Source organism: Balaenoptera musculus, chromosome 20 (genome assembly GCF_009873245.2).
Source record: "Balaenoptera musculus isolate JJ_BM4_2016_0621 chromosome 20, mBalMus1.pri.v3, whole genome shotgun sequence".
Classification (NCBI taxonomy): domain Eukaryota; kingdom Metazoa; phylum Chordata; class Mammalia; order Artiodactyla; family Balaenopteridae; genus Balaenoptera; species Balaenoptera musculus.
The window spans coordinates 25,092,948-25,162,944 of record NC_045804.1 but is presented as its reverse complement, the minus strand read 5'-3'; the positions used below and the strand labels follow the sequence as shown (position 1 = coordinate 25,162,944).

The 69,997-nt window shown below is 54.1% G+C and overlaps 1 protein-coding gene and 1 non-coding gene across 2 annotated transcripts; both read left to right on the top strand.

The window, feature by feature from the left end:
• The first annotated feature begins 4,084 nt into the window (after positions 1–4,084).
• On the top strand, positions 4,085–4,157 carry TRNAR-CCU. Its single transcript has one exon. It is a non-coding gene; the product is annotated as a tRNA-Arg (tRNA).
• A 44,538-nt stretch (positions 4,158–48,695) lies between these two features.
• NGFR (nerve growth factor receptor) lies at positions 48,696–67,792 on the top strand. The gene is made up of 6 exons (XM_036835436.1): positions 48,696–48,875; positions 55,977–56,118; positions 59,296–59,655; positions 63,247–63,499; positions 64,715–64,875; positions 65,544–67,792. The coding sequence occupies exons 1-6, from the start codon at positions 48,810–48,812 to the stop codon at positions 65,843–65,845; spliced, it is 1,284 nt and encodes a 427-aa protein (XP_036691331.1). The 5' UTR covers positions 48,696–48,809; the 3' UTR covers positions 65,846–67,792.
• The last annotated feature ends 2,205 nt before the right edge of the window (positions 67,793–69,997 follow it).

Sequence of the window (69,997 nt, the reverse complement as noted above, 5' to 3'; positions counted from 1 at the left end):
TCCTCCAGCAGTGCTGGCCTCGAGCCCAAGGAAAAAATGCACTAGTACTTTCCACCCAGCCTGGAGGGGCCTTTGGTAGAATCTGCTGGAGCTGCAGTAAAGGCGGGCAGTTGGGCAGATGAGTCCATTGTCCTTTGGCCCCAAGTGGGTCCCAGACTAAAGCAATCTAAGAGCTGTGGGTTGGAGACCCCCCTGAGGGCAGGATCCTGGGAAAAGATTTAGAACAGGGTTTTCATCTGTGATCGGGGGAACTGCGGGCTCCTTAGAGGTGCCTCGGGGACTATCTCAGAGTGGGAATGGGCATCATCTACCTTAGTCTCCCCTGTAAGTGTTTTTCTGGCTCTGGTTCCCAGAGTCATTGCAGACGTGGGCTCTCCGGGTTCAGCTGGCTCTGCCCTTACTGCCTGTGTAACCTTGGGCAGTTGCCTGATATCTCTGAGCCTCATTTCTCATCTGCAATATAGGGATGACGGCAATAATCACATCTACTTCCAGGTGGGCTGTGATGGCTGTAAAACCCACAGCAAGACACCTGGTCCTCAGTAGAACGTTATAAAGTTAGCTTGTATTATTTTAACCATCTGCTTGTTTTTTGTTTTCCTAATCCTCTCTAGCCTGTCTGCCAGGCTTAGGGAAGAGCTTGGCACAAGGCAGGCAAAGGCAGAGGATGCCCCCACCACTGTCTCACTTCTGGGCACCCTTCTTGGCCAGCCAGGGCTCGGGGCAGAGGTGGAGAAGAGCCAGGTGTCCCATGGCCTGGTCCTTCCGGGGGGCCCCTCGGCCTTCCCACCTCTGAGAACATTGGGCCTTTGAGACATGCCCCCGGCCTGCCCACCACCCCCCGCCCCCGGCCTGACAATGGGGGCTTCAGAGGGGACGGGTGGCAGGACACAGCCCCCTCTGTGAACCGGAACCGACCGCCAGTCTGGTGAGCCTCCGAGGACACATTCCTCGCGGGGCAGGGAAGGGCGAGGGGAGGGGGCTGGGCATCGGCCCCTCGGCCTGGCCCTGACCCAAGAAGCCATTGTCGCTGGGGGCTTGGACAAAGGTTCCCTCTTCCTGCTCTCTGTCCTCTTGGTGCCCACCCAGGAAATGGTGCCAACGGGGCGAAGAAGGAAGGCATGAGGCTGGGATGGGGCAAGGGTCACCTCCAGGTTTGCATACAGCACCCACAGCGCTGTGGGGGGAGGGGGAGGCCGGGCAGGCAGCCACCCAAGGGAGAGAGTCTGCTGGAGCATGTGGTAGCCCCCAAGGGACCCTTGCCGCCTTCTCTGCATCCTCAATCCTCAGCCCCCTGGACCACCTCTTGGACAACATCTCCATCATTCTCAAAATCTCCCTCCTCCCCCTCAGGTCTTCCTGAATTAATCGGGGAGCAGGGATGGCTTCATTTAACCCCACTCAGCGTAAGGAAAGGAATTCCAACACTGTGTGTCAACCCTCTCCCCTCATCCAAGTAGCCACCTCCCTTACCTCTGGCAGGATGAAGATAAGTCTGAACCAGGAAGTCTACCTTCCCCTAGCAGCTCCGTTTCCCCTCGGGCCTTAGCTCACCAGCTAACATGACCTGAGCTGTCCCTACGGGCCGGGACTTTACAACATCACCTCATTTAGTCCTCTCACAGTCTAGGGCCATTACTGTCCCCAAGAGGTGAAGTAACCTGCCCAAGGTCACACAGGTAGGAAGTAGCACGCCAGGATTTGGACCCAAGCAGTCTGACCCCTGAGAGTCATTCACTTGAAGCAGAAGCCAGGGAATGATACCCTAATCCCTGCACCAGGCCAGCTGTGCCAGGACCAATGGTTGCTTGACTCCTACAAAGGATTCTTGCTAACGAGGAGGATAGAAAGATGAGATTGGTATCAATGAAAAAGAATGTGTTGATGAAGAGGTTTGATTTCTAGGAAATTCTTACGTGGGAGTCATGAAGTTGTTCATTCATTTATTCCATCATCCATCTGAGGAGCTCTGTAGAGTGCAGTGGTAAAGAATGTGAGCCGTGGAGCCTGACAAACTGAGTCCAAAGTGATTCACTGTGTGACTTTGGCAAGTTGCTTCACCTCTCTGGGCCTCAGACTCCACATCAATAAAACGCAGATGATAAAAGTACTTGTTTTGTAGGGTTGTTGTGAATAACACATGATATAATGTATAGGAAGTGGTTTGTATTGTGCCTAGTACAGAATGAACACTCAGTAAATGTTAGCTATTACTGCTACTCCTTTCCAGGTGCTGGGCTAAGATGCCAGAGTTACAAAGATGAGTGGGATTGCTTCTTCCCTTGAAGAGACTAGTGGAAGAGATAGAGGTGGAGAGACAATGTAACAGGTGCTGGGAGAAGGGCCTGTACAAACAGTCACTCACTGTGCCTGGAATATTAAGGAAGGCTTCCCAGGGGAGGTGACCTTATCTGGGACTTGCAGGAAAAATAGGAACCTGTCAGGGAGATAGGCAAAGAAGAGATAAAAGCCAGTCCAGCAAGGGAACAGCAATGCTCTTGTACAAAGGGAGTTTCATCAAGGGAGCAGCGTGTGTTTTGCAGGCAGAAGGAGCTGGGTCTGGCTCTAGTATTGAGTGTGGGGTAGGTTACCAGCAGGAGGTGAGGCTCTTACAGGGGCAGGACCTTGATGCTCCTCCCAGGACTTGATGTTTTGTCTTACAGACAAGGGTAACCCGTGAAGGGTTTTAAGTAAAGGCAAGACACAAATTACATATAAGACAATCTTTAAAGTAAAGTAGATCCTGAGAATTTAGGTTGGATGTGAGACAGAATTTCTGATGATTGGGGACCTTGGGCTTTCTTACACGGGAAATATGGGAGACTTTTGCTGATGTTGAAGGAGAAAGTGGACAACTCTTTTGTGGAAATGAGAGTCAAGACACATTTCTGGGGCTGTCTGAGCATGGATTGTGGGTACTGGAGATCCTGCCTGCCTTGAGGGTGTGGACTGAGATCTGGGGTGTGTGTGTGTGTGCGCATGTGCGTGCGTGCACATGTATGAGTGTGAGGACACATGGGAGAGTGAAGGAAAGACCTCGACACCATTCTGAATCATGATTTAGACCTGGGAGAGGTGGACCCTCCCAAGAAAGCAGAATCCTCTCCTAAGAATAGAGAAGAGACAGGGAGGATGGGCACCAGGACCTCTTGCTGCTCAGCCTGACCGAAACCCTTGTCTACCCACAACTTAGAAGCACAGACCTGGAGTCTTGCCCACTTACATTGGAAGGTTCTAGAACAGTGACTCTCAAACTTTAGCCTGTTTTAGAATCCCCTGGGGATCTTGTTACAATGCAGATTCTGATTCAGCAGGCTGGGGCGGGGCCTAATAATTTGCATTTCTAATGAGCCTCCCCTCCCGCTTCGTGCTGATGCTGCTGAACCAGGAACCACACGAGGAGTGGCCAGGATCTAGAAGGGTGGTTGCCTTCCAGCTGCACATTCACAGTCATCTGGGGAGGTTTTTAAAAGAAAAAAAGGATGCCAGGGACTCACCCCAGCCCAATTAAATCAGAATTTTTAGGGGTAGGGCCTGGGTATCCACAGTTGTAAAGCTTCCGAAATGATTCTGATGCACAGTGAGGACGTGAAAGAAAAACTGCTCCAGAACGTGTCCATTCAGACTGGAGCAGGGGGTTCAGAACTCCCTTCCCAGGGTGGAAACTAGAAATAGAATGCAAGTCACACAAAGTCCCAGCCCATGGCCCTGTGAACAGCGTTCCTGGTAACTCCAGAAGGGCAATAGAGGGGTATCCATATCAGGAAGGGGCAGGGGCAGGAAGGGCAGCCCCCTCTCAACCCTGTCCCCACTAGCTCCTTGGAAAGTGGCTTTGTCCAGTGTTTGAGGCACAAGGCTAAATATAGCCTGGGCTGGGGGCTGAATTCAGGCTATTGAGGGAACAGGCCTATTGGCTGCTCTGCCCCAGGCCCAGGCCACAGAGAGCTGGAGAAGAAAATGTTGGGAAGGAGGGAGTAGGGGGGGGATCGGGTGTGTGGGCCTCCCAGGAGGTGGGGTGGGGTGGGAGAGAGTTGGAAGGGGAAATCCGAACTAGATCATCTTCAAAAATGGGGGTGCAGGGACTTCCCTGGAGGTCCAGAGGTTAAGACTCTGCACTCCTAATGCAGGGGGCCCAGGTTCAATCCCTGGTCAGGGAACTAGATCCACATGCGTGCTGTAACTAAGAGCCCGCGTACCGCAAAGAAGATTGTGCACACAGCAACGAAGATCCTACATGCCGCAACTAACACCTGGCTCATGGGACTTCTCTGGTGGCGCAGCCTGCCAATGCAGGGGACTCCTGGTCCGGGAAGATCCCACATACCATGGAGCAACTAAGCCTGCGAGCCACAACGACTGAGCCTGTGTGCCACAACTACTGAGTCCGCGTGCTGCAACTATTGAAGCTCGCACACCTAGAGCCCAAGCTCTGCAACAAGAGAAGCCACCACAGTGAGAAGCCCGCGCACCACAACGAAGAGTAGCTCCCTCTTGCCGCGACTAGAGAAAGCCCACGCGCAGCAACGAGGACCCAATGCAGCCAAAAACAAAAGACCTGGCACAGCCAAATAAATAAATAAATAGTTTTTTAAAATGGGGGTGCAATGTGGGGAAAAAAAAGGAGATTCCTCACCTTGAGTTGTGGACTGAATTGTGCCCCACCTGGAAATTCGTATGTTGAAGCTCTAACCCCTAATGTCACCGTATTTGGAGATTATATATATATAACCTGTAAGGAGGTAATTAAGGTTAAATGAGGTCATAAGTGTGGGGCCCTGATCTGATAGGATTAGTGCCCTTATAAAAAGAGACACCAGAGAATTTGTCACTTTTCTGGCCTCCTGCACGCATGCACCAAAGAAAAGCCACCTGCGAGCCAGGAAGAGAGGTCTCACCAGAAACCAAAATGGCTGGACTTCTAGCCTCCAGAACTGTGAGAAAATAAATTTCTGTTGTTTAAGCCCCCCAGTCTATGGTATTTCGTTATGGTGGCTAGAGCTAGGACATCTTGGAAGCATAACCTACCCGTCCATCCCCTTACCATGCTTTCATCCATTTCTCCCAGAGTCAATTTCCCTTCCAGAAATTTATTCAAAGGGGAATCCTTAGCTTCCCTGAAGGATGCTTAGTCTAGTTTCCTACCCCACACACATGAGGAAGTTCATCTTGCAATCTAGCCACAATCTCTACAGCTGCAACTACACATGTGGGAGGGAAGAATGGTGCTCAAACCTCAAACCTCCAACCTGCAAAAACCCCACACTTCTTTGTTGGAGTGCCTACCAGAGGCTTAAGAGAGACACAGAGGTGGTGGTGGGGATACACAGCAGAGAATGGGTCGAACCCACTCCTGGCTTCGTGCACACCCACTGCTCTCATACAAAACCACTGTAGCAGACAGACACCTCCAAAGCACACACAGCATTCCTGGAACTCAGATTGCCTTGGTACCAAACCCCACCTGGAGGAGTGTGGGCTCTGTGGCTCATCCCCATCAGCCTGGAGTGTTTAAGTGGTGAGTTTGCACAGCAGTGAGGCCAGAGGCACATTAAGGATTAACTTCCTGGCTGCAGCCAGCCTGGCTCAGCCTTCCTGTTAGAGGATTCTGTGGGCAGCCTCTGCCCAGAGACTCGGCTCTGCAAAACCACAGCCCCCTTCCAGGCCTGGGCCCCTACCAACTCACCAAAGCCCCCACTGGCACCCGGGCAGGAGCTGTTCCTGTGCCTCTTGCCGAGGCCTTCCAGATGTCTTTGAGCAGCTGGCCAGAGACTTGAGGGGTCTCAGGTTGGGGGGAGGTGTGCAGAGCTGTCTTGGTTTTGCTGTCTCAGCTCCTAGCAGTTATGCTTAGCAAAGTCCAAAGGCCTAATTGGTCTGACTACCTTATGGAGGGCACACCCCACCGTCTGCAGTTCCCAGTCTGGATTTGGGGGTTTGGGGAGATAGCTCAAGACTTTCAGACCTCTCCCTCCCCTAGAGAAGAAAGTCTCAGCTTTTCAGAGGGTCCCAGGCTGACTGGGGAGACACAGCCCCTGTGCTCAGGGCTCCCAATCTGACGAGGGAGTACGGTCACCTCTGGAGATGGGTGAAATGAAGGTGGGAACATCAGGATGGGGGAGACAGGGAGGGGACTGCTGGGCTGGGTTGGGATAGTTGTGGCCGGGGCTGGTGGTGGTGGCAGCTGCCAGGGGAGAAGAAGGTGTGGTGACAGGGTGTAAGTTGGTTTCACCGCGGACCTCTTTCAACAGTCACCAGGAGAGCCCCAACTCAGGAGAGCTGTGCCATCCACCCCATAGAGGGCAGAGCCCTCTGCCTTCTGCATTGTGTCCTGTGTGCTGGGCCAGGGCCATGCCTCCCCTTGCTCCCCCAACTGACAGAGGATCTTCCAAGGTGCCTTGGGGCCCAGACTCGCCCAGACTGGTCCAGCCTGTCTCCAAGCAGCAGCCCCTCTGGCTGGGCCCTGGGTGTTGCCTCTATCAGCTCACTCTGCTCCTCGAGCATCAGCTGCCTCACAGCCCCAAGTAAGCAAGAAAAGCAGCCCCGCGTCGTCGGGGTGGGGTGGGTAGTCAGTGTGTGGAGGGGAGGGGGAGCCATTAGGGAGCTGAGTTACTGCAGGACTAGAGGATTCTAATCGATGAGCTCATGTTATATTTATCAGCCACAGTACTTAGGCGCTGCCCTGAGCAGGACTAATGGCCTCCCCATTGGAGACGCCATTACAGGAAGTGCAGGGGGAGGGGCCGGGGTGCTGAGAGGAGATGGGGGCCTGGCAAGGTCTACTTCTCCTGGCAACCGCCCTCCATCACACCCACCGCCCCTACCACAGGGGCAGCTGATCTGCAGGCTGTTGTCATGGAGTGTGCTTCCCCACCGACTAGGAGGAATCCCCCAGAATCCTCAGCTAGAGGTCACCCCAGCCATCCCTCTGCCTCCCTTTCAGCGCAGTCTTTACCTCTACCCTTTCCGCTTTCTTTGGCTGAAGCCACACCCTCTCTTCCCCATGTCTGAATGACAGCCATGTGGGCCAGCCAAGTGGCTCAGACTTTCCTGGGGTGGAGCCAGCAGTGGTTGCCATGGTGATCTTTCAGGGTGGTGGGTGGAGGGGGGTCTGTGTACTTCCTGTAACAGCCTTAATTGCTCATTTATTTAGGGCAATTAGTCCCTGGTGACCCTCCCTTCCTTGACCCCGGCGGTGACTATTCTCAGCTAGCACAACATTCCACCAAGATGGGGTGGGGCCTGCACGGGAATGATTCGGGTGAGGAGGGGCAGGGAGGCAGGGTGCTCCCAAAGTCCGAGAATCCTTCCTCGTCCTGTCACTGACCCCTTGGCCCTCTCTGGCCGTCCATTCAGCCCTGCGGGTGGACCCGCCCCTCCACGCTCCCAACGCTGGTGGCCTTTGGACAGCCACACTCTCCACCAGTGGCACCACCGTCTTCCCTGCCAGCAGCAGTCATGGCTGACTCCTGCAGAGCTCTGCCCCTCCCTGCCGGGGCAGCTGCTCCCATAGCTGAAGCTCTCGGGGGTGCCTCCCTGCCCTGCCAGGTTGCACCATGTCTCATCCAGCGACCACAAAGGCCCCCTTGGCTTGAGTCCCAGATCTGCACCCCCTGCACCCTGCTTCTTAGTCCAGACTACTAGAACTTTGGCTCTGGAAGGATCTCATTGCACAGATGGGGAAGACTGACCCAGAGAAGAAAACCAGCCCAGAGCTCCTGGGTGAGTTAGAGGCAGAGCCAAGGCTAGAACCCAGCGCCCTTGATTCCCAGCCTAGTGCCCAGTGACACCACGAGGACGCCTCCTCCAAACTCCACTTAGACCATCCCCTCCTCTGGCCTGCCCTCTTGCCCCTCTTATCTGCCTTCACCCCATCCTGATGGCAGAGCCTCCGGAAAGCCTCCCATCTCAGCTCCTCCCATCTCAGTACTTCAGACTCTGGCTCTGTTGCCCTTCCAGGCTGTGGACACTCTCCCCTGCCTTCTGCACCCCCAGCTTTTCCTGTGCTCTGGGCCCCAGACCCCCTCTGCTCCACTCAATGCCTCCCCTGACTGTACCTGTACGACTCCCAGTTCACCCCCTTCACAAAGGCCTCTTGGTCAAAGGTTGAGGCAAGCTACTGGGGCGTCTAGGATCGGACACCTCAGGTTTTCCTTTCGGGTTTGGAACCATCTTTGTAGACCAAGCCACATGAGAGTCTGGAGATCATTGTGAGAAAGGATCACCCTCTAAGCTGGAGACTTTTCCTCAGCCCCATTCCCTGGGTGTACCCATCTAGAACCTTCCGCACCTCTACCAGTGCCTGCTGCACCAGCCTCCCTTCTTGTTAGTGCTCCTTCCTGTGCCCCTGGGGAAGCCCTTCTTCGGGGGTGGGGGGGTACCAAGGGGTTTGGAGACAGGGGACAGGGGAAGGATGCCTGGATTTAGCTTTGGTGTCTCCTTGGCTCTAGGACAAAGAGAGCCATGCTGGGGGTGACCTCACCCTTTGGGCATCCTCCTGTTGGACAAAGGGCCCAATTGTTCCCTGGCCTGGAAGCAGGAGGCAGGAAGACGACACTCTAATCCTCGGACCCTTTTTAAAGACCCTGCACTGTTGGCTGATGCTGCTTCAGCAGTGCAGTGAGGCAGGCTCCACGGAGGGAGGCTGACCCAACTTGGATGTCAAGATAAAGCCTGGAGTATCTGTTAAGAAGTCCTTCCTAGGGTCTAACCTCCATCTTGGGACACTGGAGTCACTGCTCGGAACTTAGAAGCAGACACTCTCCGCTTTCTTTAGTTCCAGCAGTGACCTCTGTTTGGAGGGGGGTGGGAAATCTTGTCTTCTATTCCCGGGGAGAGAAGTGGTTTTCAATATTTCTTTTCCAACAGCATTGGGAGCCTTCCAGTGAAATCTTCCTAGAAGTCTGATTAGTAAAGAAGATGAAAGTGGAAGCAAAGCCCTCCCTTTGGTTGAAGTGGTGGGATTGGTGGGGTGGGAGGCAGAGATCTCCTCAAGCCCCTTTTCCCATCCACCTTCCCCCTATGGCAGTATCTTGGGGCTGGGGGCATCCACAAAGCATGGTTTGAAAACCATTGCTTTAGACTTCTTTGCTCCATGCTGTTCCCTGTGCATCCAGGAGCCAGGTGTCTGTAGGTGCTTAAAACCTAGTTGCTAAGTAAATAAATGGATGTCTCCATCCCCTCACTTATGGACTATGAGATTTTGTTCTCGGTTCTCTTAAGGGCCTGGGTTGGGGCCTCTCCCACTTCCCCCTGCTCTAGGCATAATTGGGATCCTGGCATGTCCATCCCCAGTTCGGGGGCTCCCTCTTGATTATGCCAGAGTTATCCAATGTCCAGGTGGAAAAGGCCCCAGCAAGGGACATCAATGGTATCTGCTGAAGTAGCAAGCAGAGTGGGGGAGAGCACGCAGGGGGGCTGGACACTGGTTATTGCACAGAATCTGCCAACAGCCCAGACACAGATCGAGTCCCCAAGACAGAGCCTGAAGTGGCACAGAGCAAAGAGGACCATCCTAACCTCATCCTCCTACATAAGCCAGGGACCCTGGATTCTAGCCCCAGTTCTACCACTTACTGCCATGGACCCCTGGAGAGCTCACCTCCCTTCTCTGGGCCTCAGTTCCCTCCCCTGTAAAACTGATGGAACAGGACTAATGAGACACTCCAGGCTCTGGGGTTCTGAGCTGTGCTCCCAGGGTTGGGCAGGGGTGGGGCCAGAGCCCGGGTTTTTTTTTCCAGGGGAGGCTACAGAGAAAGGGAGAGACATAATCCCTGCCCAGGAAAAGGTTCATCTGGAAGCTATGGAAGAGAGGCACGGTGAGACGGAGCCTGGCAATGTCCCCTCTCATGCCGTTGGCTGCACAGTTGGGTCCTTGATTTGGATTTTCTCCTGGGGGTAGGCCAAGTTTCTTTGCCCCTTGTGCCATCGTCCTTTGCCACTTTGCCCATAGATGTTCCATATTCCTACCTCTCCCTGAAGATAAACCTCCCCTCCTACACACCCATTCTTTTCTCACCCATGTCTCTCTGCACTTTCATAATCCCCCTTCCTCCAGGAAGCCCTCCCTGATCTCCACGTCACTGTGCCCTGGCCTGGGTTCATAACCCCTGAGCTGACTTCTGTCAAGGCCCTCCTCAAGTGTTGTCATCGTTCTTTCACTTAGAAGCTCCTTGAGGATAGGGCCGCTATCTTTTTTTTTTTTTTTTTTTGACCTCGCTACACGGCATGTGGGATCTTCTTTCCCCAACCAGGGATTGAACCTGAGCCCCCTGCAGTGGAATCTTAACCACTGGACTGCCAGGGAAGTCCCCGGGACACTATCTTTTCATTCCAGAATGCCCATTGCCTGGTTCACAGCAGGGCCTTGTGGAAGGCAAGATGGGAGTGACCCAGAGGGAAGCACTCGTTTTGGGACTTGTGAGGCTGGCCTTGTGTGCACTTGGCCAGGAAAACACTCCAGACCATCAAACTCACCCCCACGTATACAAAAATCCAGACAGTCAGGCGCAGACATACACAGCCGGGAGCCAGCACCTCTCTCACACTGTGGCCCCCACGTGGGGTGGGATGGGTTGCGGGGGAGGAGGTGGAGGGGACTGCCCTCCAGATGTTGTTGGAAATCCAACACATCCCCTCCACCCCTCCTTCTCCCACTTCCCATTTCATTTCCCCTAAATATTTACTGAATTTTATTTGCATTCTTTGCCCGAGGTGCCCGGCCCGTCAGGTCCCATTTGCTGGCAGCACCCCTCCTCCTCCCTCAAGTCTGGAGCCAGGAGTTGTGTGTGGTTAGCAAAACCTCCTCGAGGCTCATGGGGTGTTGGGGGCGGTGAAGCCAGTGGGCTGGCAGCTCTGGGCAGGGCTGGGGCAGACAAGGGACGGCTCACCTGCACACTACCGCCTGTCCCCAATCTGGGATCGCTTTAGCCAACCCCCTTGTCTCACAGAGGCTTCTGGAAGGGACTGATGGATGCCAGATGCCAGGAGCACAATCACCCAGAGAAGACCCTGAAGGGAGGGAGGAGGGAGAGCCAGGACAGACGTGATGGCGATGGGGACAGTCCTGTTCCTGACATGCTGGGTGACTACTCCGGAGCTGGCCGCCCACGCTGGGCCTCCTCACCTCTAGCTGACCGAGGAGCCTGGAAAAATGAGTTTCCACTCCATTCTCAGGCTCCCAGCCCCACTTCTACCCTCTTAGTGGGTTACTCAGTCAATATGTATTGAGTACCTACTATGTGCCAGGCGCTGTCCCAGGTGCTGATGATGTATCAGCAAACCAACAGACAAGTTTTTCTTACCCCATGGAGCTCGCTTTCTATGAGAGAGAATAGGTAAATTGTGGAGCAGTTAGAAGGTTGTAAGTGCTACGGGGAGGGGGAGAGAGCCAGGTAAAGGGAGTGGGGAGTGCCAAGGGCGGGGTTGTGGAAGGGGTGGGATTTTAAATAACACCAGCAGGGGAGGTTCCACTGAGAAGATGACACTTGAGCAAAGCCTTGCGGGAGAGGGTATGGGCCGGGGACTGAGGCAATGGTTCTGGGAGGAGGGAGCAGCCTAAGGAGGCTGGCCATGTGTTTGAGGAGCAGGGAGGAGGCCAGCGTGGCTCAGCAGTGGGAGTCGGGGCGGGAGGGGAGTAGGAGATGAGGGCAGGGAGGCAGGTCTTGGCTTTTCCCCGAGTGAGATGGGAGCCTCTGGACGGCTTTGAGCAGAGAGTGACATGACCAGACATATTAATGTAACACAGTCATTCTTGCCTCCCTTGCATGCTCCCCTCCACTCTGGTCACAACGCCTTTCCTTGCCTGCTGCCTCCTGCTTTCCAGCTACTCTCCCAGGCTGCCTATGGCTTCTGTAAAGCTCCTCTACTCCAGGAAGCCCTCCAGGATTGCTCAGAGGAGCCTGCCTGGCTCTGTCTGGACAGTAGATGGCCTTTTCTCTGTCTCTTCCCTTTTCAGGGAAGCAATGCTGAAGAGGAAGATTGTGATGCTCCCCCTTGGGCAGCCCAAGGACCAGAGAGGGTGAGTCACGTTCCCAAAGTGTCTCCCCAAACAGCCAACATCCTGCCTCCCACGAGCCTTTCTCCCGTCACCCTGAGTTTTTCACGGATGCTCTGTCTTCCCTTTCCTTCCTCTTCATCCTTCTTCCTCCCACTAGGTCTCCACCCTTTAAGGAAGACACTAAAGCGTCCCACTTCTCTGCTTTGGGATGGGCCTGGGGAGAACTGTTTCAAACATAAAGGTGTAGCAAGCGCTGGGCTCCCAAGGCCAGGAACTAGAGCACTGAGATGGCGCAGCAGCAGTGTGGACTGTGGCGGGATTCGTTACTCTAATTGGTACCCTCCTCTGCACCCAGTCTCCGGGGGACTGGTAGTTATGTAGCAAACTCTGTTTTCAAAGAGCAGCTAATTGCTGGCCAAGCAGAGAGATGGAGGTGTCCTCTTCCAGTAGGGCATGGCACTATGGCTTCCCCAGTGAGTCCCTGGGAGTTAACCTGAGGGTCCTGAGTTCCTGGTCCTGACTTGGTTAAGGCCTCCCTGGGTGACTTTCCACCGGGTGCATCATTCATCTGGGCCTCACTCGTTTAAACAGCAACTATGTGTTGAGAGTCTACTATGTGTCAGGAACTGTGCTAGCCGTGGGGATACAGAGAGAGCAAAGCCAACTTGGCTCCTGCCCTCATGGAGGATGCAATCTAGTGGAGAGCAGACATTCATTAAATAGCCACACAAAGGCAGTCCAAATGACAAACATGGTCAGTGCAAAGAAAAGGTAGTTTCCCTGGCATTTGATCATCCAGGGAAACTGAGGGGCTTCCTCAAGGAGGTGATGCCCAAGCTGAAACCTGAAGGAATGGGAGAACAGTCCAAGCAGAGAAAACAGTATATGCAAAGGCCCTGTGGTAGGAGCAAGCATGTAAAAGGGGCTGCGAGAAGGTACTTGTGGCTGGATTTCAAAGAGCAAAGGGGACAGGTAGAGGGAGAGGTGGGCAGAAACTGACCATGAAAGGTCTTCTTGGTCATGTTTAAAACCTTGACTGAAGAGCAGTGGCAGCCACTTAGTGGCTTAGTGTTTGGGGATTGTGCTGGAGGGGGTGACACAATCATCTTAGGCTGGCTTCAGATTGGGGGTAATGAGAATGGAGGTGGGAAAACTTGTCAGAAGATGTTGGCAGTGGTCCAGGCAGGAGCTGATGCCGGCTTGAACTAAGAGTTGGCAGGGAATTAGTAAGGCGGGGAGGCTGGTGACAGGAAGATTCCTGGATTCCTGCCTGCAGGGTTTTCCACCTGTGAAGAGGAAAGGAGCAGCTCTACTTTCTCCTGGCAATTAGTGAATTAATGGAGACCAAAATTCTCCTTCTCAGTAAGGCACTGGAGTGAACTCTCAGAAGAGCACGGCTTGCTCCCCCCAACCAGAGAGCTGTACCTTGGATCTACCCCCGATCCTTCAGGCTATCCATACCCCTAGAGAACCTGAAAGGTAAGAAGATGCGCACCTTAAACCACAGTGAGCATGATTTAGATTAGACTGCTCGCTGCCAGTGGGGCTAGAGGAAAGTCGGTAAGAACCAGGGGCAGGGGATGAAAAGAGGAGACAGGATCCAGGCAGAGGGCCATGTGCTAGGAGCACGGGAGAGAGGCTGTAAACACCTGCAGAAGTCAGGATCTGGCGGAGATGAGGCCGTGGTCTCCGAAGCTGGTGCTGGCCCAGGACGCAGCTTCAAAGGAGATCCTGTACTCTATACCTGCACAGGAGATGCTCTCCAGAAACCTCCACAGTCTCACGGGCCACAGACATTGGCTCACTGCCTGGAGCCACGCAGAGCACACCCAGGAAATAGAGAGATGGAGGCTGTAGGTACAGGAGCTGGGCAGACACCCAGGGAACACTCTGGTGGGGTGCAGATGATCTGAGAAGTCTTCCTGGAGGAGGTGGAAGTGGAGGAGGAGGGGCACTTAGAAGTGGCTTTGGGACAGCTGGATTTGTCAGCCCTCTCTGGTGCAGCTGGGATGTACTCATTTAAGTTGAAAGCGAGTTGAAAGCGAGTTGGGTGTTAGGTGATATTGTCTCCCGCTCCATGCAGTTTCCGTCCAGTATCCCATCTTGCTGTCAGTTTCCAGACCCCTGGTAAAATGATGGTGGTCTCATTACCTTGCCCTCCCTCCCCCCTTACTCTTTTCTCCTCTCCCACTCTGATTGCTAGCGCCACTGGCTTTGGGAGATCTGCACGCTTGGCTCCCTGCTCCCGCTTTGCTTCTCCCAGCAGCCCAAGGGGGGCCCTGGAGTGAGTACCCACTTGGCTGATGGTGCAGGGTCTGCTCTGCCTTTGGCTCACATGCTGGCATTTGGGAAGGAACTGAAGATCCTGATCTTCCCCGAGCATTGCTCCACTCAAAGGAGGCCCCCAGGAGGAACCAGCCTTGGCCTGTAAGGCATGGAAGTTCAAGTGCAAGAAGGATTTCCTGGTCTGCAGTTGGAGGAATCAGTTCATGTGCACCCTGCTGTGTGGAAGGTCCACGACTGAGGGCTTGGCGGGAGGAGAGTCAGAGCCTCGAGAGGAATAGGGACCACGATGACACACAGGTAAACAAAGGCGGCCAGACTGGACATCTGCACCGCCCTGTGACACAGTGCTCAGCCCAGAGTGGGCCTTTGGTGAATCCCTGTGGAGAGAAGAGGTTTTGGTTCCCAGCTCAGGTTTCCACTTGGTCTTCTTGAATCTCTAGCTTCTTGTCTGCAAAATGGGTCGTAATCCCTGTACTTCCTTTCTCATCAAGCTGTCATGACGAAAGGATGACAGTGAGGGTCCTCTGTAATCACAGTCAACAGGCCTGAGCCCAGCACAGCGCCTGGCCCATGGTGATGGCTCAGTGTTGAATAAATGCATGAATGATTCGGTCCTCAGCAGACTGAGCTCCACAAAGGCAGAGACCTGACTTGTTCTTCCTGGTGTTGTTTCTCCAGTGCCTGCCACATTGGAGGTACCTGATAAATACTTGGATTGAATGAGTGACGGATGAATGAATGATGAAACTTAATCCTACCCTTGGGAATGTCTAGAACTTTGGAGGTGATGAGACTTAAACCACAGGGCAATGAACCAAACTGGCTTTGGAGACGTCAAGATTTCCATTTGAATCCTGACTCCCTGCAAGCAGCTATTTCCCATTTTACAGATGAGGAAAAAGGCTCAGAGAGATTGGGCGACTTATTCACGGCCTCACTGCTCCTGGTAAGTGATGGAATCAGGATGGGAAGCTGGGATTCTGCCTCCAAAGCCTGTGCTTTTCCTTCCATAGAAGGTTCCTGCTGTAGCAGATCCATTGGGACATGGCCTCCATGACTATCTACTTGACAAGCTGGAATATTCTTTCAGGCGGAGATCTCATAATCGCATACCATCTCAGTGACTCCCTCATCAGGGGCTTCTGGGTCCAATGAGAGGACATGATTCATTTGGGATGTGCCAGGTCACGCACTTGCCCAGGACATGCATGTTCAGATGAGGAAACAACCTAGAGAAGAGAATTGTTGATGGACTCTCCTGACCCACGGTCTCTGTCACACCCGCCCACAACCACACCTTCCCTTTGTCATCCTGGGCCAGAGCTGTTCCTCAACTGCTCCTACAGACCCAGCTCCCTCAGCAGGAACTTGTCATGTCACAGCTGCCCTTTCCCTCCCCGAATGGACTTACCATTCAGTTCACTTCTTTTCAAAATATGGGACTGTTTCTTGGGCTATTTAGAGGTATTACTTGCAAAAAATATTGTGCGTGATAGAATAAGTTTGGGGAAGCTGTGTCAAACACGCTAACTTTGCAGGACTTCTCAGAGCCTTTATTACGTTCATGTGGAATGTGAATCTCAAAGGAGTGGGAAGCTCCAGTAAAGAGCATTTTCCAAACTTATTAGGCCCCCAGACCGTTTCTTCAGAAGCATCACTTGGGACTGATATGCCCCAGGGCACACTTTGGGAATTATTGCTGCAACTGGGGAGAGTCCCCGTAGGCATTTAAGCAGAGCCAGAGAATCTAAGCTGTGTTTAGGGAAGACTGTTGTGTGGACTGGAGGAGCCAAGTCAGAAGCAGAGAAAGCGCTTAGGAGGCTGAATCAACAGTGTGCGAAAGAGGAGCAGAGCCCTCGTGCCAGCCAGGCACCATGCCAAAGCTAAGTCTCTGTCCTCAGTGAGCTTGCAGTCGAGTGCGGGAGGCTGAGGTCCCATCAGGAACTCTCCTCTAGGGAAGAAGATGCTAAGTGAGCAAATTGAACCCCATCTCCGATCCAAGAAGGGTCCTGATGACTTATTCAAATGGCAGCCGGTGGCTTTGGCTGTCTTCCTCTCCTTCCTCTTTTCAAGAATCGATAAATTATTTGAGATTGTCAGGTGGTCCTTTGTTGTTTTTCCACCTCATTGATGGGTGAAAAATGGTCTCAGCCTTCATCCCCAAAACTAACATGGGATCAGCTTACCACCTCACTGGGGCCTTGAAACTCAAATCAGGAGACTTGGTTCCAAGGTTTAAGCTGCAATGCCTGGTTTATTTTTAGTCTATCGTGTTGTCAAAGGTCCGATCCCTTGGCACTGAAGACAGCCTAGATTCAGCCAGGCTGGGGAGCAGAACACAGTAATACTGGCATCCTCCCCTCTCCCTACCTCTGCCCTGTCCCGCACCCACTCTGCAGCTCCAGTTATGGGGAAATGGGCTATTGCAACACCCACCTCCCCAGGCAGGCCAGGCAGCAACTAGGTCCCCAGGAAAACTGGATAAGAACAAAGACTCCCTTCACCATCCCTCCAAAGAGCTGATGTGGGAGACTGACAGTTCTACCTAAGTCTCTGCATCCAGCTTGGATATTCATCCAGCTGTCATGGCTGTTAGGGTACCTTGGACCTCATAAGGACAATGGGTATTTGGGTCTTGCCCTCTGACTTGCTGAGATCCTGAAGCCCCCTCCTCCTTGGAGGTCTTCTCTGGGTTCACAGCTGGGGGCAATTAAAACACCTTCTCATTCCTGCGCCAAAGGCTGAATTTGAATGGGATTCCCTCCCCCAGTCTCTCTTCTTTCTTTAGAACCAACTCAGAAGACAGGTTTGTTTTCCAACATAAAATTTGATTGGGTCAATCCCTTCTTCAGCAACCTTCAGTGGCTCCCTATTGGCTTCAGGATAAAATCATCCTTAGAAATGGCATAAAGAGCCCTTTGTCATTCAGCTCCTGCCTACTCTCCAAGCATCTCTCCTGCTTCTCAGCCACTTTGGTCTCCAGCCTCCTGAGTCTCATTGCGATTGCCCCTGAAGTTTCCATGCCCCACCCCACCATGCTATTTTTCTGCTCGGAACAGCTTCCTCCAGCTGGTTTACCCGACAAATTCCTACTCGGTCTTCAATTCTGGGCTCAAATTCTGACTCCTCTGTAAAGCCTTCCTTTTCCTGAGCACTTACTATGTATGTGCCAGGCTCTGTGCCAAGCACTCTCTGTCCACCACTATTTACTTTTCACAATCCCAGGAGGTAAGTGTTATAATTTGTCCTGCTTTGCAGATATGCAAGCTGAGGCTTAGAGAGGACAAGCAACTTGCCCAGGTCACAAAGCTCAGATTGGAGCTTACTTGCTCACTTCTTTCTTGCAGCTCCTGTCTCCGTGCAGGTTGCAGCTTGTGCTCGCCCACCCCGTCTCCTAAAAGCCACTCTTTTAAAATTTTACTTGCAGTATAGTTGATTTACAGTGATTTATGTGTTACTTTCAGGTGGGCAGCATAGTGATTGTTGTTGGGGGTTTTTTTCAGATTATATTCCATTACAGGTTATTACAAGATATTGGGTATAATTCCCCGTGCTATACAGTAAATCCTTGTTGCTTATCTATTTTATGTACAGCAGTGTGTATCTCTTAACCCCATACTCCTAATTTGTCCCTCCCCCTGCCCCTCCCCTTTGGTAGCCATAAGTTTCCACTCTTTCACCAGTGGTTCTCCTGTGCTTGCCTGTCTGTAGTCCTATTAAACTGTAAGCTTCTCAAAGGCTGGGACTGTTATTTTATCATGTGCCTGTCACAAAAGAGGTGTGCAATTAACGCCCGGGGAGGAAGGATGAAAGAACTCAAGGGGAGGGCTCATCAGAGTTCCCATTTGAGCCAACAAAGCCCTGTGTAAATAGTAATTAATTAGCAATTAGTTACCTAGTGCTGCTGTAACTAATCACCATTTAGTAGTTTAAAAAATATAAATTCAGGTCAGAGGTTAGAAGTCTAAAATGGTCAGCAGAACTGCATGCTTCCGAAGGGGAGAATCTGTTTCTTTGCCGTTTCCAGCATCTAGAGGCTGCCTGCATTCCTTGGCTCATGGCCCCTTCCTCACATCATTCTGACCTCTGCTTCTGTCGTCACATGTCTGAGACTCTCCTGCCTCCCTCTTTCCCTTATATGGACCCTTGTGAGTATATTGAGCTCATACAGGTAAACCATGATAATCCCAGTCACAAAATCCTTAACTTAATCACACCTGCAAAGTCCCTTTTGCCATGGACGGTAACATCTTCACAGGTTCCAGGGATTAGAACGTGGATATCTTTGGGGGAGGACATTATTCTGCCCACCATACCCTGGAAACAGAATGGATCAGTTTGGGAAGAGGGAAGGTTTTTGGAGTCTCAAATGAGACTGCCGTGGCCCCATTCGTAATCAGGGGATGGGACTGCTGGATCCATAAAGTCCTCTTTGGGGACATTTTATGAGCCCAAGATTCTGCCCCTGAAGCAGGAGGGAGTGAGGTCAGACCACAGGAGGACCATCTCCTTCTCCTGCCCCAGGTGACACCTGCTCCCTCTAATGTTAACTCTGACTCTCCCCAGAGCCCCTTCACCCCCCATCAGGCTGAAGTCCTTTTGCTCCTAGGAACCCTTCCACCCTCGAGTCCTTGCCTTCTTCTCCTGGGGCAGGACAGGGGGCTCTGTCCGGGCATTCTGTGTCCCCGTGGAGTCCTGTGGCGTGGCTCAAATGGGGGCATAGGGCCTCATCAAGTGCCTTGAGTGGGCAAAGCCAAGGGGTGAAAAATGCACTGCTTCTCAAGTCAAAGATTTTTCAGGGAGGGCTTCCCTGGTGGTGCAGTGCTTAAGAATCCGCCTGCCAATGCAGGGGACATGGGTTCGAGCCCTGGTCCAGGAAGATCCCACATGCCATGGAGCAACTAAGCCCGTGTGCCACAACTACTGAGCCTGTGCTCTAGAGCCTGCATGCCACAACTACTGAGCCCACGTGCCACAACTACTGAAGCCTGCGGGCCCAGAGCCTGTGCTCCACAACAAGAGAAGCCACCACAATGAGAAGCCTGTGTACCGCAATGAAGAGTAGCCCCGGCTCGACGCAACTAAAGAAAGCCCGCACTCAGCAATGAAGACCCAACGCAGCCAAAAATAAATAAATAAATAAATTTATTTTTTAAAAAAAAGATTTTTCAGGGAAAAGTTTGGTAATTTAACTGAAAACAAAATATTTTCATTTAGAACAACATGGATATGCTATGGAGTAGAATACAAAATTGGCTAGAATTTTGGAAACAAAACTGCAGAATCCATTGCGTGGCAGCCACTGAAGGAAAAGCTGGAGGAAGCAAAGCGGAGGCCCTATGGGGGGACCTGGAAGGGCCACACGAGGAGCTGAGAGAGAAAACAGGTGTGTGTTGGGGGGCAGCGGGAGTGAGGGAATGGGAGATTAAGGGCAGATCTGTGTTGAATGAGGCCCCGGGGAGGTGGGGGTGAGGAAGATGCACCTCTTGCTCTTTCCAGCCTCTGCCCCCGCCTCAGCCGTGGCCTCCACCGGCTCTTCTTTCAGAGCCTTAACTGGGACCTCAGATGTTTCCAGATGAGGCCAGATGCTGAGAAACGGGGAGGGGCCTGACCCCTTCCGGGGATGACAGAAAGACAGGAAGTGAGGGAGGAGGGAGTGTGATCTCTAGCCAGGGCCTTTGTAGACAGGGTCTTGGCTAATCTTCACGGCAACTGGGAAGGCAGGTGCCGGGCCCATTTTCACAGATGAGTCAACTGAGATTCAGCAGCGCCGCCTCAGCTTCTGAGATTGCCTTCCTGCCCCACCGCCTACCACCCCTTCCACACTCAGATGGACAAACCACCCATACCTCCCCGGTAGGCCCCTCTTCCCTCTCCCAGTCTCACCGTTGATGCTTCCTCTGTTCCTTGGCCTCTCCTTGCCTCCTCCTCCAGGAAGCCCACCGAGGCCCTCATTCAGCTCTGTCCTGCTGTCAGCGGAGGTGGGTGTCCCATCTGCCCCCCAACAGGCTGAGAGCTCGCTCCTCCCATCAGATCACCTAATTACTCCAAGCTTGAGGGCGGCTCACTTGAAGTCCTTGTGGAAGGGGGCCAAGTCGGTCCCCCATGGCAGGTGCTGGGCATGGGGAGAAGTACAAAGGCATCCACTGGGGGCCCCAGATGAGGTGACAGTCTTGGCTATGTCCCCAGGCCGGTAAAGAAGGATGTTAACGGCCTCTGAGGGAGCGGGTGAGGGTCGATCAAAGTGGTGGGTTGGGGGTTTCTTGCCGGGGGAATGGCTCCTTCCAGGTTCTGGGTCAACATTGGCACCTCCTTTCTGCCCCACCAAATGGGTATCTCATCCCGAGGCTGCCGATCGAAGGAGAGTGGTTTGTCTCAGCTCCTTACTCCTCCTCCCTGCCCGCCACCACCAGGGTCCACTTCCCCCTGCTCCCCAAGGACACCCAGCACTGTCCTCTCCTCCTGTAGAGCAAGAGGGGATCGGGGTGCTATCAGCGGGGAGATGAGGAGGGGAAAGGTAGGAGGTCAGACTGGCCTATAACGACCTGCACTTCCGCCAGCCTGACAGTGAAAATCAAAATCAGTTGGCTGTGCCGGCTGACTGTTTCAAAACCAGGATCTTGGAGAGGCTAGAAGGCCTGCCTGGAAGGAGGAAGTAGGGAAGCGGGGAGGAGGGGAGGGGGGGGTGCGGTGTGAGCAGAGGCTGCTTTGGGGAGGAGCCCGGAAAAGCCAGCCAGGCATGGAAAGAACCCAGGGCCTGGCGGTAGACACCCAGGTCGAGGAGTCCGAGGTGGTAAACACGTGGTGCTGGGGGCTGAGGCTGACAGGACCCTTGGTGGGAACCTGTAGTTAGTGTGTCAGGCCCACGGCCCTCAGAGATGGTCAAGAACACCCCATTATTAGTATTTTTTAAATTTATTTTATTGAAGTATAGTTGATTTACAATGTTGTGTTAATTTCTGCTGTACAGCAAAGTGATTCAGTTATACATATATATATTCTTTTCCATTATGGTTTATCACAGGATATTGAATATGGTTACCTGGACTATACAATAGGACCTTGTTGTTTATCCATTCTATATACAATAGTTTGCATCTGCTAATCCCAAACTCCCAATCCATCCCTCCCCCTCTCCCCCGACGTTGGCAACCACAAGTCTGATCTCTATGTCTGTGAGTCTGTTTCTGTTTCGTAGATAAGTTCATTTGAGGAACACCCCATTATTTTACAGATGAGGAAACGGAGGCCCAAAGGCAAATAGGAACTTGCTCAAAGTCCCACAGCCACAAGCCAGTGGCAGAGCCCGGACTAGATCCCAGGTCTGGATTTGGGGTTGGTGGCTGGAGAGGCCTTGTCTCCAGCATCATGTGTCCATTTAAATGTGTGGCCATGAGGTTCTCTTTAATTTGCATATGATGACTATTTTTTATTGCATCACAATTCTCCCCATCCTCCCCCGCAACCAACTCTAATAGCAGGCTTTTCCCCTTGCGTTCCTCCTTCCCTGAACTCCAGCCCTCCCCAACCTTGCTCTGTCTACAGTAACCCCTGGGTCAGCCCTGGGAGAGGATTCGGAAAGGATGCCACACTCTATCCATTCATTTCCTGGGAGTCTCCATCCCCCAGGCTTTTCCCTGGCTCCTGCCTCCGGCCAGACCATTGATTTTCTCAGTTAACTGAATCAGAAGGGCTAGAGCCATCCTCTCAGTGTGTGTCTGCCCTGACCTTCTCTCCAGTTGATCCCTCTTTTTCTTAGGCACTACCTCCCTGGATGATCCACCCCCAAGATACAGCTCTTGCTTCTCATTCACACATCGTGCCAATGATGCAGGGTCCTCCACAGGCAATGAACTCATAAAGCAATAAATTCATATGACATCAGAGCTGGAAGGGTTTTTAGAAATGTCATTGCCCTCTACTCGTACCCTCACTTAACATAAGATCACCGAGGCAAGAAATAACAAGTGTTGACGAGGATGTGGAGAAAAGGGAACCCTCAAACACTGTTGGTGGGAGTGTAAATTGGTGCAGCCACTATGGAAAAAAGTATGGAGTTTCTTCAAAAAACTAAGAATAGAAATACCATAGGCTCCAGCTATCCCACTTCTGGGTATTTATCCAAACAATACAAAAACACTAATCCAAAGAGATATCTGCACCCCTATGTTCATCACGGCATTATTTACAATAGCCAAGATTGGAAACAACCTAAGTGTCCATCAAAAGATGCATGAATGAACTTATGATTACAAGGGGGAGAGGGAGGTGGGGAGGGATAGTTAGGGAATTTGGGACTGACATGTACACACTGCTATATTTAAAATGGATAACCAGGGACTTCCCTGGTGGTCCAGGGATTGAGACTCCATGCTTCTACTGCAGGGGGCATGGGTTCGACCCCTGGTCAGGGAACTAAAGGCACAGCCAAGAAAATATATATATATAATGGATAACCAACAAGGACCTACTGTATAGCACAGGGAATTCTGCTCAATATTATGTAACAACCTAAATGGGAAAAGAATTTGAAAAAGAATAGATACACATATATGTATAACTGAATCACCTTGCTGTGCACCTGAGACTGGTATGGCATTGTTAATCAACTATACTTCAATGTAAAATAAAAAGTTAAAAAAAAAAAGAAGAAAAAAGATGCATGGACAAGAAGATGTGGTATATATTAAAATGGAATACTACTCAGTCATAAAGAAAGAACAAAATTTTTCCATTTGCAACAATATGGATGGACATGGAGGTTATTATGTTTAGTGAAATGAGCCAGACAGAGAAAGGCAAATACTGTATGTTTTCACTTATATGTGGAATCTAAAGAATAAAATGAATGAATATAATAAAACAGAAACAGACTCACAGATATAGAGAACAAACTAGTGGTTACCAGTGGGAGAGAGATGGAGGAGGGGCAAGATAGGGGTAGGGGATTAAGAGGCACAAACTACTAGGTATAAAATAAATGAGATACAAGGATGTAATGTTCAGCACAGAGAATATAACCAATATTTTATAATTACTGTAAATGGAGTATAAGCTATAAAAATATTGGATCACTGTTGTACACCTGAAAGTAATATAGCATTGCAAATCAACTATACATCAATGAAAAAAATGTGGTGCATACACACACACACACACACACACACACACACACAATGGAACACTACTCAGCCATAAAAAGATGAAATCTTGTCACTTGCAACAATATGGGTGGACCTTGAGGGTATTATGCTAAATGAAATAAGTCAAAAGGAGAAAGACAAATATGGTATGATTTCACTCATATGTGAAATATAAAAAACTAATAAGCAAACAAGCAAAAACAAAATAAATGAACAAACAAAAACAAACACGTAGATACAGAGAACAGTAGAGGTTACTGGAGTGGGAGGAGCAGGGGGAAGATGAAATGGGTAAAGGGGATCAACTGTATAGTGAGAGATGGAAAATAAATTTTTAGTGGTGAGCACATTGTAGGGTATACAGAAGTAGAAATATAATGCTGTACTCATGAAACTCATATAATGTTATTATAATGTTATAAATCAATGTTACCTCAATTACAATTAAATTAAATTAAAAGAAACAAAAAGAACACTGAGGCCCACAGAAGAGAAATGACATGTTCAAGTTTTGTTGTTTGGTTCAAAATCCAGATTCTCTGACTGCAACTTGTTTTCTTTTTTATTTTATTTTATTTTATATATATATATATATATATATATATATATATATATATATTTTAACATCTTTATTGGAGTGTAATTGCTCTACAATGGTGTGTTAGTTTCTGCTGCATAACAAAGTGAATCAGCTATACGTATACATATGCAATTTGTTTTCTGGTCCAGATCAGGTACTTGAGTTCCAGGGGTCATGCAGACCATGGCCAACTCCCAGGATTGCCTTCCAGCGAGACTCCTTGAACTGGATGGTTTCAACTTGGGAGCAAGGCCAGAAGAACAGGAAGTTAGAGACAAGAGAAAGAGGTGAGAGGAGGGCCGTCCATTCATCTCTCAAGCCTTTACTGAACATCTCTGATGCCCTAGACCCCATCAGGGGAGCAGAGTCGAGCAAGCCACGGCCCCTCCTCTCAGGCAAGGATGGGCAGATACCTGCTAACTGCTTTGCTGGTGTGGAAGTGCTGGACTAGCAATTTGAGCAAAGTGCTGTGGGAGCACAGAGGAGGGAGCAATTCATCCTGCTGGGCAGGGCAGGGGAAGCCGCGGGGAGAAGATGACATTTGACTGATCTTGGAAGGAGGAGGACCAGTTTGCCAGGTGGAGATGGGGAAAGGGGCATTCTGGGCAGAGGCACAGTGGGAGCAGAAGCTAAGGGGAGTGAAAACCTTTGCAAATCCTAGGCGAGGTGAACAATCACATGTGGCCAGCAGCTCACTAGATGTGAGAGGGAAGTGGTCAGAGGTGGGTTTAGAAAGGTATGCTGGGCCCACTTCTTAATGCTTTATCTTGAAAGTGATGGGAGCCAACATTTTTAAAGTAGGAAGTGAAGGATTAGATTGTATTTGGAGACATGCATTCTGGCAGCAACATGGAGGAAGGAATTGAGTGCAGGGAGGCTGCAGGCCCACTGGGAAGGTCCTGGAATTGTGCAGGTGAGAGGGGCCCAGGGGCTGAGCCACCCCACTGCCTCACAGCTGGGGCACAGGGGCCCACTAGGGACAGGCCCATTTCATAGACAGAATGGACCAGATTCCATACTCTCATGCCTGGTCAGACACGGAGGAAGAAAGAGAGGAGGGAGGAATAGCCCTGTGGTGCTGGCTTGGGCAGCAGGTACCTTTCGCAGGAGGGAGGCGTGGGCTGGGTAGTAAGGGATAATGAGCTCAGATTTCGGCATGTTGAGTTTGAGGCCCCTACCAGACAGCTGGTTGATGATGTCCACTAGGCAGTGGGATAAAGGAGGCTAAGTTCAGGGCAGAATCAGAGTCTCAGATGTGGGTCAGAGGGCATCCGCTCAAGCACCGAAGTCAACCAGACTGGGGTTCAAATCCAGTTCCCACAGTCTTGCTCTGGGACCTTGGACAAGTCCCTTAACCTCTTCACACCTTAGTGATCTCATCTATAACACGGAGAAAGTAATAGCAGGATCAATGAGATCAAGCCACTGGCTAATACTTGTCACAAGGCAGCCAAAGCTCTGGTAGTTTCTCCCCCCACCTTCTTTGACTCACCCACTGCAACCACTAGTTCTCTCTGATCCTACCCAAGAGGGTCCAGACAGAGGACCTTCACTCCTTTTCTCCTCTGCCACTGCCCAACATGGACTTGATGCCAACCGTTGACTCAGTGACCCAGTCACCAGAGTCCAGCTTGGAGGCTTCAGCCTGCTGTGACTGACGTCATCACAGAGACCCCCATGGCCTCAGGAGAGGTGGCGAGGCACTGGCTGGGCCGACAGGGTGTGGTTGCCTGCTGTGAGAGGAGGGGCAGGTTTGGATCTTGGGGGCTGACTTGGGTCTGAAGCCGGGTCCAGGGCACATCTTTCCTATAACCTGACAGCTCAGGTCTAGCCCTCTGTGCCTGGAAGATGGAGAAGAGGGGGAAAGGGCCAGGCTAAGGGGTCATCACCAAGTCTTTTCTCATTTTGAACCAGCCTGGCTGGTGGTAGGGGGTGGGAGGTGCCCCATCTGGGAGCATCCAGTGCCCTGTGCCTTGCAAATGACATGCTTCTGGGGTACGAGTGTCTTCTCAGCAGTTCTGAGAGGGAGGGACTCTGGGGAGGAGGAGGTTGTCCGGAGGGAGGAAGGACAGCCCCCCGGCCCCCATTTTTTGGGGGGAGGGGCAAGCCGGCCTGACTAATGGGCTTATGATTCATGGCTGGGCTCTTGTCTGCGCTAATTGGCTCTGCTGGCCGCCTGATTCGTGGCAGGGAGCCGGGCTCTGGGGGACCCCCGTGTCCCTCCCCTGCCTCCCGCCCAGGATGGCTGCGTGAGGCTTTTAGATCCAGGATCCGTTCCAAGGGACCGCTGCCCAGCATCCATCACTGCTAACAGACTGGGGCTCCAAGGTGGGGGCGGGGACGCCGGCACGGAGCTGCAGACCGATGCTTCTGACCCCACCCCAGCCACAGAGGGGCAGCTGAGGGCAGCGGGGGCACGGGGCTGGGACTTAGGCAGCAGCACATGGGGATATCCAGGCAGGTGTGAGTGGGGAGGGGTGGTTTTCCAGAGGAGGGGAGATAGGATGCGGTTGGAAAACGGGAAGAACGTTAGGGCCAGGAGGAAAGGCTGGGCAAGGGCTTCGAAGCAAGTGAGGTTTGGGCTGGAAGGGAATGGAGACTTGTGAGCTGAGGTTGGTGACTCAGAGCAGAGCTGTGTGGCATAGTGCTCTGAAGCTTCAGCTTAAGTTGCCCAGAGCAAGACAAAAGAGACCCGAGACGTTGCCTGAGAAACTGCTGTGAACTTTGGTAAGTCACTTAACCAGTCTGAGCCTCCACAGCTCAGGACCTTCAGAAGAAAACTATGACGCCCCAGGCATAGGCACTCTTGGGGACCTTCCTCTGGCAGTGTCTTGCTCCAGGCTCCCAAGACCTCTGAGTAGTGTCTGTCATTCATTACCCTCCACAGTGACAACAAGTGTCTATCAGGGCCTGTCCTCCCAAGTACAGGGATTGGTAGGGACTCCATCCCCGGACAGGAACATTCCCTCGGTTCCCCCTATCCTCCTCCAGAACAACTCACTACACAGAGACTTTCAAGCTCTCCAAGGCCTCTAATGTCTACCCCACATCTGCGTAGCAGTATATGAGCCCACACCCAGCAGGCTGGAGGGAAGGGCAGCTGTCCACCCCTACTGTCAGAAGTGGGCTAGAGTCTGGACGGGGCAGGGTTGGGGGCTGGAAGGGGCCTGGTTTGAGCTCCAGAAATACCTCCTGCGGGAATCCATGAATGAACAACTGTCCTGCAGCCTCTGCAGAGGCAGGCCTGGGCTGGCAGCAGAAGATGAATGGAGAATGCAGTCCACAGCGAGGCACCACCAGCCTCTCAGCTGCCCTGGCGAAAATCCCAAGCGTCATCTCCACTCCTCCCATTGACCCTAAGGCACATCCAGTAGTCAGGGCCTGCTGGCTCGAATTCTAAACCAAAACCAGCATCGGGCTCTTGCCTCTGTCTCCACTGCCGCCAGTGGCTGTCAGCCCGACACTGCAACAGCCCGGGTCTGACCTTCCCTCCCAGCCTCCACGCTGGCACCTATAATCCATTCTCCACACAGCAGCCGATCTTTTAAACACATAAATCAGACCTTGTCACTCCCATTTAGCAGAAAATTCAATCCCGTTGCCTTACCTTACAAGGTCCTACATGGTCTAGCCCCTGGCCACCTCTCTGACCCCACCTCTGGCCAGTCTCACCCCACTCACTCTGGCCTTCTTGCTCCAGCTCAAAATCTACCAAGCTCATTCCCATTTCAGGGCCTTTGCACTGACTGTTCCTTCTGCCCAGAATGCTTTCCCTCCAGTTCTGCACATGGCTGGCTCCTTCCTGGCCTTTGGGTATCAGCTCAAATGTCACCTCCTCAGAGAGGCCCCCCAAGACCACTCCATCTGTTGCAGCCCCCAAGCACTTGCTATCACATCAATTTGTTTTATTGTTTTCAAACCCTTAATACTTCCTTTTTTGTTTAAATCTGCCCTCCATCACAGAGTCCTGTCTCCTAAGCCTTCCCTGCACTGGCTGCTGTTTCCCAGGGTGTCTGGGTCTCTCCCAGCATCTGAGGATTGAATAAAGGACTCAAAAGGCAGGCCTTGCCACCAGCTTTTCCTAGTGGAATATTTTTCTTCTTCTTCCTTTTTGTGGAAATGTTCATCTTCTCCATGCTTCCCCCCCCCCCCCCGCCAACTAGACAGCTGCCCCCCACGGCCATTCTGTCCTCTTCACAGACCCCTTCTTTCTCCCCACCTCATCTCACCCCACTGCCTCCGCCAAGCAGGAAGCCTAGGGCCAGAACTGTGAAGGGAGGGCGGTCACCAGAGGGTGGTCCCTCCTTCTTACGTTCTCTGTGGCTTTGTAATGGGACAGGAGGCTTGTGGGTTCGTGAAGCTGGAGGGGAGGGGCATCCCAGAAGCGCCCAGGAGTCTAGCCCCCTCCACGCCACAACACCCCTTCCCTGCCCCCAGGGAGGAGGCTGCCTTGAGAGAGAGGATCCCCCTCCCAGCTGGGGTGTGGTCATGCCCTGCAGGGCCAATGCCCACTCGGTTAGGAAGTCCTTCTAACCTTGTATCCAACCATTCTGCTGCAATCCAAGCTCTCAAGTGACCTGAGTGACCCTAATCCTTCCTCAGGATTTATTTCCTGTCCCCTGACCCCACTACAGCGGGAACCGGGGGTCAGGGGTCAGGAGAGAGGAGGTCAAGTTCATGTCCTCAGTGCTTAGAGGCCAGCGCCAGCAGGGAAAGGCTCTTATCTACAATTAGCAGTGGGGCCAGGCTGGAGAAGCAAATCCCCATTTTCTGGATGGAAAAACTGAGGCCTGGAGGCTTGTTTCCACTTGCCTAAAGTGGAAGACCAGGTTCCTCCTGCTGCTTCTGCCTGCCCCATCCCCCAGGGGTTCCAACTTCAAGCTTCCACAAGAGACCCGCGCCCCACCCCATCCCCCACCAGCCAAAAGGATCCCCTGAGATTTCTGATGCTCCCTGTGCTTCTTCCTCTCTTCTCCTTTCCCTTCAAGAGGATTGGGCTTTCTGAAGGAATGAGGTGACCTTGGATCCTGACGGTGGCCGCTTCTGGCTCTGCCCAGTGTCTAGGAGGCTGCAGCTCCCCAGTTGTCCCTTCTCTGAGCCCCAATTTCTCCATTTGCTATGAGCCTGAGGGTCTCTCCCAACTCTGCAGCTTTTTATTCTGTGAAATCCATCTAGCTGAGATCTGGGGGAGGGGTCAATGCACAGACAAGAGGATGGGGTGTGCCCACAAAGGGGAGCTGGGTAGAGACTGTAGTGCCATTCTGAGACTTATCACCTTGGCCACTGTCTGCTCTTCCTCATTGTATTTCTTTGCTGACCCTGTTCTTCCCCAAGCCCGGCCCTGCTAACTAACTGGGAGAAGGAAAACTGGGGAGAGGGCTATGGAAGAAAGCAGCAGAGGGGATGGGAAGACCCCTCAGTCACCTCCCCATCTGGCTCTAGTGTCAGGCCCCCACTCCGGGAGCTACCACTTACTGGGAGCCCCAGTCTAATGTGGGAGGCCCAGCCCCGGCCCTCAGGTCCTTTGGAAAGCAGAGGTCTCCCTGGCCTAAGACATCTCTTCCCCGAAGTCTACTGACATCGACACAAAGACTGATGTTACTCCAACACCAGGAGAGATTTGGCAGCTGCCCCAGCTCCTGGGGGCTCAGAGAGGGTGAGACAGGGATCTAAGACCACCCTGAGAGTGAGCCACTAAGGCTGCGGGTGGTGGTGGGATAAACCCACGCTTGGAGGCACTGGGAAAGGGGCAAGGAACCCAACAGGTTGAATTTCTGAAAAATGCACCAGGATCAAGCATATTTTCCCAGCCATCTCGAGTGTGGTTTTAAATGGAAAACACAGCTCATCAGGGCAGAACCCCCTCCCTCCCCCACTGCCTGGAAGCTTTCTTTCTGCTGAGGCAAACATGTGATTATATTTATTTCGCAGGCCTGGGAGGCCTGATTGTCACCCCTCCCCTCTGCCCATCTGGGGGTGTGCAGATCTAGGCTTCACCACCAGCGGTTTCTTCTCCAAGGTGCCTGGGGGTGGTGGAAAGTTGCTGGGTTCACAGAGTAGAAGAAACAGGGTTCAAGCCTCTGCTTTGGGTGACTGGGAGGTAACTCTGGTGAGCCTCAGTTTTCTCCATCCGCAAAATGGAAGTGATCAGATTTCCTGTGGTAGCCTGCTTCCAGCGCCGTCCCTGTGAACCTCACCTCCTGGTTTTCATGTTCTGAGTGCCCCCCACACTAGATAGGGCCAAGGGGCGTAAGCAGTAGAATATCGCAGAAATGACAGAGTGTGACTTCTGAGGTCAGGTCATAAAAGACAAGTGGCTTCCTCCTTATTCTTTCCTAGATCATTTGCTTGGGGAGAAACCAGCTGCCACGTTGTGAGAACACTCAGGCAGCCCTGTGGAGAGGCCCATGCGCCAAGGAGCTGAGGCCCCCAGTCAACAGCCAGCATCAGGCGAGTGAGCCATCTTGGAAGTGGACCCTCCAGCTCCAGTCAAGCCTTCAGATGATGGCAGTGACATCTGACCATGACCTCTCAAGAGACCGCTAGCCAGAACTACCCAGCTAAGCTGCTCCCAAATTCCTAACCCACAAAGACTATATAAGATAATAATGGATGAAATTGTTTTAGGCCTCTAAGTTTTAGGGTAAATTTGTTGTCCAGTAATAGATAATTAATATAGCCCACAGTCCCTTACCCTTCTGGCTTGGACCCTGCCAGCAGCTGCTCTCCTCATCCATGAGCCTTGGGTCCCTCTATCCCATTTTTGCCGCACCCTCAACGCTAGAACCAGCCTTCTTTTGCTTTGCTCACCTGTGTTTGCCAAACTTGTCCGACTTAACAACCACCTGGGACCCTTATTAAAAACACTTAGTGGGCTTCCCTGGTGGCGCAGCAGTTAAGAATCCGCCTGCCAATGCAGGGGATATGGGTTTGATCCCTGGTCTGGGAGGATCACACATGCCGCGGAGCAACTAAGCCTGTGCGTCACAACTACTGAGCCCGTGTGCCACACCTACTGAAGCCTGTGTGCCTAGAGTCTGTGCTCCGCAACAAAAGAAGCCACCGCAGTGAGATCGCGCACCGCAACGAAGAGTAGTCCCTGCTCGCCGCAGCCAGAGAAAAGCCCGCGCTCAGCAACGAAGACCCAACGCAGCCAAAAATAAAATAAATAAAAATTAAACGGGCTTCCCTGGTGGCACAGTGGTTGAGAATCTGCCTGCCAATGCAGGGGACACGGGTTCGAGCCCTGGTCTGGGAAGATCCCACATGCCGCGGAGCAACTAGGCCCGTGAGCCACAACTACTGAGCCTGCGTGACTGGAGCTTGTGCTCCGCAACGGGAGAGGCCGCGATAGTGAGAGGCCCGCACACTGCGATGAAGAGTGGCCCCCGCTTGCCACAACTAGAGAAAGCCCTTGCGCAGAAACGAAGACCCAACACAGCCAAAAATAAATAAATAAATAAATAAAAATGTAAAATAATACAGACATACAATTTATTTAAAAAAAATTAAAAAAAAAAACTTTATAAAAAAAACCACTTAGTGTCCCCAGAGGATCTAAACCACCCCAGTGAGTATGACCCAGCAACTCTGGAAAACTCTAACCTGTGTAGAAGCTTCTTACACAGCTCCTAGCACATAGCAGTTATTCAAGAACTGTTAATTTTTTTTTTTAAGTTCTGATTCTACCATTATCTTCATGGGACTTCCTATAAGGAACATACATGCCATGTACCAGAGACTATGCTAAGTGTTAGCCTACTTAATTCTCACTCCTCTGAGGTGGTGGGCACTAGAAAGTTGTGAAGCCAGGATTTGAACCCAGCTCTTTCCCTCTCCAAAACCCACTCCTAGCCACTTCACCATGTGGAGCCACCATTGCCTCCTGTGTCTGGTGTCCCTCAGGACTGCCTTCAGCCCCTTCCCTCACTGTCATCCCAACTCATCCCACTTTGGCTCAATTTGATCCAATACACAAGTTCTGGTACCTCCCTTGTGCCAGGTGAATTCCCCTTTTCTCCCAAACTCCACCTCCCTCCATCCCAATGAAACTCTATGTCTCCCTCTGCCAGGAAGCCTGCCCGAACTGTCCCCTTTGTTCTCCTCTCTGCTTCTCTGTTCCCGAGTCTAGGCCGAGGCCCCGGGTGCATCCGTCTGGACACCCACCCCACCCCGTCTCTCCCAGTCGAAAGGTCCCATGAGGGCCAGAGACTCTACACAGGGCTTACTCAGCTCAGATGCCGCCATGGCAGCAGCCGTGTGACTTCGGGTCAGTCACACGATTTCTCTGAGCTTCAGGCTCCTCATTCCTGCACTGGGCATCTATTCAACAAAACCTGCCTCCCATGGGTTGTGGGGAAGGTTAGATGAGATTGTGACTTTGAGAAGAACCTAGCAAATTGTCAAGTGCTGTATAAGTGTGAAGCATTATTAGATAGCTTTTTCCAACACTGTCTCCACCCACCGCACCCCACAGACTCTCACACGCTTTGCCACTGCCCAGGGGTTATTTTAGTTCCCCCTCAACGGCCTAGGAGTCTCTTCTCTTTCATTTCTGACTTGCTTGCTCCTATTCACCCTTCTCAGCCCAGTTCAAGTGTCGCTGCCTCCATGAAGCCCTCTGCTTCTTCTCCTGGTGGAAGTAGTGCCTCCATCTACTTTGTGGTGCCTTAACTGTCCTTGTCACCCTACTTGTCATCTGCTTCCCCCATGGACCATTTCATTCACCTCTGTATGTATGCATGTAGTAGGTACTCAATAAATGCACCTTAGCTTTGCATTCCCTGCTATACACTCCAGTCCTACTTAATAGCAGTTTGCTGGTTCCCTCACTATCCACAAACACTTCCTCTTCCAAATAATTCTTCAGGCTTCACTCCCGCCTCCCTAAAAAAAGTCTCCATCGATTACCTGCCCTCTGAAAAAAAGAATCAAAATGAGGCGTGACTGTGGTCTGGCACTCAGCCTCTCCCCTAGGGCCTGAGACAGAAAGAAAGGCTTGGGGAGGGGTGCAAGTGGGTAGCAGTTCCAGCACCCCACCCCCACCCGTGGGGAACTGGCTTTGACTCCACTGTTGTGAGGTTGGAGGGGTGGTCAGTGTTTGGTTTTCTGGCATTTCATTTATGCCTTGGAAGTTCGCTTGGGCTGTCAGGGTACCTGGGGAGGGGAGCCAGCCTGGTGGCAGGGGATAGCTCCATGAGTGGTCCTTGACATTTCACTGGCTTCCTCCCTGCGCTGAGGGCAAGATCAAACATCAAACATGGTCTGGCCAGTGCATGGGCTAATGGAGCTGGGCAAGCATCTTCCAGATGTGTGCAGCTGTTTTCTCCCACTTTGCATCCAGAGTCTTGGGTTAGAGAAGCATGTCAGTTGCTCTGCAGGTCCCAGATCCCCAGGTTTGGGGCTAAGGGGGCCAGCCTCCCTTTCTCCCACCCGTAACCACAGCTCTCCATGGAAGGAGACTCTTTCATCTTCCTTCCTTCCTCTCCTTCTATCTAAGGATTCTTTTAATGCACTACCAACTGGAAGTCCTTCTTGCTGTATAGCCTGTATCCTTCCTGCCATAAGAGAATTTCTCTTGGGACTGGAGGAAGGTAAAGGAGGAGAAACTCTCTCAGGCAGAGAGGAAGGAAAGAGAAAGGCTCAGGATGATTCGACAGGGGGAAATGTGCGGAGATAATGAAATATGTGAAGCTCAAGTTAATTTGCAAATGGGAGCACTCCACTTCCAGGCACTCAGCCGTCAGAGAGCATATCAGCCTCTTAGCCGCCCGAGCCCCTCTTTCCAAATGCTATAAACTTCTAATAAGGATGTAATACAATTGAATTTATTACAAACTTAATTGTTTACAGAAATTTACCCAGCTGCAGACAAGGACCGGGAGGACTGCCCCAGTGGGAAGATGGGAGAGCTGGAGAAGTAGATGAGGAAAAGGACAAAGAAAGGAGGACGAAGGGGAGATAGAAAGAGAAAAGGGAGGCGAGGGACACAAGAGGACCAAGGAAGCAAGGGGTCTGGAGAAGGAGTGAGTCGGTCGGAGTCAGTCCAGGGATTCCTGCCTCCCCATGGGCCCGAGGAGGCACCATCCCCATGCTGGTGAGGGAGTGCAGCATGAAGGATGGGCCCAAGAGGGAGGGGCTGCAATGACACCTCACACCTCCAGGTAGTGGCCAGGTGGGACACTATGGGCGGGGCTAAGGGAAGGGCAGAATTTCTAGGATTCGTACTGAGACAGGGATGCCTGTGTGGAAGGCTTCTGCAGGAAGGCTTATTGGATGGATCAGAGCAGGGGCCGGCTTTTCTGGCAGAGCCCTAACTGGATCTAGAACCCTCCAGGTCCTTCTGTTCTACATCATCTTGTCCTTATCTTTGGCTGTCCACTGCCTCCCCCCAACACACAGACACACACAGAGAGGCACACACTTGTTCATTCACTCAACAAACAGGAGCAAGTGCAGGTGCCAGGCACTGGGGATTCACCAACATGGCGCCCATTATCAGAGTGCTCACAGTCTAACAGGCAGAGGCGGGGACAGATGCAGACGTGGTCTACAACAGGAAAATAGGAGGAACCACAGAGCCTGGTGTGCAGTAGGTGGCCAATGAATATTTGTTGAATGAATAATGAGAACCTACCACTGGGGAGCAGAGGGGAGAAGGGGGCCCATTGTGGAAGCTGGCCAGGTAGCACAGAGGGACAGCATTTGGACAAAGCTCAGGCGACTGAGCTTCTGGAAGGCAGGGGCTGTGCCCTGGTCATCCTCAGATTCCACCACTCAGCTCAGTCTGGCACAGAGCAAGAGCACAGTAAGTGTTTAGTAAATGAAGTGATGCATTAGTCAGGAGCTTTGGGGCTGTCAGTGACAGAAAGTCATCTCAAACTGGCTTAAGTAAAAAAAGAGAGCGAGAGAGAGAGAGAGAATATGGGTCAACATAAGTGACATTCCCTGGAGTAGGGTAGGGTGTTAGGGTCAATATCCAAGCAAAGCTAGGTGCAGGTGCTCATTGTCACCACTGAGCACCTCTTGGCTCTGCTTTCTTCTTTCAGGCTCTCCCCAAGGGATGGTAAGAAGGCTTACTGTATTCTAGCTTGACGTCCCAGCACAAAGAAAGCACTTCTTCCCTTGCAGTCCCAAAGAAACCCCGGGGGCTGACTCTTCTTAGATGGGTTTAGTGATATACCCATCCTTGAACCAATCACATGTTAGGGATATTATATACACTAATTCACCAGGCTTTGGTCACATGACCATTCCCAGGGTGGGAAGAGGACTGAAGGTAAAGTGAAAGCAAGCTTCTCCCAACAAAAGAGTTGGGAAGAAGAGGCTTCCCATAAGCTAAAAAGGGCAAATTGTATTGAGCAACAGATGCCCATGACAAGTGAATACCTGAATGATTGGATAGATGAATTGGGCCTTGAAGGGTGAATAGGAGTTCACCAGGTAGAGAGAAGAGAGAGGGTCACCTTATATGTTTGTGTACACACACAGAGTCTGATTTTACATTCTGTTTTATTTTCATCCCTGGCTGCCCATCCATGTCTGTCCCCATCTGTGTGTCTGGATCACCCTGGAAGCCCCAGAGGGCAGGGACAATGTCTGCCACATTCAATCTGGGCACTGCCCAGGCCTGTCCATTCAGACACTTAATCAGTGCTGTTTAGGCTCTGCAGCTGCCCTCTCCTGCAAGTAGGGTACTCTCTCCTTCCTCCAGCAGATCTGGGCTCAGCCAGGCCACAGTCCAGTCCTGGTGGAGGGGGTGGGAACAGTGAGGAGCCAGAGACCTGAGAAGGGGACAGTGGGGAACCCCCCACCACAATCTCTCTTGTTCATCTGGGGATTCCTCCCTGCCTGCAACGGCATCAGAACGTCCTTGAAAAGTCACTTGTGAATTGTAAACATGATAATACGAAATTAAAGGAGGTTTTTTTTAATATATAAATTTATTTATTTATGGCTGCGTTGGGTCTTTGTTGCTGCACGTGGGCTTTCCCTAGTTGCGGCGAGTGGAGGTTACTCTTCGTTGTGGTGCGCGGGCTTCTCACTGCAGTGGCTTCTCTTGTTGCGGAGCACGGGCTCTAGGCGCGCGGGCTACAGTAGTTGTGGTGCACGGGCTTAGTTGCTCCGTGGCATGTGGGATCCTCCCAGACCAGGGCTCGAACCTGTGTCCCCTGCATTGGCAGGCGGATTCTTAACCACTGCTTCACCAGGGAAGTCCCAGGGAGGTTTTTTAAAAAGGAAAAAACACATACAATTGCTCCCTTCTGGTCCTTGAGCACATGGCATATTGACTTCAGATAGAGTTGCAATTCCACTTTTCTCTACTTATTTCTCTCCTGACACTGCCCCTTGCTTCCTAATTGGAATTTTTAACCGCTACGTTAAGTTCGTGGAGGGGCACGCCTTCTCTGACTTCCCCAATCCTCTCCCAGTTGCTGTTTAGGCTGCTCTTGGTTCATCTGCTCCTTCCTCCATTCATTCCTCATCCATGCGTTCATTCACCCACAGTTACTGAGTACTTGCTTCACAGGCCTGTGCTAGGCGAGGAGGACACCAGATGGATAATAGACACACTCACTTTCCTCCCCAAGAGGCTCAGCATCCAGACAGAGTGCGAAGACAGTCACCGACCATGTTGCAGTGTGCTGGTGGTTGCGGGGGAGCAGGGTGCCTGAGGTCCACGTGGGTAGTGTAGGCTGGAACAAAATGGAGGGCTTCCCGGAAGAGGCGATTCCCATGCCAAGTTGTGAATGAGTAGAAGGGAGTGAGGCAGTTCTAAAAGGAGACAGGGTGGGGTGATGATGCTGGAGAAATAAACAGGGGCGATAAACATCATTGGCTTTGGGTTTTTTCCTTGGCTGAGTTCGTTCCCCTCTCCTGCTGCCACGTCTTCATTCATTTGTTTGCTTGACTATTCATGCAGCTCATTCATTGTTGCCTGCCTCCCTCAGTGTGGAGCCCGACAGAGACCTTCTGTGGAGACCCAGTGGAGCAGTCAGAAACCCTTTCTCTCAGACTCCGGGGTGTATGCTGCAAGTGGGGGTGGGGAAAGTCAGGGACCCAAGGGGAAGGAAGAGGGGAGAAGGGAGTTATTTTTTATTTAGGAGGAAAGGCAGGGTTCTGCCCCTAGAGCTCCAGAGTTGGACTGAGAGGGTCACATCATAGGCACCCCCATAAAGCTCAAGTGAATCTATACCCCATTGCTGGTCCACTGGAGGAGGGGCCTCCAAGGAGGACTGGGATGGGAGAGGGACGTCAAAAGGCCGAGGAAGGAGAGCAAAGCTGCTGGGGAAATTACATGTTTCCGAAGCCGCCTGGGCTGCAATAATGAGAACCAGAGAAAGGGCTAATGGAGATCAGATTGCCCGGGTGCTGGCTCCCAGCAGCCTCCTGCCCAGCCTACTGAAGGAGAGGCCCAGGGACAGGATGTAGCTGGGAAGGGCCACTCTCCCCACCTGGTCCGTTCCTTAATCTCAGCTAGAGTTGACGGGATGGAAGCCGGAGGAGGAGGAGGAACACCAGGTGGACCATTTCCAACGGGAGGCAGCCGGGGTCAGGGGAGAGGGCAGAGGCCAGCTGGAGGCAGCCCCCTCGGCCCTAGGTTTCACAGGCCACTCAGTCAGTTGGTCAACAACCCGCCCCAAGTCCCAGGCCCTCTGGTCATGAAGGGTCAGGGTGGGCACTCAGGGGGCAGAAGGGAACTTGGGCTGCACCTCCTCCCCCCGGGGGATTCCTAGCCCACCCGAAGAGACACAGTCCAGGAAGTCCCCACTCTGGGGAGGGAGACAGAGCCCTGCCCTCGGGAGCCCCAGGCTGGTGGGCGGGGAGGCTGGTGCCAAAGCCCACCTGCTGTGGGAGAGGATGGTATGTCCACCTGGAGGCGCTCACAGCCGGGGGTGAGACGAGGAAGAAAACCCAGCCCTGCTACTAGGGCTAGTACTTCTACTACTAGTATTGCTAGTAATAACAACAACAGTCATCTTGAACTGAACACTCATTTCGGGCCAGAGCCCTCCTTAAGAGTTTGGTAAGCATTTAACTTCATTTAATCTTCACGACCACCTGAGGAGGAGGAAAGGTGGACATGACCACTATTTTGCAGATGTGTAAAGAGGAAGCAATCACTTGCGCAAGGTCACGGCACTCAGGGAACCCACGCAGCACTGGCCTCCCAGGCCTCCACTCCAGCAGGCCCTGTGATCTGGACCCCAAGGGACCAAGGCCCCCTGAGCCCAAGCCATCTCCCTCCCCTCTCCTCCTCTGTCTCTATGTCTGCCTCTCAGTCTCGCCCTTTCTCTCCTTCCTTTCGTCTCTTCTCGAACTTGATCATTCTTTCTCCTTCTCTCTCTGTGCCTCGGCTTCTGTCTCCTTTCTCCTTTTCTGTCTCTCCCTCCTCGCTTCTCCTCTTACTCCATCTCTGCCCCATACTGCCCTCCGCCAGGCCACCATCCAGCAGGGCACTTGGTTCAGGAAGGCAATGAGCTGACCCCACGGGAGGCTGGCTTGCTCTTGGCCTGGGTCCCTTCTTCCAAGGCCGGGAGCCAGAGCCAGTGCCTGCCTGCAGAGGGCTACAGGGCACTTGGGTGGGGCACGTAGGCCACATGACTTCTCCATGGATGCCCACGGCCTGGGAAAGGAGACACAGGGGGATGCTGGAGCGAGGCAGCTGGACACAAGGCAGGACAGCCCTGAAGCAGTTCCCCAGGTCTCCGGCAAAGGTCATGGTACAAGGTGGGGATGGAAATGACCCTCCCACCCCCTCCTCCCTGTCACCGTTTTCCCTCTTGCCCTTTTTTCTTATCTTTCTTCCCCTTCTCCCTCCTTTTATCCTCTCCCCTTCTCTCTTTCTTCCCCTTCTTCCCTCCTCTTTCTCCCCTTCCCTGCTCTCATTCTAGGGCTTGCATTTTCTCTCTCTTTTCCTCACTCTCTCTCTCTCTCTCTGTCCCCCTTCTCCAGCCCTCCTCCTCCTCCTCTATCGATCAGTCTCCCCAGCTCTAGCCAACACGGAGGCTTTGGACGGTGCTCACAGTCTTGCTTTAAATTTATTGCCCAGTAAAGGAGGCGGCAGATGGAAGTCTCCGCGCCCCACCCCCACCCTCCATGTCTCCTCACCCCAACAAAAGCCAATCTAGACACGAATGTCGCCCATCAAATGCACCAATATGGGGTTATTTATAGGCCACCCCCTTCCAAGAAAGGGGAGTGTTTTTCCTTCCTCTCTCTTTTCTCTTTGAGCTTTCACATCTCAGGAGCAAGGGATTCAATATTTGAAAAGCTGCACAATGAGGTTCCCATCCCTCAGATTCTAGGGTAGGGGGGCGCAGAAGTGTCTTGATTGGAAATGAATTAATTAGAAGTGAGGCTCTTCAAGTCTCTGAGTTGGGTTATTTATAGTGTTCGGTTAATTTTGATAATTAACACTGGGGAGAAAAAGCGAGTTCCGGGCAAGGCAGTGCCCGCCAACAGAGACACGCTTCCCGCCCCTTCGGCCACCCCTCCCCACTCTGCTCTATTTGGACTCTGTCAAAATAGACTAGTCCCTGCCACGGAATCCCTGGTTTTTCTAAAAGTAGAACGAAGGAGGTAAGGCCAAAGGCCTAAGGGATGCTTGGGTGAATTTCTATTTCTGAGAAGTGGGGAACTCAGCCTGGGGGATGGTCTGGGGTCAGCTCTCCCATTCACCCAGCATCAGGCCAGCACCCCTCCCCTCTCCTGGCCAAATTTCTTTCCTGGAGCAGCAGGTGCCAGGCTGCTGGTCTGAGTTGCATGCTACTCGGTAGCCCACGGAACCACGGGAGAGTGGGGAGGCTGCACCTGAGGCTTGGGCATAGACGCCCATTCTACCAAAGCTGCGGGGGAGAGAGAGGCCTGCAGACAAGGGTGATGGGAACCAGAGACAGCCAGACACCAGGTTTGGGAGGAGAGAGCGGGTGGATGGGGAGAGATTCTCAGAGAAGCAGGAAGTTTTGACTTGGATCCTGCTGCCTGCCCCCAGGGCAGGATGGGCATTTCAAGGAGAAAGAGCAATCCATCACCACAAAGAAAAGGGGCCTTCAGAGTGCCCCCAGCTCCATCTCAATCCACTTGCTCCCCCATCCCTTATGCTGCCTCAAATTGACGGCTCAGCATTTCCACACGTACCGCCTCCTTCCACGCTCGTGCACCCTCACTCGGACAGCCCCTTTGCTCAGAATGTCCTCCCCTCCCTGCTCTGGTGAGATCAAGGCCCAGTGCACATGTGACCTCCCCTGGGAGCCTTGCTGAGTTGGTGGTTCCCCCTCCTCCTGCTCTCCTAACTTTGGTGGAATTCACACTGGGAGCTGGTGGTAAATATGGGACTGGAAAGACCTGGGGATGGACTCTAAAGGGCCCTGTGACCCCTTCCCCAGAGGTGCTGGCAACTGCTTCCTTGCCTGGGAGCCGGGCAGTGGGCTCTAGGCTGCCCCCCAACACCAGGGTGGTTTACCAGGAAGGGATCACTTTTCTTCCCAGGATAAAGACCAACTCAACACCCTCCTACCTCCAGTGGGGGGCAGGTGGGACCACCCAGCACAGGTACAGGAAGTGGTGAGAGGCCTTTCTCCCTCCTGCAGTGTCCTCTACCCCTGGAGCACAGAGGCCGTCCGGAACATGGAGAGGAATTTCAAATGCAACCGTCCTCCCTTACGCTCTCGGAGGGAAGCTCTGCTCAGGGCTTGCCAAGCACTGGGGCCAGACCGGAAATGGGATCAGATCAGTGACCAAGGGCCGTGGGCTCCTGTTGTTCCTGCAGCCTGTGCCAGCTCCCCCGCCCTTCCCTCCTCCCGCTGCGGATGTTCTCAGGTGTCTCAACCAAATCCCTTCCCCTGCCGCTCCTCCCCTTCTCTCCTAGTTTCTGATCCCTGACAGGAGAAGGAAGAGAGAGAGAGAGGGGAGAGTCCTCATTCTCCGGATGGCTCCTCCCTGCCCTCCATCTTCATAATAAAACATGCTATGTCCCTGTCTCACCCCCCTGCCCATCGCCTTCCCACCACTGCCTGCCCAGCCGTTTCGTTGTTTCACTGGCATCCGAAGTCCTCCTTCGGGAAGCTGCTGAGGCTGCCCAGCTGCCCTCTCACGTGCAGCCCTAGTTCTTTTAGTCTCCATCTCCAGCCATAGGTACACTGGGCGACTCCTGGGTTTGCTTCTAGGTTGTTCTGGGAGGTACTTATCCATCTGTCATTTTCCATCTTAAATTCTTCGTGCAGACCCCAGCCCTTCTTGAGGATAGCAACCTGTTCCCGCCCCAGACTGGGGGCTCCCCAGTAGTTAGGGTTTGTGGAAATGGAACTCCTTCTGCCCCCCCACCCCACCCCCGCCCCAGGGTGCAGACCTGCTGGCCCACCCACCTGCCTCTGTTTTTGCTCGGTCTCCAGTGCCCAAGGCCTCTGGGCTCCTGTTGCCCTCTGTGGCCGTTCCAGGCCAGGCCCCTGACCCCAGGCCACCGCAGGCCAACCCTCAGACATCTCTGAGAGTTTTCCCCCACTTTTCCGCCCAGGGGCCTTCGGGGAGCTGCTATTTCGTCTCCAGCTTCCTCTGAATGGAGAGGCCATTTTTAATTAAAGTGGAAAAAGAGCTGAAAATCTGTTCGCATTTAATCATCTTGACGACCTTTTCGCTTAAGAGTTTCCAGCTGAGGGGGGTATGCTGAGAGGGGGATTTTGAATGGGGGGGGAGGACTTTCTTGAGAGTGGGCCTGGGCTGGGAAGGAGGAGGGAGAGCCTCTTACAGGGATGAATAATGGAACAGGAGTGGAGGTGGCTGGGACTCTGAGTGCCAACTCAGCACTTTCCTCTGCCGGCTCTTCCAGGAGGTGCCCCGCCCGCCCCTGCCTCCCCTCCCCAGGGCTCCCTGTGGGCTGGGCCAGGCTGGGCCGCACAAGAACCTGGCCTCAGACTTCACAGGGAGCGGGAGCAGGGGCAGACTGGGAGGGACAGCTTTCTTCATGTCACAGGTGGGAACAGGCCTGGAGAGGCACAGTGAGTGGTCCCAGGTTCCACGGGGGGTTGGGGCAAGGCTGAGGGGAGACCGCTACCTCCCACCTACCGGCCCACGGCCTTCTCCACTACACCGTGCTGAAACTGCTCAAACTGCACTCTTATTAACTTCCCCCTTTGCAGCGGACCCACTTGGAGCCTTTCCTGTGCGTCTCTGGGTCTCACTTTCCCCGACGGCAGATGGCCTCTGGGGGGTTGCGCCCACTTCTGAAAACTGAGTCCCGGCCTAGAGCAAGTGACTGGAAACTGGCTTGTGCTCCTGCCCCAGGTGCGAAACACTCCTGTTTGATTGGGGAACCCCTTAGACTAGGAGGTCCCCGCGGCCCTGGGCCATCTTCCCCCTGCCCGGCCCCTGAGATTACAGGAGAGGACGGCGGCATTGCGTCCCTCTCCACATCCTAGACGTGCTCCTGTGGGAGAGGAGGCTGCAGCCTAGAGACCGTGTCCTCTCCTCAGAGTGGAGGGGCTTCCAGGCGAGGTCTCTGTCTCCCCCCTCACACTGGAGTCTCCTCAGTCAGCAGGCGGAGTGGGTGGGACTGAGAGAGTCAGTGCGGGAAGAGCTGGCGGCCCAGGCCTCCTGCTCTTAACTGTTCAGCCCTGTCGCAGGGGTCCCCCAGCCCAGCGGACCCGGCTGTGGGATGGGTGGGGTTGGGAAGGGATCCTCCTCTGCAGCTCCTCTCCCTTCCCTCTTGGGGGTCTTCTCTTGACTGCGAGACTTAACAGACTGTGCATCTATGCCCTTTACCCCTCCTCTGCTGGAAAACAACCCAGACAATCGCACTTGACCCCACTTCCCAGACGCGTCAGAGTGAAGATAAGCTGGGGCCTGGGATGTCTCCTCCCCCAGCAATTCCCGTGGGAATTGTGCCGGAGCCCGAGGCCTGTCACAGCTCTGGCTCTTATCGGCAGCAGGAAGGCCCCCCGAGCCTGGCTCTCCAGTGCTGAAATGTCATCTCACCCCTCATCCGGTCTCCAGCCTGCAGGCCAGATGCCACCATCAGCAGCGGCAGCAAATAGAATAAGAATAATTGACATCTGCCCAGCTCCCGTGACACACACACACACTCAAGACCTCTGATTCCTCACAGTAACTCTGAGACTGGAATCTTATGCAGATTTTACAGATGAAGGAAACTGAGGCTCAGAGCAGGGGAAGGAACTGGTCCAAGGCCACACAGCAAATAAATGGTAGGCCTGGGCCTTCTGATGCCTCATCCTCTCACCTTCGTGCTCTGCCAGCAGGGTGTAGCCCTACGCAGGTTTTCTTTAAAATGTCTTGACTGTTCTTGGATGCAGGATAAAAAGTGAGAGGGATGACTGAATCCTTCAGAACTACAGGACAACTCTGCAATCCTTCAGGGCTGTGAAGGATCAAAGTGGAGGGTCCAGAGGAATTTCCGAAAGGAAGGGTACTTGAGGGGAAATGTGCCACGGAGGTGAAGGAAGAGGCTGGAGAGAGGGGAGGCCCCCAAGTCAGCAGGGAAGGTGGCTGCCCTGAGGCACGGGGTACCCAAACTCTCCCCCAGGCCCTTACCACAAAGCCTGGAACTCTCTCCATTCAAGCACTTGGGTATAGCATTGCCTTCTCTGGGCACCTCTCCTCCAAGACACAAAATCTGGGGAAATTAAGTCCCTACTGCCGGGACTTCCCTGGTGGCACAGTGGTTAAGAATCCGCCTGCCAATGCAGGGGACAGGGGTTCGATCCCTGGTCTGGGAAGATCCCACATGTCTCAGAGCAACTAAGCCCATGTGCCACAACTACTGAGCCTGTGCTCTAGAGCCTGCGAGCCACAGCTACTGAAGCCCATGTGCCTAGAGCTCGTGCTCCACAACAAGAGAAGCCACCGCAATGAGAAGCCCGCACACCGCAACTAAGAGTAGCCCCTGCACACAGCAACTAGAGAAAGCCCGCGCGCAGCAACGAAGACCCAACACAGCCAAAAATAAATTTAAAAAAAAAAAGAAAAAGTCCCTACTGCCTATGTTTGATGAACCGTTTGACAAGAGGTATGGGTGCAGACCAGGACATGTGGGAGGGAGGGTGGCCTTTGAAGGAAAGACTGCAGATGGGAAAATGGAAGACTTTGACCAACTCTACAGTTATCTTGAAGGAAGAGAGAAGGCAACTCTCATGGGGGCATAACCCACAGAAGGGCTCAAAGGTGAGAGAAGCTGCGTAATGTGGGTCAGACGGGGCCCCTTGAAGGACAGGGTGGAGGTAGAAAGGGAGTACCAGCCTCTGAGGCTGGAGCAGACAGTGGGGGAGGGCACTGTGGAACTGGCCCACTTTGATGCTCCAGTTAATCTAACTGGTCTCCAAAATTGATTAATTCCTCTCACCCCTCTCACTACTGATGCAGTTCCAGAATCCAACTGGGCTGACCCCAAACCAGTCCCCAGCCCCCACCCTGCTCCCTCACTGGCCAGGTCTCCCTTGCAGCCCAGAAGGAGTCAGCTTAGAGGTAATCACCGCATCACGCTTCAAAGCCACTGAGCTAGCTCTTAATGGGGGCAGGCGGGTTTCACTTACCTTGCCTGGCCGCCTGCCTGGGGCAGATGGGATACAGCTGGGGGAGGCCTGGCACCTCCTTTTCCCCCTCCCCCTCAGGAATTGTTCTCTTCTTGTCCATCTCCCTTCACTGCTTCTCTGGTTGGACACTGGAACTGAGGGATAGGGGAGGTGATTTTCCCAAAGCAGGAAAAGTGCGTGCTCACTAGAAGAGCTTGGAAATCATGTCTTCAATCAAAAGACGGAGATCATCCCCTGGCTTGCCTCAGCCCATCCTACCCCGGCCAAAACCCAGATTCTGTGAATGTGTGTCAGGAGTGGGTATCTGAGCAGTGGTATGGAAGGGCCGAGTGCAAGCCCCTCTGAGATGCAGGTTTTATCTCCCGAACTCATTGGAGTGAAGGCTGGAGGGGCTGCGTTGGAGGGGAGAAGTGGCTGGGACATGGAGATTAACATTGAGACGTGTGGCTTTGGAGGGCCTTGTGCAGTACAATGGCCACTTATGGCACCACTGCCATAAGGACTCCTTCTGGGGGTCCTTGAGCCAGTGGCTTAACCTCTTCAAGCTTCAGTCTCTTCCTCTGTATATGGTGAACCCAGCACCTCCTTCATGAGATTGCAGTGGGGATTAAAGGAGATAATTGTGTGGACCTCCTGGCTCACAGGACATCTCAATAAATGTGAGTTCTCATTGTCTGCACCCACATTTCTGCTTGGAAGTAAGTTGGGGCTGCAGGCCGGTTCCCCAGGGGCTGCTGGCCAGAGGCACAGGGAGCTGTGAGCAATGTCCTGCAGGTGCCCGAGGTGAGGGGTCCCAGTGGAAAGGAAGGACTGGGCGTGTGTGTTAGGAGCTTGCCTTCCTGGAGGGGCAGGGAGATGGAGGGATGGTGAGATGGCAAACCCCTCCCACTTCAATTCCTGAAGATGCAGTCTAACCCACCACTACCACTCCCAGCCTCATGTAGATCTGCACTGAGATTCTCCACCTTTTCATCTTAGGGTCCCTATGAGGTCCAGGAGGGCTTGGTGTGTGTGTGGTGGGGGGAGGGGCCCTTTATACAGGCAGTTCTGTTATGGGAGATGGTTCTGGGGAACCCTCCGATGAAAACTGCTGCCCCCTCGGTGCTGCCTGGCTGATCCTACTTGCTGGTCAGCTCCTCAGAGCCCTCTCCCCATGGCCCCTCCCACAGTTGTGGCTGCAAGTGCTGAGGATTAAGGGAAAGGGGACTGGGTCAGAGAGAAATTTTTGAAGGATGCTCATGTTGCGGCCAGGAATCATGACAATTAGGGAGTTAGGGTCAGGCAGGCAGTGGCGCCACAGAGCCTCCAATAATGTTCCAAGGAAAAGGGATGGACCCGAGTATTCAGCACTCATTAGGAACAGGAATCCCTGCTGCTTGTGGTGCAGATGTCAAAAGGTAAGTGGTGGTGGCCATGGCCCTGGCAGCTGTGGTGGTGATGGTGATGGTGGTGATGATGGTGTGGTAATCGTGATAGTGATGGGGATGATTGGGGGAGCAATAGTGATGGCAGTGGTAGCTGTGGTGCTTCTCGTAGGGATGCTGGTGTTGTGGTGATGGTGGTCATAGCGGTGGTGGTTCTGGTATAGGTGGCTGTGATGGTGACGATGGTGGAGATTGTGATGGTGGTGGTCCCAGCAAAGGAGCACTCTGATCACAGCCATGCCATCTATCTAATGGCACATTATAAAATAATCCTTCATATCAAATCACTAACACACTAGAACATCAGCTCCATGAAGGCAGCTGCTATTGTTCACTGCTGTATCCCCAGTGCCTAGAACAGGGTGTGGCCTATAGTAGGTGCTCAATAAATACATGTTGAATGAAGGGGATTGAGTCTCTTCTTTGATGAACTTTATTTGCCATTCAAGATAGGATTTTTTTTAAATTCCCATTTTATAGATGAGGAAACTGAGGCTGAGAAAGATGACATAACCTCAGACCATGCAGGAGTAATTGATGTGGGGGTGGAGTGGGGTGGGAGGTGTAGGCATTTGTGGCCAGGCCTGTCTGACTCTCAGTTCAGTGCTCTTTTCTCTGTACAATTCACAGCTGCCTCCCCACCAGCACTCAGCATTACATCGTGGTCTTGTGCTCGGGCTTAATCATAGAAATACTGCTAATAATAGTAACAATTGCTGTTTGTAATTGTTGGAGTAAGGCTTAAATGATCAAGACCACGGAAATTATTAATAACCCAGGCCCAGCCATGGTGGCATGGGTCATATTAAATTGTGTTGAGCTGTATAACCTTGGCAATAATAGTAACCGGGATCATAAATTAATAACAGGAGTATTTAAATTAATGCCGTACTGTCGATACCCTTGGTAGTAAGCAGCTCAACACTGCTCTTAGTACTAATGTTGCCCCTTCCTGCCTTCCATGAATTCAGCTGAGAGGAAAGACAGGGCTCTAAAAGCAGCAGGAGGAGACAGCTTAGAAGCAATCCCTGTCTGGGAGGAGGGAATCCTCAGGGATTTCTGAAGAGGGGCTAGCTGCCTGGCCTCTTATGCCCAGTCAAGGAGGTGGCTAATTCACGCTCATGGTCAAGGCCACAGTGATGTCTACCTGTCCTTTCTGGGATATCCACTGGACTTTGTTGGTTACACAGGAAAGAAATTCACAAGGCAGACAGAGTTTTTCCCCCCATGAATGGATGAATTAGCTTCAGCTGATCTGGGAAATCACCTACCAGCAGTAAGCTTGCCCTCTTCACAAGTGTCTCAATCTCCCTCTTCTTCCTGTAAGGTGGGAGGGTAGTACTTCTTTTATTTTCAATTCGAAACTGAGGTCCACACCTGGCCAAGATCAGGGTGAGGGGATGGGCTTTGTAGACTTGCCCCCCACCCCCCGCCCCGAAGCTCTGTGCTCTAAGGCCTTCCTGTCTGGGAACCAGGAAAGGGTGAGAACAGGCAGGCGGGGAGCATCAAGGTGGAGGTGGAAGAGCTTCCCACAGAAAGACTGGTGGCGCACCCTCTGGGTTGCCAGGGCCTATGATTTGGACCTGCCAAGATTTCTAGGGCATTGGTGAGTGTGGTCCTGGGGATGCCTACATAGTACATGGACAGGTACATGAATGTGAGTCCATCCAACCAATTTTACATTTATTCCCTTCTACAGACCTTTATTGAACACCTACTGTGTACCACGCATTCAGATAAGAAACCATAGTCCCTGCCTGCAGGGAGCTCATCAGCTAATGGAAACACAATCTAGTGAAGGCAAATTGTTGAGGATACATCTGTGTGTGCATATCAGTGTGTGTGTGTTCATGAATGTGTGTGTGCACTGTGTGAGAGACTATACATGTGAGGGCTTGCGAGGAGGTGACTGCACACATACACATGTATGTGTGAATGTGTAGGTGAGTACATAGGTCTGAATGTTATGAGCACATGGGCGATGAGTGTGCATACGTGGAGGTGCACAGGCAGGTGTAGAACGCACAGGTCCACAGGACTGCGTGAGGATGGTGTGGGCATAGGTGAATGCATAAGCACATATATATGTGAGCTTGGGAGTGTGTATTCCTTTTTGTGTGTGTGCACACCTGCGACCCCTTCAAACCCACCTTTTGAGAATTCAAATGATGTCGGGATGGTCTCCACCTTGAACGTCCCCGCTGCGTGCGGTCAGGGTCAGGCCACCTACTACCCCTCCCCTCCCCTTCCCCTAGGCCTCTGCAGAGAGAGAACCCCCCACTGGGGCAGAGGGAGGGGTGGGGTATAGACCAGGAGATGAAAGGCGGGCGGGCAGTGGGCATTATTGCTGATAAAGGCTGGGTAGGGAGCAGGGCACCGGGGAAGAAGCTGAAGCCGGAGGCAGGGGAAGATGGGCAAGAGAGTGAACCGTGCGAGGGGCCGCAGCCCGAGGGAGCCGCAGTGGGGACGACTCGAGCCCACAGCATTAGGGACGGACGCGCAATAGCGCGGGCCGGGCGCCGGGTAGCGGGGCGGGGTGGGGGATAGGCTTTGAGGGCCGGGACGAGCGGGCGCGTTTCCCCGTACGCTCTCCCTTCCCTCCTCTCCCCTCCCGGAGACTGCGGGGAGGGCGGGCGCGGTTCCGGGGGGTGGGCGGGCTGGGCGGGGAGGAGGCGGGGCCGACGCCCTGGCTTCTCCCAGCACCTCCCGCTAGCAGGCAGAGGGAGTCGAGCCTCCGCCAGGTCTGGGGACCGGGTGCTGGAGCGCAGCGCAGCGCAGCCGTGTCTGTCCGCGGAGAGGGCTGAACGGGAAGCCGAGCGCTGCCGCGGGAGGCGGGCGATGGGGGCAGGTGCCGCCGGCTGCGCCATGGACGGGCCGCGCCTGCTGCTGCTGCTGCTCCTGGGGGTGAGTGCTAGCCGGAGGGGAGCCCGCTCCCTTTCCCGGGACCGGAACCCCAAGGAGTTCAGGTTTCCCCGAGGGAAAAGAGAAAAGAGCGTTGGGATCCCAGATGCTGGGGGGTGGATGGCGGGAGAGGATCTCCGATGCCAGTATCCACGGAGGAGCGCCTGAGGTTCTCAGAACGAAGAGGCGACCCTGAGATTCAGGGTGGAGATGCGGACAAGAGGGGCGCACCTATGCGGGTCCTCATGTACCATGGGGGGTGTGTGCGGAGGAGCTGGGAGGGGTCTCTCAGGAGGGAGTCGTGGGGCTCTCGGATGCCTGGGTTCTTCGGAAGAGGGCGTTTGAATGCTGGGATCTCGAGGCGACTTTCCCCCTGAGCATCTTGATTTCTGGAGGGTCGTGGGACGGAACCCAGGCTAAAGAAGCAGGAGGAATGGGACGGGAACTAGAGAAGTGAGGAGAGAGTGTGGTTGGGGTGGGGAACTGGGGACGAGGGGATGGAACAATGTGAGAGGAGGATGGAGGGCCTGGAGGCAAAGGGGACCGGGCATCGGACAATGAGGACCGGCCAGACAATGGGGGGGAGAGGCGTGGGAGGGGGAGGTTCGTGGAGGGGGGCTCTGTTGAAGAGAGAGAAGTGGGTTAGGGACGGCAGAAAAGGGACGACGGCGAGGGAGGTAGAGAGATGGAAGCAAAATGAAGGGACGGAGAAGGGAGAGCGGACCCTAAAGTGGTCGGGCCCCGCCTGTCCGCCAAGAGACAGTGGGACGAGGAGAGCAGAAGCACAGCCGCTTCCCGCGCGTGTCGCGCGCTCTTTCTCGCGGCCTCGCGGGGTCGGGGAATTGCGGCTTGGGGTCCGAGGCTGGGAAGGGAGTGCCCACTTCGCCGGGGCGAACCCGCTTCCCGGGTTCCCCCGCGACTGGTGGGCTCCTCCTACGCACTTATTCTCGCGGTTTGAAGCAGAGCCGCTGACCGGATGGGACGGAGCGGGCGTCGTCCGACGGGTTCTTGCCGCCGCCACTTCTCGGGGTGCAGAGAGGCGGGACGCGCAAAACGGGGACGGTCCCGGCAGCGCGCAGCCGGGGGTAGCGCAGCCGAAGGCGGCCCGCAGGGGGCGCTGCGGCGCGAGGGCTGAACCATCGCAGCTCCCCGCGCGACTGGGGCTGCGCGCCGCACCCGCCACCCAGACCCCCAGTTAAGCGGCCCGAGCGCCGCGCTGATGGTTGGCTCCGTGTCCGCGCCCAGGCGGGTCGGGATTCCGCCCGCGCCCCGCCCAGCTTTCGATGAAGGACGCCGGGCACCGAACAAGACGGAGGCGCTCAGACGCCTCGGATTCTGTCTCGGCAAAGGACTGTGGGTCCTCGTAAGCATCGAAGTCTGCCCGGTAGTTCTGACAAGACATTCAGGAGATGTGACCCGTTGTGTGGCCATGAAGGGAGTGCCCTGGAAGGTTTGGCGGTGGAGGAGGTGTCCTCATTCTCCCTGCCATCTTCATCTCTCATCTGAACATTGCGCCACCAAATCCCCATTACAGACAAGGAGACTGAGGCTCTGAGAGATTAAACCAATTGGTCAAGATCCCACAAGCGAGTTGAGACAGAATCCTAACTAGATTGCCCCTCACCTGATTCCCAGCTCGGTACTCCCCGTACCTCTTAAGGGGCAGCCCGCCGTTCCAGCTCGGGATAAGAGCTGCGTGTCTCGGCGGCGGGAGGGCGTGACACCAGCCCCAGAGTCAGGCCGGCGGAATATGGGGGCTGGGATGGGCAGAGACCCCTTCCGGGCGCTAGCCCCGTCCCCGAAACTCAGCCTGGTTTCCCTGAGATGGCAGTACCTGTGGCTTCGGAGATTTGGGAGTGACTGCGGGCGCGTTTGCTGACTAACGCCGCGGGTTAGAGATGCATCTCGGCTGGGGCGGGGTGGGGCAGGGAGGGGGGACTGGGGCGGCCAGTTGTGAGGATCCTGGAGGGGCGAGGGCATGGGCTCCGGATCTGGGCTGGAGAGTGTCCCCCGAATAGAGAAAAGGCGAGGAAGGAGGGGATCTGGGGGTGGAGGGCCTGGGGGCTCGGGAAGGTGGACCCGGCGCAGAATCTGTCGCCTGCAGCCCCTGCGGCTCTCGCCTCCGCCTTGCCGCGGGGCTGCTGTCTATGGGCTGGCGCTGCGCACCGCAGCGGTCCGAGTTCCTTCCTGGGCCGCGGCGAGAGTGCTGAAACCAGAGCGCGTCCCGGCGGGTCGGCTGGCGGGCCACGCCGGTAATGGAGGCACTTTGTCATTCAGACGTCTGTAACCGGAGCCGCCGGGCTGGCTAATGCGCCTAATAGGGATGCAGCGAGGGCAGCAAATGCGAGGGCGGGAGCGGCCGGGTGGGGGAGGCGACTCCGGGAGGGAAGGGGTCCCCGCCCCGCTGTACCAGCCTGGTCCCGTTCCCGCGCCTAGATTCTTCCCTGGGAGTGCAGGGTGGGGAAGTGGGAATAATAAAACTGGTTGAGTGCCTACCGTGTGCCACGCACTGCCCTGGGTAATTTCTCTTGTGTTATTTAATCGGTATAATGTCCCAGCAGAGTAAATCTAGTTATTCCCATTTGACAGTTGAGGGAGCTGAATCTCCCATACCTTCAGGCACGAAACCAGGCTCCCCCAGCTACTATGTGGTGGCGCCCTTGTTGGAACCCAAGATGCTTGGCTTGGAGTTTACTCTTTCCTCCTTATGCCAGGCATACCCCCGCCCAACCTTCCAGATCACAGAAGGACACGTGGCCTTGAACCACCACTAGACCTGGAAGTTAGATCGTGTCCTATGCCCCTGGCACCACAAATTTATAACTGAGCCCCTTCACCCCCCCACTCAGACCCCTGCCCTCTTTCAAAGTCTTCGTGCAGCATCCTCCTCAGTAATTAGCTCTTGTCTCCGACCCCAAATCCACCCTATCTAAAGGAGTGGGGGGCATGTGCCAGTGCCTCCCCAGGGCTTGCATTGGTCTCAAAAGACCCTTTGCATATTTGAAAACTCACCAACCCCATGATGGTGGCCAATGGCTTCACTCACCTAAGGAACCTTTTGCTGAAGCTGTTGTGAATGGATAGGACTCATCACACTGAAGCCTTCGTGTAGTTTCAAATTCTTTCAACTATTTTGGTGTATTTTCTGTTTTGTCCAGTTTTTAAAAATTAATTATTAAAAGTCAATTCAGGGCTTCCCTGGTGGCGCAGTGGTTAAGAATCTGCCTGCCAATGCAGGAGATATGGGTTCGAGCCCTGGTCCGTGAAGATCCCACATGCCGCGGAGCAACTAAGCCCGTGCGCCACAACTACTGTCTGCGCTCTAGAGCCCGCGAGCCACAACTACTGAGCCCACGTGCCACAACTACTGAAGCCCGTGTGACTAGAGCCCATGCTCTGCAACAAGAGAAGCCACAGCAATAAGCCCGCACGCCACAACGAAGAGTAGCCCCCACTCGCCACAACTAGAGAAAAGCCTGCGTGCAGCAATGAAGACCCAATGCAGCCAAAAATAAATTAAATAAATAAATAAATAAATAAATAAATTTTTTTTTTTTAAAAAGTCAATTAACCGAAGGATATTTCCACCTTAGTTTCTAGAAAGCCTGGACATGGCACCAAAAAAAAAAAAATTGCAAACATTCTAAAAAATGGAATAAGTGTAATAAGTATAAATTTCAAGCAAATGTGCCTATCATTTTGGTAAATTGATCATTTTGGAGCAATGAGCCTGAATCCTAGTCATCCCTCCCTGCTTCCCAAGATTTCCTGGCCTTGGACCAATAGAGGGTGTGGCCAGGTTGGTGCATCAGGCCACTTAGCAGAATGACCTCTGTGGGCCTCAGTTTCCACATCTGTCAGAGAGGGGATGAATCCCCTCAAGCAATCCCTCAAGCCTTTCCTCCTCAGCTTCTGGAGCAGTTGTTTGGGGTGATCTTTCCTCTCCCTCATGGGACTTTGACTCCTCTCAGGAGTCAGGGACCATGTCTCACAGGAAACTCTTAGTTTAGTGCTCAGTAAGTAGTTGCATTAGTTAGCAGTTCTCCATCCTCCTTTGGTCCCCATACCCTCTTCAGACTCTTCTTGGTGGGTAAGTCTCTCTTCATTTCTATCCTGCCCCCTACTCTGAGATGGTTTCCCCTGTTTGGGGATGGCTCAACTCTCCTCTCCCACTATCTACCCCCCAGGCTCAACAGCTCATTCTCCCTAAGACAAGACACTTCTTTGATAACCAACATTTATTGAAATCCAACTATGCATCAGACAGCTTTGCATAAATTATTTCTTTTAATTTTCACAGAAACCTGGACAGTAGGTATCACCAACCCAACGTTTTAGGTGGGAAAACTGAGGCTTAGAGAGATTGAGAATTTACCCAAAGTAGCATATTACTAAGTAGCAGATCTGGAATGTTTTGAAATAGAAAACAAAACAAGCACAGGAAACACATGGTTACTAATTATGTGGCCTGGACTCCAAGTGCAAGACTTCGGAGAAGAGAGAGGACCACGGGCTGCAGCAGGGAGAGCAGGCTTTGAGAAGAGGGGCTTGCGCGAGGCTCCCACTCTGCCCACAACTGCCACGGTCAGATTGCCTCAGTTATCTGGAGCCCAGGTCTCTACTGACCTCAACTAACTGGAACACAGCCAAAAGCCACAGAAGACCTTGGAAAAGAGAAAAGAGGGGTCCCAAAGTGAATAAACACCTTACTCATTTATTTAATGCCTCCAGCAACTCTCTGAGGCAGGTACTGTCATGGTTACCTAATGATGAAGAAACAGAGGCACAGAGAAATTCAAAACCTGTCCCAGGTCACCCAGCTCTAAGCTATGAACCAGGATTCAGAGCGATGAAGGCGGCTGAGGAGGAAGGCAGACTTCTTACTCTGAGAATGGCCCCCCTCCTGGTTCCGATCCTACTTACACTCACTTTATACACCTTCCTCCCAGGGCTAGTTACATACTTTCTAAAATTCAATTAGACCTAATAAATAAGACTGGGGAGGGGCTGCTCAGGTCACACTGGCAGCAGCAAGAACTGAAAACTGATACCTTGACAGGAAGGGAGGAGGCAGAAAAACTACAAGAAAAGCTGACGGGAGAACTCAAAGAGACAAAAGTGTGGTAATTTGGGATAAAGAACACAGGGCTTCGCTGCATTGCATCCCAGAATACTCACTGATGTAAATATTGAGTCCCTGAGTCATGGGGAAACCGTAAAGGTATGTTCCAGAGACAGAGGAAGGTGCAGCCCCCATGGTTAAAGTGAAAAACATTAGGTGAGAAGAACAGCAAAGCCATGACTTTCCAGAAACTCAGGTATCCAGAAAGTCAGGCCCTGGGGTTCTAGCTAATTGAGGCCATATTGTATTATGTTCTTAAATTCTATAAATATATATGTTGGGTCCCTAATATGTGCCAAGTACCGTCTCAGGCACTGAGGTGACCACAGTCCCTGCCTCCAGGGACCTGAGAGTCCAGTGGGGGACTCTGTAGAGTGTCAGACCAGACAAGAAGAGTGAACAGGGGGGACATGTGACAGGGCAGCTCTGCCTGATCTGTCAGATCAGGGAGGGGCTGGGCCACAGGACCACTTCCCTGATGAAGTGACATTTAAGCAGAGCCCTGAAGGATGAAAAGAAATCTGAACAGACCTTTCTGGAACCTTGCTCACCTCCTGGGGGAAAGCCTGTATCTGGGACTACCCCCTGCCCCTAGGCTTCTGGTCTGCAGATGTTCCCAGCACTTGTGTTCCTGCCACCTGGGAGGAGATGGTGGCAACACCCAAGGTTCCCCTCCTTTGCTGCCTGCACCCTCCCCACCGTTTTCTTGAGGACCATAGGCTGCCTCCTAGACTGATCAAACCTGTCCATCCCCCTGCCTCCACCAAACCCTAGTGAGACCTCAGGATATCTGAAAGGACTGAAGGGAAAGGAGTGTTTTGGGCCATGATCTGGCCAACATGGAAGCAGAGGAATGCCCAAAATGACCTTTACAGCTTCTCTCTAGTCCCATGATCCAAGAGCCCATACTTCTCTGAGCATCAAATGGGAGCTACACGGTCTGGAGCCAGGGAAACAGGCTTTGGAGTTTTATTAGACATTAAGATTTTTTTTTAAAGGAACAGAAATATAAAGCAATCTGCCAGCTGCCCCTCCCTCTAGGGAATCTGGTGCTAAATCATTCCATCCATGAGCAAAGATGCCTCGGCGGCAGGAATCTGACTCTCCTTTCCCCTGTTTCCAGTGCTGTTCCCACTGGCTGCATGGGGGGCAGGGAGAGGGGAGGGCTGGTGGCTGGAAATCAAACCCTGGGGGAGCAGGGTTGCTGGGTGGTGACAGCAGCCACTTTCTCATTATTGGTAACAGGCCTACTTTTCTCCTGTCTTGGCGCCAGACTCTTGATGACTGGCTGGTCATTTGCTTTGGCCCTGAGCTGTCTCCATCTCTATCGGTCTAGAGAGATGAAGACTCAGAGCGGGAAAGCAGAGAAGGTCAGAACTCCCAGAGCAGAACCAGGATTTGAACCCAAGGTCCCACCCCTCTGCTTCTGTTCTGGGACACCTCCCATTTGATACTTAATATGTGGAATGGTAGAATTAAGGGCGGGGAGTAGAGCCCTGCTAGACTTTGATAGAAAAAGACTCCCCTCTGGGTAGACGCATCCCTGGAGGTGTGCAGCTTAGCAAGTGGCATTTGGGCTAGATTTCAGCTTCTAGTTGCCCCCTTGGCTGGGAGCCCTGTGCGAGCTGCAACCTGCCTGCTGGTTCCTGACTGCCGCCCAAAGGTCCTCTGCTGGGCCTCAGGTTGCCTTCCCCACATGGTGTATCCTTGGGATTCCAGGAGTTACTGTAACCCCAAGATGAACTTTGCAGAAGGTCAGCATCCGAAGTTCTGATCTCACACCCCTAGCAGCCTGCCCAGACGTGCTGTCCCCCACTGCCTTTCTTCCCCATCAGCTTTCAAGTGCCAAATGCCTCCCTGGTGAGCTCATCCCAGCCCAGGTGGTTCCAATAGAAGGCTTTAGGAGTGGGTGTTTGCTCCCTCGGAGTCTACCCTGTCCCCTTTCTCTTGCCAGTCTGACCTTCTGATCCTCCTCCACCCAGGTGTCCCTTGGAGACGCCAAGGAGGTGTGCCCCACGGGCCTGTACACCCACAGCGGTGAGTGCTGCAAAGCCTGCAACCTGGGCGAGGGCGTGGCCCAGCCTTGCGGAGCCAACCAGACCGTGTGTGAGCCCTGCCTGGACAGTGAGTATAGGGTGTCCGGCGGGAGGAGGGGAGCGGGACGGAAGGGAGGGCAAGGGGGCTGGAGGGCATGCCCAGTAGAGGCCTTACAAGTGCTCTGCGCCCTGGCAGGGACTCCTGCCCACAACCGTATGGGTGCCAGAAGTGGGTCTGACCCAGCATAGGAGGCAGAGAGGGGAAGCTCAGAATGGATGAGGGAAGTATGCAGAGGGAGGAGGGGGACCTGCTGGGGGATCCCCAGGCTGTGCCCCTTCCCAGCCCCCAAGTAGAGAGGCCTGGTAGAAGAGTGTGGCCAGGAGGGAGGAGTAGCTGATGCTAAGACCAGCTAAAAATACCATCTGCACTGCAAAACCAATGGCTGCCACTTACCCTTGGTGCGTTTGTGGGGAGGGGAGGAGGATCAAATCCTAGCTGCCCTGCAGACTGACCTTGGGGGATCCTGGGAGGGTGTGGCTAACCCTCTCCCCCCGCCCCCACAGGCCAACTGTTCTCCAGCTCTGACGGAGGAAGCAGAGCTTTCCCCAGGCAGCAGGGATGGGGGTTGGAGCAGTACAGGGATATCCTTACTGGGGGGTGATGTCGGGTGCGAGAGGGGGGAGGGGCGCTGTGGCCCTTCCTACCTGGGATTTCCTTGGGGAGGGGAGAGAACCCCATCTTCCAGAGGTGCTGGTTGAGGGAGACAGAAAGATGGGCCCAGAAACAGATCCTGCCTTCTACCTGGCACTCAATGCCCACCTGGAGGGCCAGTGGGAATTCTACCCAGATTGTTCTTTAATCATGTTGGGGACAAGGCTACAGGAACTGGGAACTCTGAACACCCCCGCCAGCCTGTCTTACCTTTGAATGCCTCGCCGCCACCACCGCTACCTCGAGGCACCTCACTGCACACAGCCTATCTGTCCTTCAGGCAGCCCCAACTCCTTGGTGTCCCAAACACACTGTTTTCCTATTTCTGTACTAGTGGATCCTGTAACTCCATCCCCCAGCAGAGGGATGCTAGGTAGGGAGGCTGGACATCCCATAATGCCTTTGCTACCTTGCCATCTGGCCACCTCCCTGGTCCTGGCCTAGCAGGGTTTCTTTCCATCCCAGGGCAGGGTTGGCCAACCATCAGCTACCCTGGAACCTCCCACGTTTGCCTCTCTTATTTCCTAGACTCCGCCCAGGGCCTCTTCTCTTTGGACCCTAAGTCTCCCAGGATGGGACCACAGTCCCTTCTGTCAAAACAAGCGGTGGGATAGAAGAGGCTGAGAGAGGGCATCTCCGGGGAAGGGGAGGGGAGACAGGAGCAGAGACCAGCTCTGAATGCTCCCTCCCACTTCCACCCTCTGCTCCCCTCCCTTTCCCCCCTTCCTCCTCACCCCCCTCCCCACACCCCAGCTGTGTTAACAGGCTGCCTTTACAAGTCCTCTTTATGGGATGGAGACCCCAGTGGACTTTCCCTCTATCCTCAAAACGTTTCCACAAGGAAACCCATTAAGCTCCTGACTTCATTCTCTGCCCAAAAAAGACCACATTTTTCCCACCCCCTAAAACCCTCTCCCAGGAGTTTGCTGCTAATTTTCTGTAATTTCCCATGGGCAGGGCCCTCCCCTTCCCCTCCTGTGTGACTAGACCCACCCCTGCTGTCACATGCCACCCAGATAGGAGCCTCTGGTATAAATTGGACATCCTGCCTTGGCTCTTTCTGTTTGGAAGTCCTTTCTGATGTCTGACTAATATCCCTACTACTGAAGTTCATTGAATGTATCATTGCCCACCCCAGGGGGCCCAACCTTTACAGGATCCCTGCTGTGTGTCAAGTGCTACTGAGGAATTTCACTTATTCCTCATCACAACCCTGTGAGTGGAGACATTATTCCCTGTTTTACAGAGAAAGAAAAAAGCTCAGAGAGGTTAAGTAAAACACCCAGAGTCACACAGCTAATAAAGTGACGGAAGCAGGTTTTGAATCCAGATCTGCCTGATGCCTAGGAAGAGAAACACAGGAGTCCCTCTGCCAGAACTGACTTGAAACTGAAGTCTTCCTCCAGGCCCATCTCTGTCATTTCTTCTCTCCCCCCCAACTGCTGCCCCTTTTACTTCTCTGCTTTTTCCTTCTTTGCTTCTGCAGTTCCAACCCCAACCTCCAAGATAATGACCCTGTGCTCCATCTTGTCTCTTGATGGTGTTAAAGTTAAGATAGGACCCCCACAGCAAGCCTCGATTTCCCTCCATTGGGATCCCAATCTCTCTACCTCTGTTTCCACATTCTGAGCAACCCTCCCTCCCCAGTTCTCAGGTTCTAAATCTGTGCTCTTCCTGCCGTTGGAGCAAGGATACATCCTCTTGGATTCAGTTTGGCATGGAGTTCTCCACCCTGGGCTGGAAGGGGTGAAGAAGATCTGGCTCTGTGCCTTCCCCACTCTTTGCACAAGGCGGAGAGGACCCTGGAATCCCTCCCCTTATTCTGGAGCTCACATCCGTTAATTAAGAGAGCATGAATCAAGAGTGAGCTTGGAAATCTTCCCTTCATGTCCTTTGAAAGAGCAGAGGACTATATATGCAAGTCCTCCCTTCCTTCTAGCTTCAATCCCTCCTGCAGTACCTTTCTTGCCAGGAGTCCCATCCCTGCCCTCTAGAGCCAAGCCCTTCAGCAGCTGGGGTAGCGCCATGGGTGGGAAGTTCTGTTGTCTAACCCTAGTCACTCCCATTCAGGCCACACCTGAGCCCCAACCTGTGCAGAGAGGAATGGAAGGGCAGCTGAGGTGGGAGCCTGCCTGGTGAAGGCCGGCTCTGCCCGGGCTGGGTTCACAGCTTAACTCTGGCCTGCGGGGAGGGCTGGGTGGGAACCACGCTCAGATTATTCCTTAATCATGCTGGGAACTCTCTAAGAGAATCTGTCAAAAAATTTACCGGCCCCAGCTGGGTTACCCCCTGAAACCTCAGGGCCAAAGCTTCCGGGGCCTGGAGCACCGGGCTCCTGGCCCCCTTCCTCCTTCCCAGTCGGGTGCCACCAGCTTTCACACACCGGGATCCGGGCCCGGAGGGAAAAGCGGGGGAGTCAGTGAGGGGGCGAGGTAGAACGAGGGTGTCCCGGGATGGGGCGGGAAGACCTCCAAGCCCCTGCGTCCCAAGTGCCCCCAGGGCAAGCGGCTAGACTCGGGGCGCGGCTCCCCCTGCACGTCCGTCTGTCCTCAGGCGTGACCTTCTCGGACGTGGTGAGCGCCACGGAGCCGTGTAAGCCGTGCACCGAGTGCGTGGGGCTGCAGAGCATGTCGGCGCCCTGCGTGGAGGCCGACGACGCCGTGTGCCGCTGCGCCTACGGCTACTACCAGGACGAGACGACGGGCCGCTGCGAGGCGTGCCGCGTGTGCGAGGCGGGCTCGGGGCTCGTGTTCTCGTGCCAGGACAAGCAGAACACCGTGTGCGAGGAGTGCCCCGACGGCACGTACTCCGACGAGGCCAACCACGTGGACCCGTGCCTGCCCTGCACGGTGTGTGAGGACACTGAGCGCCAGCTGCGCGAGTGCACGCGCTGGGCCGACGCCGAGTGCGAGGGTGAGCAGCGCCGGGGCTGCGGGAGGCGGGGCGGGGGGCGCCCCGGGGTCCGCAAGGGTCTGCCGTGGCCTGCGGGGCCAGCGGACACCCTCGCGATCCTTCCCACCAGTGGACCCTATCCACTATTTACCCTTTTGGGCTGTTTGTTTAGCCATCCTCCTCCTCCTAGGCCACACTCATTTTCCAGGGCTTTGTTCATCTGTAGCTGCCGGCTGGGAATTGGATGGGTGGCAGATGAGCGGCACGAAGGTGGCCTCCGTGTCCAGAGCACAGATAGGACATGTTTGATCCTTGAGGCAGACTCTCTGCACTGGAGAAAGGGGTCTGAGGACCCTCAGGAGTTGGGACCTTTTGGCTCTGAGGCCCATAGTGGTTTACGGCTCTGGGACCTGGGATGGAGTCTGCCCTGTCACTTACTATCTGAGCGATGTCAAGGAGGTCACTTCAGTTTCTGGACCTCAGTTTCCTCGCTGCACGTGGTTTCCACGGTTGCTGTGGGTTTGGGAAGGGGGCTGGCTCACTTCAACGTGTGGGGGAGGGGTCAGCAGTCACTGGTACAGTTTAGTCAAGGACGAAGTTAGACCCAGGGAACACTGAGGAGCTCGTGCGGACAGGGGCTTTGGGACAGAGAAAGAAGGGGAACAGCAAGCCTGGGGCTTGGGAGTCCGAGGATGAGGCAGGTGCACCTGGAGGGCCCTCAGCTTCCTGGGTGGATGGGAGCTGGGTGTGCCCACCTTAGCCAGAAGGGGCAGTTCCTGGGCTGGGAGGAGGAAGCAATGTGGCAGCCAGGGCAGAACCGTTTTGGTCCCTGGTTGGTGACATCCATCTTGGGGGAGAGATTGACAATGCCTTTACTTTCTATCACCCGTTCAGCTGCTTCCCCGTGGGGCCTAACCCTCAGGGTGCTCTCACTCTGAGCAGGCAATGCAGTGCCTCCTTCAGGAGCCCTAAGTTGGACGGGACAGAGACAGCCTTTGCCCCAGTCTGATGAGGGAGACGCAGTCCCAGCGCTTAGTTCCCAAGAGATCCCCCCATTCTGGTGGGGGCAGCACAGCCTCTGCCTTCAATCAGCCCCCAGTTGGATGGGAGAGGTAGATCCCCTGCCGTGGGGAGCCTCCAGCCTGACACACCCATGCCTGCCTTCCACATCCTGTGATCTCTGGCGCAGGGAGCTCAGGGTGCAAAGGGCCGTTAAGCTGGGCTGAGGCCAGGTATGTGTGTGAAGCTTGCTGCACTGGGATGCGGGGTCAGGGTGGAGAAGTGGGGTGCAGAACGTGGTGGCTCCGGTGGCCGTTGCCCTGGGCCAGGAGACAGGCAAGCAGCGTCAGGCGCAGGGCAGAGCAGGGAGGGAGTTTCAGCATCCTGCAGCAGGCAGGTGGGTGGCACGCTGCTGTGGGCAAGTCCGCACCAGCTCGTGGGGGGGACTCAGGGGTGCGGTTAGAGCAAAGAAAGGTGCTGGCTGGGGGAGGGGTGGGCTCTGCCTTTTGGCGTTCACATATTCCTTCCAGATACCACTCTACTTTCCCAGCCACCCTGAAGGGGTGCGTTTATCCCTGCCCCTCTTCCCCTCACCCTCTAGCCTCTGAAGGGGTAAATGTCAGCTCCAGGGCAGAGGGAACATTTCAGGAAATGGAATTTGATTTGTGGTGGCTTGGTTGCCCCCCTCCCCTCCACTGCAGGGTACTTCCTTGCATAAATGCTTCGGGTGTCAACATGGTGACTCACCCACCCTGGGGGCAGAAGCCGCCCCCCTCCCCAAGCAAAAAACATTGGGTTTAGGAGGAGTAACCTGGCCCCTCTTTCCACCCCCAAGTCTGACAGCTCCCATTCTGGAAACGGCTGTCAGGACCTGCCAGGGCTTAGTGTGTTGGAATGCTAGTGGACACAGCCACATCTGGATCTCATCCCCACCCCCAAACACGGGGGGGGGATCGGAGAGATGAGGGGAAAGCACCCTGGAAGGCGCTGTCTTCAGCCTGGGCCGTCTCTCAGCTCTTCCCCGCTGCTCTCAAATCTCTGTGATGCCTGATTTCAGTGACCCTCCACCCAGCCATGCCTTCAGCCTCTGGGTTCGGGTCAGTTGAGCAGAGCTGTACCCTTAGCCTCGGGGCTCAGGCTGCCCCTCCAGCTGGCCCAGTCCCCTAGCCGGGCAAGAGAAGACCCTCCCCGGGCCAGCGCCTTGTCTGGGGCTGCCAGAAGGAGGGCTGTGTCTCCTCCACTCCCTGCCCCACCCCTTCCACACCTTCCTTCCCAGGACTGAGATGGGGGAGGGGTGGGATAGGGCGGCAGATGGCAGCCCCCTCCCAAATGCCAACCAGATGGATTCCAGATTCACATGTGGGGACCTTACTCCTCAGAATATGCTGAAAATGGGGGCCTTTGAAGCATCTTTGCCTTGAGCCAAGGAGGCCTAGGAAACCGGTGGGCAGTTTCAACTCTAACTTGGGTGGTCAAACTGGGAGCTAGGTGAGGCAGAGCTGGGGAGCAAAGTGCCCGCCCTTCACCCCATCAGCATGTCCTGTCTGCTTTCCCTCCCTGCTCCAGGCGTGGGAAGCGAGGAAGGAAGGGGTAGGCAGCTTTGCCCAGACAGGTACCCCCAGGTCGTCCAGAGCCCACAACCCCAGGTACTGCCCCCGGCTGGGTGGTAGAATGGAAAATCCCACCCGCTTGTGCCAGGGGCTGCTGGGTCCCCTGCCAGGGAGGCTGGCAGTGCCCAGCTGGCATGAGAGAACCTAGGCGGGTGGCAGGGCAGTCTCCCTCCCCTGAGGCAGTGGCAGTGCCTGCTCTGTGGGTCCTCTCTCCACCAGCAGTCCTCGACCTTCCCAAGTTGGGTTTGGGCTATCTGACACTGTCGTCTCTGGGTGGCAAGATCAGACGGTGTAGGGGCCACACAGGGCAGGAAGTAGAGGCTAGCCACTATCCACGGACCAGCTAGAGGGAAGCAAGCCAGCTGGGCACCTCCCCACCCTGCCCGAGCCTAGAGCCAGGACACCAGAGACTAGAAAGGAGGCTGGATGCCAATTCTCAGGGGGTGGTGCCGGGGAAGGTACCTCTCCACCAGACCTGATTACCCTCATCCTTCTTTAGGACAGGGGTGACTCACGCCACTGGGGCAACCTGGGGCCAGAGAGATTACATTTCCCTAGCCTGATTCCAGCTGGAGGCGTCCTAGGGCCCACTCTCTTCTTTGTGTGTTTACCTCCATGCTGGGTTTTTGGGTACCCAGGGTAGGCAGAGTAGAATTCTAGGATCACAGTTATACCCAAGATGGAAGGGAACTTAAAGACCATCTCTTTTAATATCCCCATTCATGGGGAAGTTGAAGTCCTGAGAGTTGAAGGGACTGGTCCAGAGTCCCACAGCAAGTCAGTGACAGAGCCGAAGGGGACCCAGGGCTCCTGATTCTTAGGCCCTTGCTCTTCTCCACCATCGTGACATCATACACCCAATCCCAGCCCTCTCTCCTGTGTGTAGCCGCTGGACATACAAGCATCTGGGGCAAGGAGGGGGCTGGGGGAGAAGCTCTGGGGGTCAGAACATAGGAGAGGGGCGGGGGGAGTGGGCCCTCACTCCTGTAGCCCTTTCTCCCAGAGATCCCTGGCCGTTGGATTACACGGGCCACGCCCCCGGAGGGCTCAGACAGCACAGACCCCAGCACCCAGGAGCCTGAGGTACCTCCAGACCAAGACTTCGTAACCAGCACGGTGTCAGATGTGGTGACCACAGTGATGGGCAGCTCCCAGCCTGTGGTGACCCGAGGTACCACCGACAACCTCATCCCTGTCTATTGCTCCATCCTGGCTGCTGTGGTTGTGGGCCTCGTGGCCTACATCGCCTTCAAGAGGTGAGAGGGGGAACGGGAGCCAGGGAGCCAGATCTTCACCCTCACGGAGGGCTTTGCTGCGACCATGACCTGAAAATGCACACACTCTTTTAACTCAACCCCAAACCAAGCTCATCCTCACTTACCATCAGCTTCCCCACTCCAGGGTGTGGCAGGTCAACAGGAGGTAGGGAAGGGGATCGTCCCTGTCCTGTCCTGGTGCCAGCACCTCCCCACCCCCATTCTGCTCCCCCACCTGCCTCCCCACACACAGAGCTTCCTTTACCAACAGCTTGTGTCCTCATTCCCTGAAGCCCGTTACCTGTGTGTATGTGTGCATGTATCTCTTCCTTCCCATGTCACACATGGGACCTGATGGCACCCATATCCAGAAATCCAGGATGTGGATAAGTCCTAGAAAGCGTTTTAAATGTTTAAGTGCATTTTCCATTCTTTAAAAAAAAAAAAATCAAAGTAATAACGTGCTTATTTGGGAAAATGCAAAGAAGACCAATGTCTTGTAAAGCAAAAAGTAGTAAAGCCTCCTTTTATCTCCCCAAATCCTACCCCTCTCCTCCTGGGAATCTGTTTGGAATGGATCCCTTCCAGCCATTTTCTATGCGTTTATAAACACATGTGTGGAAAACCTATACATACACACGCAGGTTTGTTTTTTTTTTAAAGCATCAATGTGATAACACTATACATATTCTACAACTTACTCTTTCACTTAATCTCCCTCGGGAGAGCTTTCTTCAGAACATATAGATAATCTGATTATTTAGAATTGCTCATTCAATAATACAGGTGGATCATGATTTATTTAACTAGTCTCCTATCGATGGACATTTGGTTTGTTTTTCATTTTTTCTTATTGCTTATAACAGCAGAGGGAATCCGTGTACATACCCCTGTACACACGTGGGAGTACTTTAGAAGGGTAGACTGGGAAAAGTGGAGTTCCGGGGAAGGCATTTATTTGTGCACCATTCATCCCACGGACATTTATTGAACACCGGCCGCACACATCAAGCCCTGGGTGCCTCTCTGCCCTCACGGCGATTCCGGTGTGGGCCAGGGGCAGATAGGTAGAGGAAGGACAGCCTCCCGTGCCGTGCGGGGTTACGGACGGGCACCCCCCGGGCCCCTGGCACCCACACGCCAGAGCACAGATACCTTAGCGGCGTGGCCCGTGCGCCCCTCAGCCCTGTGACTGGGGCTGTCCTCTGGTTCCAGGTGGAACAGCTGCAAGCAGAACAAGCAAGGAGCCAACAGCCGGCCCGTGAACCAGACGCCCCCACCCGAGGGAGAAAAACTGCACAGCGACAGCGGCATCTCCGTGGACAGCCAGAGCCTGCATGACCAGCAGTCCCACACACAGACAGCTGCAGGCCAGGGTAAGCAGCGGGGCCGGGCGGCGGGCCGGGGGGGCGAGGCAGGGGGAACAGGGCTGGTTAAGCTTAGGCTATAGGAGGGACTGCAGAGGGGCTGGCTGCGGGCCACTGTGTGGAAGGATGGGAGAGGCCCTTTCCGGTGGGGATGACTTGGGAAATGGAAGCTTTGACAAATCGGAGCATCTAGACTCATCCAGCTAATTGTCCCCCCGGGCTAATCACTCCCCAAAGTGGCTGCAATTAGCCTCCTGCCCAGGACTTCTGGGGAACAAGTAGTTAATTATGTTCCCTAATCGGTGGCCCATAGCCCAGCCCCAGTACACTTGCTGCAGTTGAGTCTGGGACCAGAAGCCCTGTCTCCTCAGCCTTGATTAATTGCTGGGGAGGGGTGGGGGTGGGGTTAGTGGGCAGGGAGGTTAGGTGGTAGGGATGGTTCTGGAGCTATGGGTGAGGAAGGGACGTGAGTCAGCATCCCCCAGGTGCCTCCACAGCCCTGCCCACATCCAGGACTGCATCTTGGGCATCCCTCTGCTTCTAGACCCTCGGGTCCTCCCCAGATCGGGAGGAGAAATGCCTCAGCCCTTCTTGGGTCTTACTCCAGGCCCCCACTCCCACTGTGGGGGAAAGGGTGTCCAGCGGGTAGCGCCTGACTCCCCCTGGGTTCCTGGCAGCCCTCAAGGGTGATGGAGGCCTCTACAGCAGCCTGCCGCTGGCCAAGCGGGAGGAGGTGGAGAAGCTGCTCAGTGGCTCTGCGGGGGACACCTGGCGGCATCTGGCCGGTGAGCTGGGTTACCAGCCTGAGCACATAGACTCCTTCACCCAGGAGGCCTGCCCGGTCCACGCCCTGCTGGCCAGCTGGGCCACCCAGGACAGCGCCACACTTGACACCCTCCTGGCTGCCCTGCGCCGCATCCAGCGAGCCGACATTGTGGAGAGCCTGTGCAGCGAGTCCACGGCCACGTCCCCGGTGTGAGCCGGCCCGGGAGCCCCTGCCCTACCCCCACATTCCGAAGACTGATGCTCCGGCCAACCCCACAGGCCAGCGGCAGAGCTGCGCGCCTCTGGGCAGGGCCTCGGAGCCCGGGCCCCCAAGCCACAGCCCTGTCACTGCTCCCGTGTGGCCCCACTGCTTCCGATCACACTGCCTCTCCAGCGCCAGAAGTGCCCCCGCTGCCTCTCCCACCCTGCCCTGCCCTGTCGCCATCGCAGGCCTCCTGCTTCCTTCTCCCCCCACTTCTAGGGGGGCCAGCCCCTCCCACCTTAGCAGGTTGTCATATATGGAGGGCTGACACCAGGGATGGTGTTGAGGGCGTGACAGGGTCCCAGGGACTCAGAGGGAGAGACTGAGGAACCAGAGCCATGGGCTCTACACTGTGAACTTGGGGAACGAGGGAGCACCTTCATGGCCTAAACCTCCCTCATCCCCCCTCCCCCCTCCCCTCTGGCCTAATATGAAGAGGATCAGAGGTTTGATAGAGCTGGAAGAGGGGGTTGAAATCTAGTCCATCCCCCTCATTTTACGAACAGGAGAGTGAGGCCCAGAGAGAGGCAGTGATTTGCCCAAAGCCACCCAGAAATGGGGAGGCCAAAGATGGGCTGTCCCCCGAAACGAGGGGTGCAGGCCTCAGGTTTGCAGGGAGTGGGGGGCCAGGCGACCCTCTGGGAACTGTCTCGAAGCCAAACCCAGTCTGCTCTTCACCATCTCCAGGCCTGTCCAGCCCCTGTGGAGAGAGGATGCTTCACCCAAGGCCTGGCCCATTGATCCATCCTGACCCCAGTCAGGTTTGGGGTTTGTGGCAAGGGGTGCTGCTTCCCTCTGCCTGTCCCCTCAGGCATGTCAGGGTGGCATCCGTGGTGTGGCTAATCCGTAGGTACCCACCATCCCAGCATAGACCCAGAGCCAGTATAGGCAGCATCTTCCCCTGGAGTCAGCCCTGGGGGACTAAGGAACCCCACCTGCAACACAGAGATTTACAGGCACACACACACACACACAGGATGAGAAATCTTGCTTCTCTCCAAGAGTTCTTCCTCTTGGGCTGTGGCCGGATCCTCCTGGGGCAGCTGCCAGAGAAGCATTGAAGGGAATTGAACTCTGCTCGCTGTCTTCCCTCGCCCCCGGGTTTGGCGGGCCAAGGACGGCTGAGGCTTGAGCTGGCGCCTGCCTTCCAAGGGCCTGCACGTGGAGGAATGCTCCCCCGCCCCACCCCTTCCCTGCAAGCGCGGGTTTGGCTGGGCCCTGGAGGCTGCAATGAAGAAAACTGGACCAGCGTGGGAATGCAGCAAGAAGGAACTGAGTTAGACTGTGGCCCATAGAGGGTCGCTTCCAAGTTTAGAGAACGCTACAAAGGACTGTTTTTTCCCTAGCTTGGTACCAGAAAGGGGCCATGAAGCCCCTCCTGGCCTGTTCTGTTTTGCTTGATGTTGGAATGAGTGCGCCCCCCCCCCCTTCTATTTAGCATGAACGAGCCCTGAGCAGGATGTGCACGGACAGCCACCCCTCCCCAGCCCAGGGGTCTCTCAGCCCTGTGTAAGGCACTGGGAACGTTGTACGTAGACGGCATTTCTTTGACCTGAATCTGTGATGGGAGGAGGAAACTCACCTGCTGGCCCCTCACCTGTGAATGTGGGGAGTGAGACAGAGTCTAAGGTATTTCTTTTCCTCCCCAGCAGTGGGGGAGGGGGTCGGAGAGTGCAAGTATGTTTCAGCATGTGTTTGGTTCTGGGGCCCCTCCTGCCTCCCTTTGGGCTGAGATGGAACCCTTTTGCCCCCTCCCCCCCCCCCAGCTGGGGCTGTGAGCTCCAGACTCCTTGTCACCCTCTCTGTCACCTGCCCCTTGCATCCTGTGTAATCATTTCTTGGGCCCTCCTGAAACCTACACATAAAACATAAATGATGAACATTAAATAGCAAAGAAAGGAAAATCGTGCAGAGATTTTCTGGAAATACACGCGGTTTGAGTTGGTGGGGGGTTATGTGTGTGGGGCAGGGACGCGGGTATAATTTCCAACTCAGTGAGTTCCTGTCCTATTTTCCCCCCCACACACAATGGGGAAGTTTTAACAGAAATCCAGCAAATTCACATGTGTCACCATGGAGTTAATTTAAGTGGGATAGAGAGGGAGTGGGGGCCCTTGCCGCCAGACTTTGGAGAGGGAAAGTAAAAATGGCCATGCAGGAAGCTGGCCAGCTGTGAACTTGACCAGATGTCAGAAGTGAAACTGACCACAGGGGAGCCAGAGGCTTGCTGGGAGGGCCAGGTCACAACCCCACAGCTCGCAGCCACCCACATGGCCTGGGAGGCACACCACCCCCCAGCACACAAGCACACACACAAGGTCTGGCTCCAGATGGCCTGACAGGAGCCTGGCTGGTCCGGCCTGGAGTTGGGCAGGCCCCTCCCTTGTGGCTCTCCCAGGCAGGTCCCAACCCCAGCTCCTACCAGCCTGGCTTTGAGCCCTGCCTGGTCTGGGAGCTGCAGGGTTCGAGGCCCCGGGTCTGTGCCCCTCTCCCAGGCTGGCCTGGCAGCTGGTCCGAGCTGCTCAGCCTCTGCTGGTGGCTTGGCCAGGTCTTCTGATGGGCCTGGCTTGTGGTTGCTAGGGAATGCCATGGGAGGCTTGCTTTCCCAGAAAGAACAGCAAACAAGCCTTCCTGATCTTGGGATCCTGGGAGGGGCCAGTCAGGCCCCAGCCAAGAGTTAGGCACGAGGTGGAGGGAAGCTGTCTTCCATCTCCCACCCCCAGACTGTGAGGGTTGTGAGGAAGGCAGCGGGGAGGGGGCAGTGATTTAGAGTCGGTATAGGAAATGATCCTGGGTCTTGGATAACCCCCAGTGTGATGGGGGAGACAGACTGTCTTGAGGGAGCCTCCCATCTAATGGGGGAGACACAGCCCCAGGCTTGAAGATACCTCTAATCTGATGGGGGAGGCACAATTCCTATCCTAGAAGAGCCCCATTCTCATGGGGGAAATGCCTCTAATTTGGTGGGGGAGAGCCCGATGCTGCCTGTGGGAATAAGGAGACACAAACTCCTGTCTTCCACGATCTTACGTACTTGAGGGGGAGGCAGCAGACAGCCCCTGTATGGTGTGCAGTGCCATGCTAGGGGTGAGTGGGGGCCCCAACCCAGACTCACCCCTACCAGGGGTTAGGGAACGTTTGCCAGTAAAGAGACATTGAAGCTGAGCCCTGCTGAAGTGGAGTCAACAAGCCAGGGGAGGAGAGAGTTCCTGGCAGAACAATCAGCGCAGCAAAGGCCCCTGAAGAGAGAGAACAGAGCCCATGGGGCCTGGGGAGGCTCCTGTGCCTGCAGCCCAGAGAGTGAGTGGGAGGTCAGTGGGGCCAGATGGGGAAGGGCTTACAAAGAGACACATTAAAGCATCTGGACTACATCTTAGAACACTGGGGAGCCACTGAGGGGGATGAAGCAGGGGGTGCCGTAGACAGATTTCCATCTTAGAAAGCACCAGCTCTGGCTGCAGTGTGGAGGGTGAGGGTGGGGCAGGAGAGGTGGGCCAGGAGAAGTCAGAGGTAAAGGATGGGCCACAGGGATGGCAAGAAGAGGGCATTGAGAAAGCTCCTGATAGCCTGCAGGACTGGGTAGGAGATGTGGTGACGGACACTGGCCTCGGGCTTCTGGGGGCAGCGGAGAAGAGAGCCTGAAAGACATCGTACCAGAGATTCGCACCCACCTCCCCCACCGCATTGTGGAGAAACCCCCTCTGCCCTCCTTCAGCCTAACCTCCATCCTTCCTTCTCTAATTCCCCTGCAAGGGCAAAAATGCTTCATCGGCTCCCCATCTTTAATGTGGCCTCGGAGGTGTGTGAGGCCCCTGCCAACCCCTCCAGACTCACTGCCTTGCTCCAGCTGTCCTCTTCCTCACTCTCTGCTCTTCCCCAAACCAGCCCCCTCACAATTCTTCAAGCTTCAAGCCACAGGGCCCTCTAGCCACAGGGCCTTTGCATAGGTTGTCCTTTCTGTAATACTCTTTCCCCTTCTTTCTCAAGTTACCTCCCAGTTCAGTGCTTCCTTGGGGAAAAGCTCTCACCGCACTCTGGATACAAATCAAGTTTCTTGAGTCCAGGTTCAGAGAACATCAAGTTCCACTCCTTTTCTTTAGACCA

Bases quoted from the DNA above. Each gene is read 5' to 3' on its own strand.
- NGFR (XM_036835436.1), top strand. From the start codon at position 48,810: ATGGGGGCAGGTGCCGCCGGCTGCGCCATGGACGGGCCGCGCCTGCTG. The intron at 48,876-55,976 runs GTGAGTGCTAGC...TCCTCCACCCAG, and splicing joins TGCTGCTGCTGCTCCTGGGG to GTGTCCCTTGGAGACGCCAA. The intron at 64,876-65,543 runs GTAAGCAGCGGG...GGTTCCTGGCAG, and splicing joins ACAGACAGCTGCAGGCCAGG to CCCTCAAGGGTGATGGAGGC.